This window comes from Eublepharis macularius, chromosome 5, assembly GCF_028583425.1.
Source record: "Eublepharis macularius isolate TG4126 chromosome 5, MPM_Emac_v1.0, whole genome shotgun sequence".
Taxonomy (NCBI): Eukaryota; Metazoa; Chordata; class Lepidosauria; order Squamata; family Eublepharidae; genus Eublepharis; species Eublepharis macularius.
In genome coordinates, this window is record NC_072794.1 from 14,915,579 (window position 1) to 14,976,526 (window position 60,948).

General features: G+C 47.6%; 1 protein-coding gene and 1 non-coding gene across 2 annotated transcripts; both read right to left on the reverse strand.

Moving 5' to 3' along the window:
- Window positions 1–9,474: 9,474 nt before the first annotated feature.
- On the reverse strand, window positions 9,475–60,714 carry ANKRD24 (ankyrin repeat domain 24). Its single transcript, XM_054979709.1, has 19 exons — window positions 60,676–60,714; window positions 52,014–52,144; window positions 49,562–49,650; window positions 47,505–47,569; window positions 45,740–45,797; window positions 44,606–44,676; window positions 43,482–43,588; window positions 42,532–42,719; window positions 39,672–39,697; window positions 39,475–39,567; window positions 30,779–30,886; window positions 25,673–25,717; window positions 25,386–25,484; window positions 24,639–24,711; window positions 23,465–23,586; window positions 21,053–22,588; window positions 18,774–18,947; window positions 16,758–16,823; window positions 9,475–9,560 (listed from the first exon to the last, which is right to left on the reverse strand). The coding sequence occupies exons 1-19, from the start codon at window positions 60,712–60,714 to the stop codon at window positions 9,483–9,485; spliced, it is 3,168 nt and encodes a 1,055-aa protein (XP_054835684.1). The 3' UTR covers window positions 9,475–9,482.
- On the reverse strand, window positions 23,367–23,438 carry TRNAA-UGC (transfer RNA alanine (anticodon UGC)). Its single transcript has one exon. It is a non-coding gene; the product is annotated as a tRNA-Ala (tRNA).
- Window positions 60,715–60,948: the final 234 nt, after the last annotated feature.

Sequence of the window (60,948 nt, forward strand, 5' to 3'; positions counted from 1 at the left end):
TTCTGGGTACCACATTCCCCCACAGCACTGCTGGTATCTGATAAGGACCCAGGGTGGACGTAACAGAGCTCCTGCCATCAGCTGGACCATCCCCCCTCTTTTTTGGTTTATGGGGGTGAACCATCAGCTCTGAGGCTTTTGTCTACTTCTCACCTCTCTCCATGTGGGGATCAAACCAGGTCCGGCTATCCCAGTGCCTTCCCACTGAGTCAGGCCTGTCTGTGCAACTGTCTCTGCCTGGCGCTATGTGGCTAGAGGTGATGTCAGGGCTGCAGAGGAATATCTGCTGCCCGGCCCAATGGAATGTCTCCTTTGGACCTACCCTCTTGGCCCAATGGTTAGGATGCCAGTCATGGGTGTGGGGGCTGTGGGTTCAGGCCCAGCCTATGTTTGGGGGTGCGTGTGTCTTCCTTTTTTTCAGGGGAAGGGGGTGTGGCTCACAGCAGGCATGGTTACATGTGGGCAGCACTTTTGGTGCCAGTCAGGCCCTTGCCGGGCAGGGATGGGCATCTTGTTTACTGGCAAAGGCTGCTTGGGCTGTGTGCCTTGGTTGGAGTTGCACTGTTGCTGGGTCTAGTTACTAGCTCTCTGTGGGGGAAGGAGGGTGTAAAGGGGCAGTGGCCAAATCAGTGGGCAGTGATTGGGTGCAACTGTACGTGCCACTCACATGAGTGTCATCAGCTGACCTCTGACTGGTGGGTGTTGCTAGAGTTGCAATGGACTCCGGTGTGGTTGCTATGCCATCTGCGGCTTGTGGAGGGGTGCGGGTCATTCTTTCCCCTTGCAGAACATCTATAGGGAACGGAACCAGCGGTGCCACTTTTGCCTCAGAGGCTGGCTGCCAATGCCATGGTGGCCCACGGGATTGCACTGATGATCTTGCTAGAAACTAGCAAGAGAGAGTCAGTGTGGTGGAGTGGCTAGGATCTTGTAGACCAAGGTTCAAATCCCTGCCCCGCCATGGAAGCTCACCATGGGTCAGTCACACTCTCTCAGTCACACCCTAATCTACCTCGCAGGGTTGTTGAGGATAAAATGGAACAGAGGTCTCAAAGAGATGCTTCCCTAACGAGTTAGGGACCATAGACTTCACCACTATGTTGCTTTACATACTATCTTTTGCTTTAAGTATGTGCTCCTATGTGCTACCTGTGCTTCATGTTGTCTAATGTCAGTCCGAGAATTGCTTATTCTGTTTCAGCATTGCTTCAACTCTGTATCGCATTTTTGCTAATGTTACGTCTTTGTAAGCTTGCATTGTTTATTGAAATGTCCTTGATATTAACTGTGCTAATCTCACTCTGTGTAATCCGCCTTGAGTCTCAGAAAGAAAGGCGGTCTTTAAATAAATAAATAAAGCCATTTTGGTTCCTCTTTGGGCTGAAAGGCAGGGCATACATTAAGAAAAATAAATGAGAACTAAAACATTGTATGAGCAGATGCAAGCAAGGAATAAATGTCCTACTTAGAGTCCGATCTTTGGCCCAACTATTCCAGTAGAGTCTATTCTGAGAGCTGGCAGCAGCTCTCAGGGGTCTCAGGAGAGAAAGGCCTTCCCAACATCTGAGGTCCTTGACCTGGAGATGCCAACAACTTAATCTAGGACTTATTCACGCAACCAGTGTGCTCTACCGCTGAGGCACAATCCCTCCCTAAAGATGTTCTTGAGAAGTTATATGGGGGATGTAGGCTATTGGGTTTTAGTTAAGGCACGTTAACTAAACAAACAGCACACAGAAAGCTCTCATCCAAATCAGAGAACCAATAACTGTTTATCTAAAGAAATATATTTACATAAGTTTAGTGGAGAGAAAGAACTAGTAACCGATCTAACTAGCTAGGATGGCTTTAGATAGAAAGTCGGCCATGTCTCTCAGGAGGAGACACCATGCTGCCTCTCCTGGTGCATGCAGGGAAGAAGAGAGAGAAGAGGAGGAGAGAAGGGAAAGAAGGAAGTTCCCCCTGGCAGGAAGGAGACTGATAGCAGCCTATCTATCTAACTGACTCTATGGTTGTTGCCGTCCTTCTTCTCTGCTGGCGGTCTGAAAGGCCTGAGCAAGAGACATCGCCAGTCCCTTCTTCTAACAGTAGGCACCAGAAAAGAACTGTAACATATGGCAGCACCCATGTTGAGATCAGTTCCACTAAGTTTCAAAATGTTAAGGAAACTTTTGTTTCACATGTTGGTCTCCTGGGCATCATTTTGCAAAGTTCACTGCCGTGGAAATTACACCTTCAGCAAGAAGGTACTTTTAGTTTAATAATTACAGGGGAGGTGAATAAATAGAGAACTCTCTGTGTGCCTAAGCAGCAGAAAAACATGTTTGTGAGATTACGCCCCCATCACCATCTGTTTGTGCCAACTGGAGTATGGTCTATTTTCAAACGTACACCCTACAATTCTGCTCAAGGGAATTCAGAGCAGCTTTTGCTCCCTGCAGTTGACAAATTCTTGCCTTGGGATGACATGGAGCTGATGGCATTACATTCAAAATGGAAACCAGGCCAGCCTGAAAGTGACTGAATCAAAGGTTAAGCATGCTAACCTCCAGGCAGGGCCTGGAGTTCTCCTGGAATTACAACTCCTCTCCAGACTACAAAAATCTGTTCCCCTGGAGCAAATGGCAGCTTCAGAGATCAGACTCTATAGTATAGCACACCAATTGTAGGTGAAATTCTTTGCCAAACTCCTCCCCAGGCACCACCTTCAAGTCTCCAGGAATTCCCCCAGGCCAGAATTGGCTGCTGTCACCTTTAGAGTTAGGAATGCTGCTAGCTACCCACTTTCTAGTACCCCAATCCCCTTTCTCTCCAAACACCAACGCTTTCCTTCAGTTGTTAACTGAATCTGAAAATCTCCACAGACAGTTTCCAACCACACCCGACCAGGGATCTCTCCACTTTCCATAGTTATTCCCCTGTTTGACTGGGTAGGGAAAGTCTCCTCTCCTTAGAAGATCTATCCCCTTTCCTTTGGCCCGTTTGGGAGTCTGCATCTATTTCCCAAATCTCCTTGCCAACTTTCCTTAGCTCTCCTGCTGGTGTTAAAACTGCTCTCCCTTAGGACTCCCTCTCCCAACACTTCACACTGGATCTCTCTCTCTGCTAGGACTGAAAAAAGGCCCTCCTCTTTCCAGCTCATGCCACCCAATCAGATTCCTTGGAGTAGCCTGTCAATCAAAGCCTTCTCATTCTGTGAAACAGTAGAGTCCAGTAGCACCTTTAAGACTAAACAGCTTTATTGAATCATAAGCTTTCGAGAACCGCAGCTCTCTTAGTCAGATGAATTCTGTGAGAAGTTAACCCTTAATAGTCCTGCAGCTGTGTGTACAGCCCTTCCAGAGTTTTTTAAAACATACAGCATCATGGCTGCCTTAGGTCAGACAGACATTATTAGAATGGGAGCCTAGTGTCATGGAGTATAAAGATAGGCCTCCAGCCGTGGGTTGGAAAATCCCTGAAGATTTGGACACAGAGTTCGAAAAGAGTGGAGGGAAGGAAGTTCAGTGGGGACTCAATAAAAAGTTTGGATAAATGCTTCCTGACCAATTAAGCTATTGATTTGATATTTATAACAATATAATGACCGAGAGTTATCCACTAGGTGGGGCCTGGAGTTCTCCCAGAGTTGCAGCTGAGCTCCATGCTACAGAGGTCTGTTCCCCTGGAGGAAATGGCAGTTTCAGAACGCAGACTCCATGGAGTCGCATCCCTGCCGAGCACCCTCCCTGCCCCAAATTCTGCTCTCTCCGGGATCTGCCCTTAAATCTCCAGGAACCTCCCAAGCTGAATCTGGCAAGTTTATAATGACCTGTTGGAATATATTCAATCTGTCTGCTAAAATACGAAGCCTCCACTCACTCTCACATGTAAGACTCATCAGTCACAGTGTGCCTTCGTTCCTCTGATGCATTTCAGTTCTCAAACACACATACCTGGTCAGGCTTTAATAAACGGCTTCTTTCTTCTGATTCGGCTTTCCCATCATTTGGCACTCCCTGCTGGTAGGCTTGCCAATGTTCAGGAGGGCCCTGGAGGCCTCCCAGAATTACAACTGATGTCCAGGTGACAGAGATCAGTTCCCCCAGAGAAAATGGCTGCTCTGTAGGGCAGACTCTACGGCATTATGCCCTGCTAAGATCCCTTCCCTCCCCAAACTCAACCCTCCAAGAGATTCATTCCAAAATCTCCAGGAAATCCCCAAACTGGAGCTGGCAAGCAACAGTACCAGCTGGTGACTCAGCTCGCAAGGTTGCAGTTCTGGGTTGTGAAGTCTAGTTTGGTCTGCTCTATAAGGAAGCAAGTTGGGGCAGTGTGACTTCAGGTGGTGGATTGTGGATCGGCGGTTCACCTCCAGCCCTGTTGCCACCCATGACCTGGAGCAGAGCATCACCAGAGTGTGAGGATCCTCACTGGCCCTGCGTGCCTTGACTCTGGGCCAAACTACAAGTGATGAATGACACAGGTTGGACACTTGTCAACTTCCGTCAAGTTTTGATGGGAAATGTAGGCAGCTTGGCAGAATGTTGGGCAAGTGAGAGTTGAAAAGTCCATTGGACAGCAGTCAGAGAGCCAAGCTGCAAGACCAGGATGCCTACATTTCCCATCAAAACTTGAGGGAAGCTGACAAGTGTCCAACCTGTGCCATTCGTCACTTGTAGCTTGGCCCTTTGAGTCTCTCTACACAAGACATCTTACACAGGGACGCTCAAGTGACTTACTTTCTGTGTGGTCTTATATTCAAGTGTATTCTGTCTCCCTAGCAGTGCACATGTATGGAGAACAAGTGTAAGATCTTTCACTTGATCCTACTTGAGTAAGATTTCTTGTGTAGAGAGACTCTCTGTATTTAAGAAATCATTGGGAACCAGGAGGGACGGAGCATGAGCCGTTCTGAGAGGCAGCGGCAGTGAGATGGGATCATGAAGGGACAGCAGGGCTGGGGCAATCAGATGTGATGGAGGCAAAGGGAGATGACAGCTTCAGGGGGTGTCACTTGTTTGCCGCTGTTGCTGTCTGCGGCATGATGATGTGCCCAACTACTACAGTTGACCTGAGGACAGGATCCTACACAAAGATGTGGCACAGCTTCAATATCTGCTCATCTGGCAGAAATTCCATATATTGGCAGGGCCGTATTATTCATAAGGCTGACTAGGCCGAAGCCTAGGGGCCCCACAGGGACTAGGGGCCCGTCAATTAATTGATTCTGTTATATAACCTCTGTTAATAAGATAATTAACTGCTTCCTTATTGAAATGAAACAAATTGTCTCTTATATTAAAACAATTATCCATAAATTATATATTTTTGATAAATAATAATAAAAAATTATTCACTTCAAAATATTACAATATTGAACAATTATACTCCCAAAATGTGCTTTCCTGAAGAGTTCTACTCACGCAATAAAAATATTTTTTAAATTGTGAATAGAATTTTTCAGGAGACCCTCAAAATGGATACAGGGCTATGTACTGCTGTCTAGTACCTACCGTATTAGGGTCAGTCTGTCAGTTGTAATGGGGTGAAAGATTGAAGTGCCGGAGGGGGCCCGAAATACCTGAAAGCCTAGGGGCCCGGCCATGGGTTAATACGGCCCTGTATATTGTTTTTTCTCTAGCTGGAGAGGAACTGGAGCTGCTGAATTTTGGACCTGCTGAATTTTCTATGTTGAATCTTCTGATGCCAGAAAAATAGCTAGGAATTCTGCCATTTTCAGATCTGTTCATAGGATTGCCAAACACCTGGTCAGGGCTGGAGTTCTCCCAGAATTGTACCTGATCTCCAGGCTACAGAGATATTCACTTCCCATGAAGGAAATGGCTGCTTTGGAAGGTGGACTCTGTGGCATTATACCGGGCAGAAATCTCTACCATTCCCAATCCCCACTCTCCAAAAGCCACCCCCAAATCTCCAGGAATCCCTCAAGTCAAAGTTGGCAACTCTAGTACTTTAAAAGAAAGCAAATGAATAACCAAGAATGGGTGAGAATTATGATTTATTGCTGTGGATGAGAAGAACCGCTGAAAAGCTACAAGGTTGTTTTTCTTACAGCTCCTCCAGTCCCACCTCTGCCTCCCTGCCCCCCAAAAAACAGGAAAAAGGACTCTTGTATTCCTTAGGATATGGTGTCACCACATAGAAGGCCCTGTGCCAGACATGAGGTTGATCCACCTCCCAACTCTCAATGGTTTATGCTTGAACTATTAGCAAAGAGTTTCTCTTGTAAATTTTTGCATGAACCACCGCCAGTTTTCCCCTCTGGTCCTGCTTTGGTGCCTTTAACAGCAGCCTGACATGCTGGATATTCAACAGGGAATGCTTTTTCCAGTGTGGTTTTACTATTGGACAGGACAAGACTGTGACCTAAAAGCACAGGAGTGGAGTCAGGAGAATAAGGTTTAAAATAGCAAGGGCCTGCATCTAATGGATATTTTACTGGGCTGGACAATCATTCAGCCATTGTATATATAACTCTTGGAGACTCCGAGGTGAACGCCCACCTCTTCTGCACAGGCTGTAGTCTAGTCCCTTGGAGCAGAATGGCTAACTTCAGTAACTCGTACGGTCGCTGAAACCCTCATGGTCTATGAAGGTGCACTGAAATATGCAAAGCAGGAGCACAGAATAAGACTTAATTATAGTGCTTATGGAGGCCCAGCTACAAAAGACTTTTAATGACTTGGGTCCTGGGCTGAACTTCCTTTTTCTTGCAGCCACGCAGTAGCAGTGGGGAACATTATTTTTAAAGCCTGCAGGGCCCTGATTCAGCTCGGGACCAGAGCATGGTCACAAGTAAAAATAGCCCCAGTGCAGGATTGCCGGGGAGACATCCTGCCAACAACGCCCCGGCCCTCGCTCAGTAGGCCAGCAGAGGGGGAAATGAAGGAAAAAATCACCATCGTGTTAACAGCATGATAATGACATGAATAATAACATTCGGTTTATATACTGCCCCTCAGGACAACTTAGCGCCCACTCAGAGCGGTTTACAAAGTATGTTATTATTATCCTCAGAACAATCACCCTGTGAGGTGGGTGGGGCTGAGAGAGCTCTGAGAGAGCTGTGACTGACCCAAGGTCACCCAGCTGGCTTCAAGCAGAGGAGTGGGGAATCAAACCTGGCTCTCCAGATTAGAGTCCTGCCGCTCTTAACCACTACACCAAACTGGTTCTGGGTTGAATCCAATAGTGATGTCACACCACTCTAGGATTCAGCAGAAACTCTATGGTAAAAACATATGACACCACTTCTGAGTTTGGCCAGAAATTATGTCATGCCATCTTGTCAACAGTGCCCCCCATGTCTTGTCTCCCACAGGATGTAATCTACCGGCTGGCCATCCTACCCCAGTTGTGAGTTATTTGTATAACTATGAAGCTGTATGTGATCCAAATTGGGCCTCCTCTGGCTTTAAAAATGACATTCCTTACAGCTGCTGTGTGGCTGTGGCGGAAATGAGCCCTGGCCTGCACTCATTAAAAAATGCTCATGTGCTTTGCCCCTGAATCTCTATTCTTGCCTAGGAACATAAGGAGGAGGTCTAGAAGAGGTGATAAGAGATTCCCCTATTTTTAAATCTATAAATCACAGCCAAGGTGGGCCCTGATTCAGAATGGCATTAGAGGCACAGAAGAGATAACTCTTTTCTCCACACTGTTTCACAACTTGACCCCGCCATCCCTTTCAGGTTATTTTCCCTCCGAAGGCAAAGCAGTTGTATACACCCACAATACCTGCACATCTTCTTTCGTGGGACAATAAGAGCATTTAGAGTACAAAAATGTTACCAGGAGACATGGTTGCTATCCTCTAGGTTAGGCAGAGGCGGCGGGGGTCTGGAGATTTCCCGGGATCACGACTGATCTCCAGATGACATTTTCCTTGGAGAAAATGGCTAAATTGGAGTAAGCTCTATGGCATTATACCATGCTGAGGTCACTCTCCTCTTCGAACTCCACCTTCCACAGGCTCCGTTCTCCAAATCCCCAGGCATTTCCCAACCTGGAGTCGGCAACCCTATCAAGGGAGTTAATCTCTTTTCAGCACGGTTCTCGTCTGAATTTAGACCCCACGCAGCTGCGATTTACACCAAAAACCAATTGCAGGGGATTCATTGCTGCTGTCGGGAAATCCAATTTGGCTCTCGGATGTCCTTTGATGGATCAGATCAAGGGCCACTTGTATGATGCAAGAATCTGAGCGACCAGGTGACGCTAGGCGAAGCCCTGGGCCGACCATCAACAAATGTATCGTCGATGTATTGTTGAAGGCTTTCACGGCCGGAGAACGATGGTTGTTGTGGATCAACAAATGGCTTCATCCCTGGCTCAGTCCACCACTACCCCCAACCATAAAAAAACACAAACTCACCGCCTTTGCTTGTCTTTCCTCCCACATGCATAACCCCAAAATATATGAAAATATTGCACTCAGAAAAAAAATCTGTCATAAATTATGCAAAGTAAGCATAGATTGCATATTTTTGCATAATTTTTGTTTTGCTCATCACAGGGATAGGGAAACAGGACACAAATGCACCCCACACCACCCCATGCCTCTAGGCCAGCCAACCCTCCCACAAGCACAGGGAACTATTCACATTTTTTCGGGACAGCAGGTCTTGTGCAAAACACTTTTTGAGCTTCAAGTGCCCTCTAGTGACCAGAATGGGCAACTGCTGGTGTTTTCTGGGATTGGAAAAGTTTAAAGGAGGGGTTCAGAGTGAAGGTAGATGGTACTAAAGGAATATTTTGATGTGTTCATTTAAGCCATACTGCTTCAAAACTTTTCTCTGAGACCCTCTGAACACAACTCATAACCTTACAATGAGAACTAAAAATGTTTCAGGGACATCTTTGCAGCCCAAAGAGCTAGAAACTTGCTCAATGTTATTAAATGATGGTGCAGATTTGGTGCCCAATGGCCTCTTCTGCCGGTTTGCTGTGCTCTTGTGGAACCCCGGTTGTCTGTATAGCCCCGCCATAGGCCAACAGGTGGCTAGGCTCCAATCAATTGCCCCGCCCCTTCTGTGTCAGAATTAGCAAGTCCCCTGGGGCAGGGGCTACCAACCCACACAAGTCCACCCTGGTTTGTCACCTCCCCACACTTTCCCACCAATGCCTTTAAGATGGTGATGGGCAGAAATCCAACAGGAACAGTGGGAATGATGCTGTGGCCATGAAAACAAGTGGCAGATTTCTTTCTACCAGGCAGTTTTAAAGGTGGAAGTTCCCCCCCACCCTTTCTAGTTCGTGTTGCTCGAGGACAGAGACTGTATGACGGGAGGCTCCATCCAGAACAGGAAATAAAGGAGGGCACGGCATGGAGAACGACAAACTGGGAGAGGCCATGTCTTCCTCGGGGCCAGCAGTTTTGAATGCAGAGGGAGGGAGATTCTCTAGAATTCCCCTGTAAGGAACAGCTCAGCCTTCCTCCCCCCACATGGTCAGAACTTGGTTCCTTCCTCCCTTTCGCTTCATCTTCCCTGCTCTTGGAGCCTCTGCATCTTCAGGATTTGGAAGAGAATCCTCTGGATGTCCTCATCCATATGGCCCTGGGAAGGAAATAGCGGAGGCAAGTCAGCCAGAGAGCACTGGAATTTCCCCAGTTTTGTCCTAGCCTTGCTCTCTTTGTTAGGACTGCAGCCAGATTTCCTGAGCTGGTGACTTGAAAAGTTGCCTGACAGACAGCCATAGGACCAAGGCGGGGCATATAAGCTTTGCCTGTGGAATGTCTGCAGCTGTTAAAAGTGAAATCGGGAAATGGGACGATGCGAGGGTTCACCTGCTGAATTTCTGCTCATCGGGCTGCTGTTAAAGGCCCAGATGGCCCCTGTTGAATTTCTGCCTGCCATGCCACTGTTATAACCACAGGGCCTGGTTCAGGACACTGCTTGGCAAACTTTACCGTAAACCATGTGCACATTCCAAATTAATAAATATTAGTTCAATGCTGGGTTGGCACCTCTGTTTTTGTTGTTTTTTTAAACCTTTAACAGCTCAGAAATCTTAGGATGGAGATGAGGTCGTGGGAGATGCTCACGCGCTTAATGTCTGCCATTCAGGCTGCCGTCAGAGGCACAGGAGCAGGGCCAGTGAAAGAAGTTGGCCACCCAGCCGTGACTCGCATTGCCTGAACTGCGTTCTTACTTGCGTTTGCTTAGCAATGCGGCTGGAGACGGATGATAATTTGTGGGCGTGGAGTTGAAGGCAGTTTGAAAAAAGAAAAGATGATCATGGTGGTGACCATTTAATTTTTGCATCAGGTCAACAGGTTTTTGTATTGCTTCAGGAACCTCCAAACCCTTTTTGACCTGAGGTTATGGGAAGCGATGCCTCTTTAGAACTACATTCAACTCTCAAAAAATTGTCTACCTTCATCTTGTCTTTCAAGAGTAACTTCAACCTACCCTGCAGGGATAATATAAGGATTCTTAAAATAACGCAAGTGATCCTGCAAAAATGAATTCGAAATGATTTCCAATGTAACACACACGATTCCCAAAATGTTGTATGTGAAATGATTCCTAAACTGATGTTTGTTAATACTGAGCTCTTAACAGCTGTCTAAACAAAGGGATAAGCCGGTGCTCGGCTCTTGTGGCCCTTTCTTACATGCCCAGGGATAATACTGATCGCAGCTTTGGGGTCAGGAAGGAATTTTCCTCCAGGCCAGATTGGTCAGGGATCCTGGAGGTTTTTTGCTTTCCTTGGGGCACAGAGCAAGGTTCATTGGGGGAGGTGATGGGTGGGGGAAGATAGCTGTGAATTCCCTGCATTGTGCAGGGGGTGGACTAGATTACCCTCGGTATCCCTGTTTCTATGGCTGATTCTGCACACGTTGGATAATGCACTTTCAACGCACTTTATCAATAGTTTGAGCTGGATTTTTTGTTCCGCACTCGAAAATATCCGTTCCAAATGATCTATAAAGAGGATTGGAAGTGCATTATCCAACGTGTGCGGAATCACTCTGTGTTTAAAGAAATTTGGTATTATTCCACAGGCTTTTATATTTTGTGAGATCTAACATTATCCCCCCCCCCAACACCTTACTCCAATGGGAAAAACCTATTTCATCGACCGCCTCAACCTTCTATCACCTGGCCTGTGAGAAAGTTGCCAACTTTTTAACCCCTTTGTTGCTGCACCTTTGACAGTAGTTTGATCTGCAGCTCTTAGCAGGTGATAACATTGCTGCGCTGCAGAAAGCTTCAGTTGTTAGTGCCTGCTGTGCAGATGGTAGCGGCCAAGCTCGCTAAGATTTTATTCCTGGTCAGCCGGCAACTCTGCTCATGACCCAGTGAAATCTCAGGTTTCCTTTCCTCCTTCTGCCTTGGGAGGACTGAACAGTTGACAGGGGATTTCTTGGTCAAACAGATCTTTCAGTCTTGTCCTTCCTCCACCATAGGTTACTAGTCCTCATTTTATCCTCACAACAGCCATGAAAGGTAGGGTAGGCTGCAAAAGCCCTTCTGTCTCTAAGTTGACCAATGATCTCCATTGTCGGGATTAGAATCCAGGTCTTCCCAGTCTCTGACTGGCACTCAATCCACCAATTCATACTGGGTGTCAGTGACTTGGTACACAAGAATTCCGTGTGATCCTAAAGGTTGCATCTTTGTCTTTTAAGCAGGAATGCTTCTCAAATTCTCCTCATCCAAATTTCTGCCTGGATTTTCAGGTTACACATTCTGATTTGATTCCTCACTCCTCTGCCTCAAGCCAGCTGGGTGACCTTGGGTCAGTCGCAGCTCTCTCGGAGCTCTCTCAGCCCAACCTACCTCACACGGGGATTGTTGTGGGGATAATAATGACATTGACTTTGTAAACCTTTCTGAGAGTCTCTCTACACAAGACATATTACATGGGGATGTGCAAGTGATCTACTTTCTGTGTGGTCTTATATTCAAGTGTACTCTGTCTCCTTAGTAGGGTACGTGTATCCACAACAGGAGAACAAGTGTAAGTTCTTTCACTTGAGCGTCCCCTCCATGGATATAGATCAAGACAGGTAGCTGAGTTAGTCTCTCTGTAGCTGTAGAAAAGAGCGAGAGTCCAGTAGCACCTATACCGCCAACAAAATTTGTGGTAGGGTATGGCTTTTGTGAGTCACATCTTGAGATATCTGAAGAAGTATAACACAGGGACATAACTGTATGTTAGCAAAACACAATTAAATGAATGAGGAAAGAAAAAAAAGTACTAGAATTAAATAAAGTAAACAGTGGCTGAATCCACATTCACCTCTCACCCGCATTTTTCCCGGTATTTTTACGTTTGTCTTCAATCCGCAAATTTCTCCCCTCCGTTCACATTCCATCCTCAAATGTGTTGTTCTCACGCACTGAGAACTGGAATATCCGCTTTTGTGGATATTTGTTCCTGCCCATTTTTTTATTTTTTTGAACTGACTTTTCCATTATTTCAATCTCTCCTAATGATGTCTTGTCTTTCTGATGCATTGATGGGGACCCGACAGTGTGCCCGCACGTCTTGCGCCCCATTTTCCTGCTGTGAGGTTATAGAACATCATCCATAACAGTTTTCAAGGAAATGTAAAATGTCATTGGGGACCGATTATAACTTGGGGGAAACATGGGGGTGTGATGGAGGTCCTGCTCTGTGTTTTCTTAAATTCGAATGATTGATTCACTGTAATTTCGATATCACAGTAATCCAGAGAAAAATAAAAAACAGTTAAAAAGGATATTTTGCGAGTCCGTTCTGAGGAGGGATTCACCCCAAAATGATTTTTCAAACAACCAGATTTGATTTAGAAACAACATGATCAATAAATCCAATGCTATGAAGCCAAAAACAGTCTTTTGCAGACTTCGGAGCACTTGAAAGTTGAATCAGCCAATAGGAACTCTCGGAACGGCCGGAGAGACAGGAAGGGGGGGGGTCGTTTTTAAAAAAAATGCGTAAATTGCGCATTTGCCCGTTCACGTCCACCGAGAAACTCCCGATGAAAACCTGTTACCACATATTCGGGAGAAATGCGAATGAAATGCATCTGTTTAATGAGGTAATGTGACCGGCACTCGGGATTGCGTGGAGAATGCGGGGAACATGCGACTTAGATTGAGTAATGTGGATTCCACCTTAGTGAAAAATAATATCACTATGATGGAATTTGTAGAGACGAAATTAAATGCACGGTATATATCATGTAACCAACAAATGTAAGCTTTTTGATTAACTCTGCTATCAGAATAAGCTGGAACTAAAAACTAATTTTAAAAAGTGAGCTGTGACTCACGAAAACTCATGCCCTACCACGAATCTTGTTTGTCTTATAGGTGCTACTGGACTCTTGCTGTTTTCTACTTGAGAGTCCCCATGTAAGATGTCTTGTGTAGAGAGACCCTGAGTGAACCGTTAAGTTGTCCTGCGGAGTGGTACATAAGCACAAGGTTACTATTATTTCTGGAGGGTCTAATACATGCACTGTCCCCTCTTCTATTTCTGGACTTTGAGTAGAGTGATGAGAACACACAGTTTGCCACAAGCTCCTTCGGTTAATTCATTCATCCACCCCTCATTACCAATGTGTACGTGTGTGTGTACATCAAATGTTGCCCAAAAATAATATTAATATGATTTTACATTCAGTTGCATCAACATTGTTTTTATGTGGCATTTTACCAGGGCTCATTTTGAGGGGGGATGCACAGGAACGCAGTTCCAGCGGTTCCCCAAAGAGGTCACATGTCAGGTGGCCCCGCCCATTGGGCCATTGGGGCCCATTTCGGCCTGGATTGGGGCCAAAACGGCCTGGATGGGCCTCTGACGGGTGGTGGATCACTCTCCCGCTTAGCAGCAACCTGATCTTGACCATTTTGGGCCCCTTTTCAGCCATTTTCAGCTCCTTTTTGCCATTTTGGGCCCAGTTTCGGCCCTAAATGGCCAGGATTGGGCCCAAAACAGCCAGGATAGGTGATGTCAGGGGGTGTAGCATATGCAAATCAGTTATGCTAATGACACGCTTCTGGTGGTCAAGGGGCGTGGCATATGCTAATGAGATGCTAACGAGTTCCTCCAGCTCTTTTTCTACAAAATGACCCCTGCATTTTACCAACGTGCAAGAGTGTGTGGGGACATCAGCACATACTTTTAGCATGACGGTTTTCATGATGCAAGGCTGTGCATTTACTTTGGAAAAATGCCACACACAAACCATCTTGATGCAATCAGATATATACTTGTACCAAGAATGCTTTTCAGCAGTTCTTCCTTAATGCGCATGGGCGCATTGGTAACATGGAATGGAGGAAATACCAACGAACAGAACTGGAAGCTGGGGCACCCTGTGCATGCATACTTCTGTCTCAAAATTAGTTGGGGGGGGGGGAGGTTCCTAGTGAAACCAAGATTCAGGAAGGGTGAAATGCAGGACAAAATGAAATTCTGGGGAAAGAAAGGAAAAACTGGGGAAATATGTTCATCCTACATTGAAGCGCCAGTTAACATTTCATGTGGTCTGGGTTTCTAGTGTGGTGTTACACAGGGCTCATTTTGAGGGGGAACACACAGGAACGCAGTTCCAGCAGTTCCCCAAAGAGGTCACATGTCAGGTGGCCCCACCCACCTGACTCTCGGCCATTTTGGGCCTGTTTCAGCCTGGATTGGGGCAAAAATGGCCTGGATCGGGCCTCTGACAGATGGTGGATCACTCTCCCACTCAGCAGCGGCCCGATCCTGACCATTTTGGGTCCCTTTTCAGCCATTTTCAGCCCCTTTTTGCCATTTTGGGCCCAATTTCAGCCCTGAATGGCCAGGATTGGGTCCAAAACAGCCAGAATAGGTGATGTCAGGGGGTGTGGCATATGCAAATCAGTTATACTAATGACACATTTCTGGTGATGGCAAGAGGCGTGGCATATGCTAATGAGTTATGCTAATGAGTTCCTCCAGCTCTTTTTCTACGAAATGACCCCTGGTGTTACATGTGTTGGCTGCTTCTGACGAAAAGGTCTAAAGAAAACAAAAATTCTCCTCTGGTCTCTCCTAAGAGGAACCAGGAAGAAAATCAAAGTCCCATCCAACAGGATCCAAAAGGAGGGTATTTCCCATCATGTCCCACTCCACCACAGCAAACACAGGTGGAGGAAAAGCCCTAGTGCTGGGTCCTACCAGGACTGGAACTCAGTGTGTCGCGCGCATTTGTCCCCCTTCACCGTTGCCATTATACCCTTTTAGAGGGGGGAAAAAGAGGGACAGAGGCGGACCTATATGATGTTAATTCAAATCTTGCATTCTGAATTATCATCATTAACACCGCACACCCCTATAGAGCTGGGGTTTGGAGAATTACAGACAGCAGCCCAAAAGTTGTACATAGGACTTACAAAGAGTTCAGATATCTTGGGTTTAACCAGGTCTGAATTAAGACTAAGCTATATCAAGTTTACGAGGCCGCATAGCATTGTCAAACAACGAAGGTCATTAAGTCATTGCAGGGCTTTTTTCTGGGAAAAGAGGTGGTGGAACTCAGTGGGTTGCCCTCGGAGAAAATGGTCACATGGCTGGTGGCCCCGCCCCCTGATCTCTAGACAGAGGGGAGTTTAGATTGCCCTTCGCGCCGCTCCAGTGGCACCGAAGGCAATCTAAACTCCCCTCTGTCTGGAGATCAGGGGGCGGGGCCACCAGCCATGTGACCATTTTCAAGAGGTTCCAGAAAGCCGTCCCACCGCGTTCCTGCTGAAAAAAAGCCCTGAGTCATTGTAATCTAACGCCCTCAATAGTAGCTAGCTTAGTTTGTGCATGAATCCAGCTGTGGGTTTAGCTTTAGAAACCATTGGAGCAACGTAGTTTGGAGCTCAAATATTTGTGTAATCCTTTGCAAAAATATTTACTAAAGAACTAGGAAAAATTCCTGGAAATGAACTTCTAACACTTATAAGTTCTATACATAGAATCCTGACTTTAACCAAGTTCTGCATTCCCCAAGACAAACCAAGCAGCATTTGAACACAGGATAACCCGAATCTCTTAAGCCCTCCCCAGATCACAGCTGCACCCACCCTTGCCATGCAACAAGAACTGGCACAAGAGATGGACACAATTTGACGTGGGCCAATGTGCCCTGGTGCAACATGCAGCACACAGACATGCGTTCACTGGCTCCAAGCACTGATTGACACATGAATGACCTTCCAGCCTCCCGGAAATCTCGCGCCGGGTCTGCTTCCTTGGGCTGTCCCGCCCCTTCTTTCCTTCCTTCCTTCCTTCCAAACCGCTGCTTTTAAGAACCCGGGTAAGAAGATTGATTTTCCCCCCACCATAAGCCGCATCCGGAGAGGTACTGAGGAGTTTGGGGGAAAGCAGTGAAGGGAAAACAGGAGGGGAAGAGAAGGTGAAGGGTTGGAAAGAGGTGTGTGATTTTGGTCGGTCTCCGGTGCTGTAAGTGGCCAACATATGAAAACACTCAAAAATCCAAACAAAGGTGCAATCAACACAAGGACACTCGCGTGTGCACGCGGAGAGCATTCTTCTCGTGTCCTGTGCACTCATTAGCAGCCATCCCACACTCAGAACTCACCAAGGATCTTTCTTGTATGCATGCACCCAATGAGTGGCAAGTGCATTTATGCATCCATGCACACCTTTGGCCCATTCCAAGAAGAATTTGTACAGGACAAATTTCTGTTGGAATGCACTCCAGACATCATCTTCCTTCATCCGTCTCCCCCTCCCGCCCCCTCCATCCATCTCCCTCTCCAAAACTAGGACAACTGCTGACCCACCTGGATAGCATAGAGAAGGTGTCCCCTGTACAGAGAAACAACATTGGTGTGTCGCCTCTCAGCCTCCTGTAACCAAAGACAGATGGGCAATTGAGGTCATTAAACTCTGTTTGTGTTGCCAGCCCCCAAGAATACGGAAGCCAGGTCTCCCCCTATTGTGTGAACCTCCTGACAACAGCCCCTGTTCCCCATCAGCACTTCAAAGACCAGCAGGGGAACAGTGGGGGATTGCACCAGCAAACAAAACTGAAAAATGAAATCATTACGTTAGTGACACTCTAGGATTTGCCCCAAACTCTATGGTTTAACCTGTCCCATCCACCCCCATTCCTTCTTATGAGTTCTGGGCAACCCAACCCAAGGACTCAACATAATATCCATCAACCCACTAGAACACCTTGGGCGTCAACAATCAAATACTGATAGCAGTTCCTTCAAACAATTCTGTGTACAGAATTTCAGAATGAGTTAGAAACCTTTCTCACTTGCTCCAACTATTCCGAAGTGCTGCAGCAAAAACAGGAAGGGGGGAAAAGCCTGAGCTCAAATTGGAGAGGAAGACTGATCTGTAATTAATCCAGGAAATCTGGATTAATTTCCAGATGTCTAGTGAACATTTGGGGTAATAAATTTGGTTTCTCTGGATTACTGGCAGCAAGAACTAGGGGAAATTAAAGATTAAGATCAGCCAAAAGAGAGGGGTTTTTTTTCCAAAAAGCTTCCCTTTAAGTAATTTTCTTTTGGGGAGCAACAGGATAAAAACATTTTCAGAAGGTTCGGAAGCATTGTTCTCTCACTCTGAATTGCCATCATTACGTCCATCAACTAGGAAACCCTCCTGGCCTCCAGCTTCTCTGCCCGCTATTACTTGGAAAGGTGAAGGGGTAGGGGTGGCTGGGAAATCAGTATCATACTGACAGCGTGATGTCACTTCCGCCGAATATTTGGAAGTGACATCACTGCACAGGTACAACACACTAGGGCCATTTCCACACGTCTTACCTTCTGCCGGAACATTGCGGAAGACAGCGTCTTCTCACACGAAATCGTGCCAGGAAGACGCTGTCATCCGGGATTTTTGCACAAAATCATGTCTTCCTGGCACAATTTTGTGCGAGAAGACGCTGTCTTCTGCGATGACAGCGACTTCTTGGCGCGATTTTGCATGCAAAGACGCTGTCTTCCTCAATGTTCCAGCAGAAGGTAAGATGTGTGGAAACGGTCTAGGGATTCAGCCAAAATTCTATGGTTTTACTATAATCTTTTGAGCGAATCCGAGAGCATCCTGTCAGGTAGTTGGTAGACATGATGATAACAACATTGTCACAACATTATTTCCCCTGTCCCCTTCCTCTTCCTCTCATCTCCTCTCTAAGGCTGAAGGAGGCAGGAGAGGAGCTCTATGGGGCTGGAGGGTTCCTAGGAAAGATTCCCTGTCCACAACAAAACACCACATTTGGGCTGTGATGGTAGTCATGGGCTGTTTCCACATGGCCAAAGCATCCGGAAGATCGCGCGGAACTCACAGAAAGAAGCATCTTCCTAGCGTGATTTCCCAGCACGATCCCGTTTAATGGTGTGATTTCTGACGTCATTGCGCCATTAAAGGGGATCGTATCGGGAAATCGTGCTAGGAAGACGCTTCTTTCCATGAGTTTTGCACCATCTTACGGGTGCGTGTGAAAACGGCCATGAAGTCAACGCACCAGCACCGTGATTACTGATTGGTTGGGATAATGTTGACAAAGGAACAGGAAAAAAAGGCATGGAAAGGTATAACTAAACAATCTTTTGGGGCTTTGGAGGAATTTTTGGATTTCCCAAAAGGCCTCTGTCTCCCTGAACTCTCAGAGACTCTCTATACAAGACATCTTGAAATCTGAAGATCAGTTGTAATTCTGAGAGATTTCCATGTCCCACCTGGAGCTGGGCAGCCCTAGATACTGGTGACAACCACAGCATAGACGTGGATGGGAGCATCTCATCTCCCCAGTCCTCTTCCCAGAAGATACTCACAGCCAACTGCTGCTCCAGATCTTTAATTCTGCCCTGCAGCGAGGTCACCTCCAGACGGTTCTCTGTCTTCTGGGGGGATGTTGCCTTGGACGAGGCCGCTGCCTGGCCAGAAAGCTCTGACAATTCATTCAAAGCCTCTTTCAACTTGAAGACCTCCTTCGAAAGTTCTGTGATCTTCAGAACAGGAGGAAGAATTGTGTGGACAGTCATTTCCTCATCAGAAGCGCCCTTTCGTCAAAGTGCTCTTCAGTTATCCGAGCACCTCATTTTGAGCCTTTTAAAAAATTTACTTCATTTATATCCCATCGTTCTCCTCAATGAAGACCCAAAGCAGCTTATATCATATGCCGCTCTTCCATTTATCCTCACACCAACCCTGTAAGGTAGGTTTAGGTTACGAATATGTAACTAGCCTAAGGTCACCCAGCAAGTTTCCATGGCAGAGCGAGGATTTGAACCCGGGACTTCCAAATAACACTCTAACCACTACACCACACTAAGCCTCCACTTCAGAAGTTATCAGCTTGTTAGTCCATGAGCCAAAATCATCCTGTGCAGCAGATTTTTTCCTGCCTCCCCTCTTGCTGCCTCAGAAGCCTCTGGGCATGTGACACAGGTTGGGTGCCTGCTGAGGTGGAATTTGGAAGCATCTCTATTGCGTATTGAGAAGGTTCCCCACAATGCAATGCAAAGGATTCTGGGATATAGTTTCATACCGTATTCCATCTGAGAAGATGTTGACCCTTGAAGATTGGTGGCAGGTCCTCCACAGACTTTGAACCCTCTTATACCTGAGCCTACCCACTGGAGGCACTAGGCGTAATAATAATAACAACATTTGATTTATATACTGCCCTTCAAGATAACTTAATACCCACTCAGAGCAGTTTACAAACCGTGTTATTATTATCCTCATGACAAGTTAGGGTTCCCAGGTGCCCACAAGTGGCAGGTAAACTCCCAGAGATTTATTGTTGAAGGCTTTCATGGCCGGAGAATGATGGTTGTTGTGGATTTTCCGGGCTGTATAGCCATGGTCTTGGCATTGTAGTTCCTGACGTTTTGCCAGCAGCTGTGGCTGGCATTTTCAGAGGTGTAGCACCAAAAGACAGAAGTCTCTCAGAGCCAAGCTACAAGTGATGAATGACACTTGCCTGGCAAGTGAACAGACTCACGTGTATTCCTTCCTGTTCACTTGCCGTTCACTTGCTCTCCACTTGATCAAGTGGAGCGCAAGTGAACGGCAAGTGAACAGGGAGGAATACACGTGAGTCTGTTCACTTGCCAGGCAAGTGTCATTCGTCACTTGTAGCTTGGCTCTTAGTGTCTCTCAGTGACACTGAGAGACCTCTGTCTTTTGGTGCTACACCTCTGAAGATGCCAGTCACAGCTGCTGGCGAAACCTCAGTAACTACAATGCCAAGACCACAGCTATACAGCCCGGAAAATCCACAACAACCATCCCAGAGATTTGCTCCCCTTGTCCACTGATCGCCCAGAGATCGGTGGGAGGGAGCACACTCCCAGAGGTTGCCCGTCATGACAGGCACCTCAGGAGTGCGCGCCATGCACGCGCTCCCCACCAGTGCAGCAACATCAGTTCTGTAAGTGACGTCGTTGTGCCACCAGCGGGAGCGTTTCCACACTTCGTTTGGGGCCGATTTGCAGCCGGTGTGGTGCAGCCAGTGCAGCCGGTGTGGTGACATCACTTCCGGAAGTGATGTCATCATGCAGGCTTCAGGGAAAGAAGACCTCATACTCTGCACAAGGTAAGTGCCAGGTACTCCACCCAGGTACCCCTCACCAGGTAAGTGCCAGGTACTCCACCCAGGTACCCTTCACGAGGTAAGTGCCAGGTACTCCACCCAGGTACCCCTCACCAAGTGCCAGGTACTCCACCCAGGTACCCCTCACCAGGTAAGTGCCAGGTACTCCACCCAGGTACCCCTCACCAAGTGCCAGGTACTCCACCCAGGTACCCCTCACCAGGTACTCCACCCAGGTACCCTTCACCAGGTAAGTGCCAGGTACTCCACCCAGGTACCCCTCATGAGGGGTACCTGGCAACCCTAATGACAATCCCCCTGTGAGGTGGGTGAGGCTGAGAGAGCTCTAAGAGAACTGTGACTGACCCAAGGTCACCCAGCTGGCTTCAAGTGGAGGAGTGGGGAATCAAACCTGGCTCTCTAGATTAGAGTCCTGCCAGTCTTAACCACTACACCAAACTGGCTCTCCAGCCTTCATACTTCTGTCTCTCCCCGCAAGTGCTCCCTCCTCACCTTCTTGTCCTTCTCCTTAACCAGCTTGGCTGAGTCCTCAATGTGGCTGTGCAGCTCCTGGATCCGGTCCGACTCAGCCCGCAAGCTCTTCAGCTGCTTCTCAGCCGCTGCTAGCTGAGCCTCTGCCGCGTGCTTCTCACTCTTCATGAAGAGGGCTTCACGCTGCACCTGGAAGACCTCAGTGCAGGTGCGTTCGTGTTTCTTCCCCAAGTCGGCCAGCTTTGCATTGAGTGCTTCCACTTCGCCCTGCAGGCTGGCCCGCATCTGCTCATGGGTCTCCTTGGAGACCGCGTCCTTCCGGACACTGTCCAGCTCCGTCTGCAGCCTTGCAAACTCCTTGTTCTTGGCGTTCAGCTCTTGCTCCAGCAGTTTAGACTTAGCCTTCAGCTCCCACAAGGTGCCCTCCAGAGCCTCCTTGGCACGGGCATGCTCCGTCAGGGACACCGATTCTCGCCTGTAGCTCTCTGACTTCTTCTGCAGGTCTGCCAGCTCCCTCTGGGTGGCGGTATGCTTCTCCTTCAGCTCCACCAGCTGTCTTTCTGCATCTGCAACCGATGTCCTCACTTTCGCCAAGGCGTCCTCGTGCTCCTGCTTGGGGATGCACTGGGAGGCCATCCTGTCCTTGGAGGCCTGAAGTTCCTTCTCCAGCTTCTTGTGTCCCTCTTTGAGCTTCTCCACCTGAGCCCGCGCTTCCTCGTTCTGCTTTGTCACAGCCTCGAGCTGCTTCCTCAACTTGCCGGCCTCTTCCCGGAGGCTCTCGCTTTCTGAGAGGCCTCCTTTGGCCTTCTCCATCTCGCGAGTTCTTTCCTTCAAGGTTTCTCTCAGTTCCTTCACCTCCGCCTCAGCGGAGCTGCACCTCATCAGCAAGGCCTCTTTCTCTCTGGAGGCCTCGTCCAGGGAGATGCCAAGAGAGGCCTTCATCTCCTCATGCTCCTTTGAGGAGTGGTCCCTCAGCCGTCCCTCCAAATCTTTCACCTTCTGGTCTCGCTTCTTGAGGTCCTCTTGAGCCTGGTGCAGAGCGGCCCTCACTGTCTCTAGTTCCGCTCTGGAGCTCTCCACAGCATCCTTCTCCTCCACTGACAGGATCCCCAACTCGATTTGTTCCTGAAGGAGCGTTGCTTCCTTGAGGGCAGCCTGGTATTTCTCTTGCGTCTTGTTTAGTTCTTTGGCCATTTCTTCCAACTTGTTTCCCATCGCCTCCTTCTCCTCGTCCCTTCCCAAGCTAGAGGTCCCCTTCTCTTCGTCCCTGCTATTCTGATCGGCCGCAGAACTGCTCTTCTCCAGAGCCTCTTTTAGGGCTCGGATTTGCTGCTCGTAATCAGACTTCAGATGCTCGTACGCCTCTGCCGGGATGAGTTTGCAGGAGGCTTCGTTGGTGGTGGTACAACCGTCAAGGGCCTCCAAGACTGCTTGGGCCTCGGTGTGCTGCGCCTTTAGCCTCTCAAATTCTGACCTCAGTGAGTCATAAAGGATGATAGGGATGAAGTCCCCAGAGGCGTCCGCATCACTCTCGTCCCTCTCATAATTCTCTAAGATCTGCGCAAAATGGAAGATCATTTGGTAGAGAGAGGACCATGGAACACTGAAAGACATTCCCTAAGTTAGTCTTGATTCGGCAGGATTGCAGCGCAAATCCAACTCTACGGGCAGAACTGCTTCTGATGGCAAAAGTGGAGATGGATGGAGAGGTATGTTTGGTGGTGGAAAATGCCGTCCTGTTTGTATTATTTATTCATTGGCTGTTTTCACACTGCTTACCGACCACAGAACATCACGCCAAGCTCCCGGAACGACAGAGTCTTCCTGGTGCGATTTCGCAAAATCTCACCAGGAAGACTCTGTTGTTCCGGGAGCTTGGCATAATGTTCTGTGGCCAGTAAGTAGTGTGAAAACGGCCTTTGTTTAAGACGACTTAGCAGTCCCAGATCGGGAAGCATCAGCAAATAAAGTCCTCTGAAAAATGCCTGGGGGAACATTTTTTTCTGCTTCCAAAAAGAGGCCCGGGATGTCAATTTCCTAAGAGGCAAGTGATGTCTGTTTCCAAAAGAAGCCAGCATCTCAGCAAGGGCATTCCACATCACTGAGCCACCCTGGAAAAGGCCCTGCTCCTAGCAGATACCACCCTTGCATCCAAAAAGTATAGTATCTCAAGCAGGGCCTTATTGGTAGTGTTTACGATGCAGGGGCCATACAAGAGAACACACGTGAAGCTGCCTTCTCCTGAATTGGACCATCAATCTACTAACATCAGTATTGTCTACTCAGACTCCATGGTTTTAGGTAAAGTTCTTTCACATCACCTGGTCCTTTTAACTGGAAATGCCAGGGTTTGAACCAGGGACCTTCTGCATGCAAAGCAGACGCTCTTCCACTGAGCCACAGCCCCTCCCCAAGAAGACCATCTGAATTTACCTGTATTTTCTCTATCAACTCTTTGTTCTTTTGGGTCAAAGACTGTACTTGGCCCTGCAGGCTGGCCAAGAGTTCCTCTGTAGAGATGCTCAAGCTTTTTTTGGATAGCAGCAGCTCAGCCCCTGTTGAAAAGAAGCAGAGGAAGATCTCCAGGTCTGGTCCAAAGGAACATGATGCAGACACTTTGCTGGAGTTAAACAGGTCTGGACAGGAGACCAGACCACCCATGAATCTTTGAGATATTTTGTTACATTATCTTCTTTCCTAACTCCTTAGCATAGATTTGTTATTGCATTCTTCAATACTCCTGTTTATACAACAGCCTGTGTTGCAAGGCTATTGTAAATTATTTTCCTGTGCCCAGCTACATGATGTGCTTCTTGAATATGGGCCCCAGAGGCTTGTGCATTTGTGGGTCTTTGCAGTGTAAAGCAGACTACAAAACTCATGTCTCAGTGCAACTGTGATTATAGTATGCTTGCCGAAGGTACTATACTAACATAGATTGTGAAGTAATGCCCCTGAAGCAGCCTTCTAGAGACTTGCTGTGGAAATCTGTTGACCAGGTTAATAGAATCCCTGTGCATGGAAAGACAGCCGCTAAAATATTCCCTCTGGAAGGCTTGCAAGAAATTTTTAAACATAGGGAAGTAATATGATTTCCCTCTCCCTCTTCCAGCATGAAGCAGTTCAGTCCAGGAAGGACTCAACCATGGCTTTTTATGATTAATGCAATCTCTTCATTGCCTAGAGAGAGAAAAAATCAGTAGGCACTTAAGAAACAGACAGACCCTAATAATTAGTTTACCGGAGAGACTATTTAGCATGATGATTTATCCAGCAAATATACCTTGGAGGACTATCTAGTTGGGGAACAAAATGCTGGCCAGATGGACTTTGGATCTGATCCAGCAAGTCTGTTCTGGTGTAGCAGAAACTTTCAGCTAAGAGGGGTACTGATACTCCATGTGCACAGGCAGTCTACCTAGTTGCTGCAGAGTGAGCAGTTGAGGAAGGACTCTTGCTTTTGTGCCTCGCTTGGGGGCATCCCAGAGGCCTATGGTTGGCCATTGTGGGCTGCAGGATGCTGGACTAGAAGCACAGCTAGAGTGAACCGGCAGAGCTGGAGGTTCACTCGTGTTAACAGGGAGGGTGATGGAACAGATGCCCCTACCTGGGAACTCCAGCAGCTCCCCTTCTTCGTCCTGCAGCGTTTCGATGTCGTAGCTGGTATTCTCCTTCTCATTCTGAAGGCGAGAAGAATAGAGACAGGGAGGGCCTAGATTTTCAGAGCTGAACCGTGTTGACAGCCTAAAAAAGAGGTGGGGGAGGGGGGTCCCTGAAACTACCGCAACCTACAACCTTGGGGATCTAAGGAAAGTTGGTGCATGCCTGGGGGGGGGGGGATTCCATTGTTGGAGTTGACTAGAGAAGCAGGCTGGGGCAGGGGGAGGTGCTTCAGGGGTGGACTGATGAGGCTTAGAAGAATCTGCCTGCTTCCCACCTGTTCAACCTGTATATTTACAAATAAAAACAAGCTGAAACACCAGTACACTCTCTTCACAAGGGAGCTGGAGCCATAAAGAGCACCCGAATTTCCTATCGCTCAAGGAAATGTGGGACATGAAACTCTGTAATTATGAGTTCAGTGGCCATACGAGGAAGCAGAGGTCTCCAATTAAGGACGGTGGCTGGGATGGGTTAGCTGCCTTCACCTCTGTGCCACTGCGGAGGCATTCCAGCCTGCAGCGCCACCTGTGCTGATGGCCATAAGATGGTATTGCAGCTACCAAAACTGCTTAACCCAAAAGGTCAACAGGATTTCACCTGCACTGGTGATTCTGCCTCAGCTCTTTAGACTAAACAACATTACAAGTTCAACCTCGTGGGACCCTTCCCCCCTTCCCCTTTGCTCCTGTACCTCCAGGGATGACAGGCGGCTCCGCAGCACCTCCAGTTCCTTTCCCAAATTCTCCTTCTCGCCCGTTTTCTCTGCCAGTTGCTTCTGAAGATCTTGTATCTAGCAGTTCCAAGAAAATATTATTCCAAGCATTCCTATCACCCAGTCAAGTTCCTTGTGATTTAATGCTTTTAAAAGGAGAGGGGCTTAATTCTGGCATGACCCTCAACTTTGATTTTGGAAGTAAAAGATCATGCTTCTTGTTGCTAGACAGGCAAACAGGCCTTTAGTTCCATGATACGATTTACCTGCTTCTCCATTGTATGTAAAGAAGTGTCCTCCAGCCCTGGTCGCTAGCAGAAAGGGGGAAAGGGACAGACATGGTTAAAACTGACTGAAAATCTTCACACTTTAGAGAAAACTAATAAACTTTGTAGTTATTTCTTAAATTTATTTTGTATTTATGTTACTTCAATTATATCCCACCTTTCTCCCAAAACAGCTTACATAGTTTTCCTCGCCTCCGATTATTCCTCACAACAATCCTGCAAGGTAGGTTAGGCTAAGAGTATGTGACTGGCCTAAGATCACCTAGCAAGTTTCCATGGCAGACTGAGGAATCGAACCTGGGGCTTCTAGGTCCTAGCCCAATGCTCTAACCGCTACACCATGCTGGCTGTCATTACTATATTGAAAGGTTTGGAGCTAAGCACTTCCTATGAGCAGCAGCTTCTTAGCTGGAAGCCATTTCCTCATCCCAAATGTTGTGGGTGTAGAATGCATAACAATATGGGGAAGCCAGTCTGCATACAATCTGAGATTCTTTCTAATGGTAATTCACATGGTCCACAGCTGAGTCTTGGTATCAGACACAGATTCTGGGACAATAAAGAGTCCAGTAGCACCTTTAAGACTAACCAACTTTATTGTAGCATAAGCTTTCAAGAACCACAGTTCTCGTCGTCAGATGCAATCTCGAAAGCTTATGCTACAATAAAGTTGGTTAGTTATAAGAACATAAGAGAAGCCATGTTGGATCAGGCCAATGGCCCATCCAGTCCAACACTGTGTCACACAGTGGCCAAAAAACCAGGTGTCCTCAGGAGGTCTGCCAGTGGGGAAGGGACACTAGAAGCCCTCCCACTGATTGCCCCCCCAAACACTAGAGCATCACTGCCCTAGACAGAGAATTCCATCTATACCTTGCAGCTAATAGCCACTGATGGACCTCTGCTCCATATGTTTATCCAATCCCCTCTTGAAGCTGTATATGCTTGAAGCTGCCACCACCTCCTGAGGCAGTGAATTCCATGTGTTAATCACCTTTTGGGTGAAGAAGTACTTCCTTTTATCCGTTTTAACCCAACTGTTCAGCAATTTCATTGGGTGCCCACGAGTTCTTGTATTGTGAGAAAGGGAGAAAAACACTTCTTTCTCTACCTTCTCTATCCCATGAATAATCTTGTAAACCTCTATCATGTCACCCCTCAGTCATCGTTTCTCCAAGCTAAAGAGCCTCAAGCGCTTTAACCTTTCTTCATAGGAGAAGTGTTCCATCCCTTTAATCATTCTAGTTGCCCTTTTTCTGCACTTTTTCCAGGGCTATAATATCTTTTTTGAGGTGTGGTGACCAGAATTGTACACAGTATTCCAAAAGAGGCCATACCATTGATTCATACAGGGGCATTATGATACTAGCTGATTTGTTTTCAATTCCCTTCCTAATAATCCCCGGCATAGCGTTGGCTTTTTTTATTGCTGTCACAAACTGTATCGACATTTTCAGTGAGTTCTCTACCACGGCTCCAAGATCTCTCTCTTGGTCAGTCTCCACTAGTTTGGGCCCCATCATTGTGTATTTATATTGGGGATTTTTGGCCCCAATGTGTTTTAAAGGTGCAACTGGACAGTTTACTGTTTTGCAGCTATAGACTAACATAACTAACTTCTCCAGATTCCGGGATGCAACTTGAGTGAATCTGGTACATATTTGTCTGAAAATAGAGCCCCAAAGGAGAAAAATGAGACTTCTTAATGTACAAGTCTATTCTCCAAACATATATTAAAAAAGGAAAAGTTTATGTTAAAGTCTACATTTTGACTAATATAGACGGCATCAAAATCACAAAACAAAATGAGAACTAAAATTGTTGCTGGTTGCCTGATGTGCAAATAGGTCTGATCTTTTGCGCTCTGTAACTTCAAGCTGCCAAAAGGAAGCATTTCACTTGATCACTTCCTATTTTATTAGACTGTGTGTGTGCACATCAGTAGAGGGTAGACTTGTAATGGTTGTCGACCGTTAACGATTACCTATAATGTCTGGAATTCTGTCCTTGGTGATTATTTCCAAATTCAAGGTTTGATCTGGGGAAGAGCGCAGATGTGGATCACATTCTTTGTGTGCAGAAAGTCTCATGTTCGATACCTAATATTTCATGTTAAAGGGCCTCAGGTAGTAACTCCGGGGAAAAACTAAACTCCTAAAGAGACATTGCCTATCACAGGATTCAATAATGGGGTAGATGGATGAATAGTCTAGCTCTGTTCATATATGTGGCTTGCCAAAGCTAACAATACACAAAAGAGAAGGGTGTATTATGGTAACACGTACTACAACAAAAGGACTTGAGTCCACCGTGACTTACTCATAAGCCAACAAGTAAATGCCCAGTCTTAGTACTATAGATACCAAGATCAGTATTATTCAAAATACAGAAGGGTTCTTTATAATAAAGTGACAAAGTGCAATAAATATATACAAATAAATGAATCAGAGTATATATCCAGTTCTTCTCAAATAGTCTCATACACAGATAAATACATGAGTCTGGAAAACAACCAGACAGAAGAAGAATAAATAACCGTGGTCAAATCCACATTCACCCATTACCCGCATGTTTATCGGATATCTTCCGTTTGCCTCCAATCTGCGATTTTTCCCTCTTCGTTCACATTCCTGCTTCCAATCCATCTTTCTCGCGCGTCCCTCCGGTCACACGGCCGCTCAAAAACCGCTTTTTTGGGCGGGACCTTTTTTTCCCACCCATTTTTTTTTATTTTTTTGAGCGCACTTTTCCTTTATTTCGATCTTGCCTTATAAAGAAACATCATTAAAGATAATGATGCCTCTCTTTCCCCCACTGACAGCACTGATGGCTCTCTCCCATTTCTTTTTTGGAAATTTGGAAGCATGTGGGAAGCTTTCGTGGGCATTTCCTATGCAGGACAGTTCAGTGCCTGAATTTTACTGAAGTTTCACTTCCTTGGAGTGTCATTATTTCGATATTTCGTAATTTCGATATTACAGTAATATAAAATAAAAAAATTAAAAAACAGTTAAAAAGGAAATTTCGGGAGTCCGTTCTGAGGATGGATTCACCCCAAAATGATTTTTCAAACTACCAGATTTGATTCAGAAACAGCATAATCAATAAATCCAATGCTATGAAGTCAAAAACAGTCTTTTGCAGACTACGGAGCACTTGCAAGTTGAATCAGCCAATAGGAACTCTTGGAACGGCCGGAGAGACAGGAAGGGGGGTGGTTTTTAAAAAAACCACGTAAATTGCGCATTGGCCCATTCACGGCCACCGTGAATCTCCCGTTGAAAACCTGTGACCGCATATTCGGGAGAAATGCGAATGAAATGCGTCTGTTTAATGAGGGAATGTGACCGGCACTCGGGATTGCGTGGGGAATGCGGGGAACATGCGACTTAGAATGAGTAATGTGGATTTGACCCATATGTCCGCTTTTCCTTTAATAGGATAGAGGGAGAAATTGTCCAAATGGCTCAGCCCTCATCTATCTCTTGACAGAGGTGTTTTTGTAACTAATATTTTGATGGTAAATGTTTCCTTTGATCTTTCCACAGGGTAAGGAGAAACCATCCACCCAGCTCCGCTCTATGACTCGCGTCCTCGTTTTGAGACCACTTTGTCAAGAATGTGCCTGACTAAATATGGTTCTCCAAAGGTGGATTCACTGGTACAGATCATACAAAAAATCCATTCTTTACACGACCCAGGTGATCATGTAAAGAACTGATTTTTTTGTATGACTCAGGTGGGGACGTTGTCCAGAGCCCCCAGACAGGTCCCAAGTTCCTGGCAGCTGAAAAAACTTTTTTGAAAGCCAGTCAGTAAATGCCCATTCTGAAAAGCTTCTAAGGGCCAAACTAGACATGGTGATTTTCCAATGCCATGAGGGCACTGGGCCCACAGCACAGCCGGCTGCAGAGATCTTGTCCACCGCCACCACCCCCAACGTCTTATCAAGTGCCAAAATGGCTGCCCCCTCCCTCAGCTGTTTCAGCATTCAAAAAGCATCGTGCTGTGGGTCTGATTAGGACTGGGCCTTTGCGGCATTTGTGATGGCATCCTCGTGGCAGCCATGAGGAAGCCATCACATTAGCCCTAAGTTTGGCATAGCCAGTTTGGTGTTGTGGGGATAATAATGGTATATAAATCGAATGTTATTATTGTTATTATTAAGTCATGAGCATTTAGATACTGCCATTCCTTTTGAACAACAAAATATGATTTGTATACCACCCTTCAAGACCACTTAATGCCCACTCAGAGTGGTTTGCAAAGTATGTTATTATTATCCTCACAACAAACATCCTGTGAGGTGGATGGGGCTGAGAGAGCTCCTAGAAACTGTGACTGGCCCAAGGTCTCCCAGCTGGCTTCAAGCGGAGGAGTGGGGAATCAAACCCAGTTCTCCAGATTAGTGTCCGGCTGCTCTTAACCACTACACCAAACTGGCTCTCTGATAATAATAATAATAACAACATTCGATTTCTATACCACCCTTTAGGACAACTTAATGCCCACTCAAGAGTAGTTTACAAAGTATGTTATTATTATCCTCACAACAAACACCCTGAGAGGTGGGTTTGGCTGAGAGAGCTCTGAGAGAACTGTGACTAATCCAAGGTCACCCAGCTGGCTTCAAGCAGAGGAGTGGGGAATCAAACCTGGCTCTCCAGATTATGAATGGCCAGGATTGGGCCCAAAACAGCCAGGATAGGTGATGTCAGGGGGTGTGGCATATGCAAATCAGTTATGCTAATGAACCACTTCCTGCGATAGTAAGGGGTGTGGCATATGCTAATGAGTTCCTCCAGCTCTTTTTCTACAAAACGACCCCTGGGTGTGAGTGATTACAGACAGCTGCAGCAAGCCTTGCAGGTGCCATTTGCTCATTGTGGCACTGGAGTTAAGGAGGAACGAAATACGGCACAGAGCGAAATTCCTGAACGCTAAGGAAATGGAGTGGGGGAAATTTGCTTGACCATCATTGACTTCAGTGTAATTTTGCCCTGGTGGTTAGCTGCTGTTTTACAGCAATCTCCATTTTGCATAGATAGGGACTATGGGACACTGGTGGTTGATGCGGCCCCTTACCTCTTGCTTCTGTTTTTCCTGCTGTAGCTCCAGGCTGCGGATCCTCTGCAAAAACTGTGCCCTCTCCTGCCGCAGCCGCACGATTTCCTCGTAAGCCTCGCGCTCCTCCTGAGAACAAGCATCCAGGGTGGCATGATTTAGAGTTTCTTCCCCCCTCTTCCCCACCTTACTTCTGTGGCATCCCTGTCCCAGGATCCTCACCGCATCTGTTGGAATGGGGTGCCCCCTGGTGGGCTTGGCAGTGACTACCCGGCTGCTCCGTTCTGCAGAAGATGAACTGTGGTCCAGCGGGTGAGGGGCATGCTTGAAAATAATGGTGGCCGTCAAATAAATATAGCAGTACAGAATATTAGCAAGATGTTGAGGATGGGGATGAAAAGTGGCCTAGAGATGAGATGAGTCCTTGCGTCACGTGTTTGCTTTTTTAAATGTGTTTGCTCTGTTCTTTAGAGTATGTGCCCTTACTTCCCCTAAGACCTCTGTACCTTCATATTTGTTTGTGACTCTTTGTTTTCTGGACCTGTTAAGTGTGGCAGTCTTTGGTCATTTCCTTAGAGTCTATCTACACGTGATGCCTCGGCAGGTGTTCATCAAGTGTAGGGAGATGCAATGTTAGCTGGGAAGCGTAGTTTAAAAAGATAGAGCCAACAGAGATCACTCCTCAAAGGGTTTGTTAATTTCATCTTCAAGTCCCAGAAGGCTCTGTACATTTCACCTCTCTAGTCTATAACTGTGTGGGATCACCACCAGAGGGCTGTGTGGAAATGGAAATGGGCTGGAGCTGCCTTCCAGAGCCAGGCTTGGACCTGGAGAGGTTATAATGAGCTGAAGTTTCCCTTCTGGCATTTCACAGCCCCTCCACACAGCTCCAGTGTATAGAAAAGCCTTTGCTCTGTTACGTTTGTCTTTTTAAACTACTCTTCCAGGCTAACATTGCATCTCCCGACATGTGATCGTCACATGTCAGATGTCTCTTGTAGACAGACTGTTAGTGAAAGGTGAGGTGTGTTGGTTGCTAGGAATGCAAATAGGTCTAGCATGAAGGCAGAGATTGGTGTAAAAGAAGCTGATGACATAAAGGCATTGATATCTTTCTTTAACAGAGAAATCAATGCTGTTCCCTATAGGGAGTTTCTAGCAGGAATATGTATTTTGAGATATCACTCCAAGCTCACAGGTTCCTCACACTATTTCCTTTCCCTTTCAACTTTCAAACAACAGCTGTTCCACCCAATCCAGTCAAAGTGATTAAGGAGGAAAATACACACAGGCCACAGCATGGGAAATGATCATTGACTAATTAAGAGAAAACAGGGTTAACATACCTGTAACTTATGTTCATCGAGTTCTTCTGTGCTGACACACATGGGACTGCGCAGGCGCAGGCCAGCCGCCGGAGAATTTTCTAGAGCTTCCATGGCTCCGAAGGGGCCGTTTGTCGCGCGCCTCAGCGACCGTTTTCCCGCCCAAACGGTCACGTGATCCTCCAGCGACCAACGGCCCCTTCCCTCAGTTCTCCCTTGCCGCCGCTTGACCAACACACTTCAGCCGTAACACCTTAAAAACACCAATATCCGTTACAGCCATCACAGTATTGTGCATTGGAGTTCACAGCGGGGTAGGAGGGAGGGTTGTGTGTCAGCACAGAAGAACTCGATGAACATAAGTTACAGGTATGTTAACCCTGTTTTCATCTTCGTTCTTCTGTGCCTCCACACATGGGAGTGTACCAAGCTTCACACAATAAGGAAGGCGGGGGTGAAGTCCAACACAATTTTATTAAGCAAACAAGATCAACAATAAATAGATATGCATATATACATCTATGTAAAAATACTGTGTAAGGACACATAAATACTCAATATTTACATATATACACACCCCCAGGTACATATATACACACTTTCACTCAAGGGTACCCAGCAGGTACGTCAAGGAAGTCAAACCAAAACTCCCTCAGGAAAAAAGGGAGCGTAAGACAGCCTTGGCCACAGATACATCCTGCTCCGCATTGACATCAACGGCGTAATGCCTGACAAAGGTGTCTGCAGAGGACCATGTGGCTGCTTTACAAATGTTAACCAGGGGCACCCCCCTGAGGAGTGCCGAAGAGGATGCTTGGGACCGCGTGGAGTGGGCTCTGACATGAAGCGGGCAAGCCACCCCTGCTAGGGAATAGGCCTTGCTAATGGCCGTCACAATCCACCTAGACAGGGTCTGTGAGGAAGCCCTGTTACCCTTGTCCTTGGCCCCAAAACATACAAACAGGTGAGGACTGGAGCGGAATCCCTTCGTCCTATCCAGGTAATAGGCTAGGGCCCTCTTTAAGTCTAGGGTATGGAGGGCCTTTTCCCCCTTAGAGGAGGGTTGAGGAAAGAAAGCAGGCAGTGAGATATCCTGCGAGAGGTGGAAGGCGGACACCACCTTAGGCAGGAACCCAAGGCAGGGACGCAGGACCACCTTGTTGGGGTGAAACACAAGAAAGGGAGGGTCAGACCGCAGTGCAGACAGCTCACTGACCCTTCTGGCCGATGTGACGGCCACCAAGAATGCTACCTTGTAGGATAGCATATCCAAGGGGCATGTAGCCATCGGTTCAAATGGAGGCAACATGAGATGTGAGAGCACCAAGGACAGTGACCACCGAGGCACTGGCGCAGACACAGGTGGGTAAAGATTGTACATGCCCTTAAGGAACTGGCGGGATTGCGAGTGAGAAAACACCGTAGCACCCTCAACTCGGGTGTGAGCAGCTGATATCGCTGCGAGGTGGACCTTGAGGGAGGAAACCTTCAAGCCCAGGCCACGCAAGTGGCACAAATACTCGAACACAACCCCCAAGGGACTGCTCTCGGGCACCACTCCTCTGGCAAGTGCCCAGAGCTCAAACCTGCGCCACTTGGCCGCATAAGCGCGCCTAGTGGATGGCCGACGAGCATTCAGGAGGACCCTCTGTACCTCGTCAGTAAAGCCTACAGGGGAGGAACGATCCGCCAAGCCGTTAGGTGCAGCTTCCTGGGATCGTGGTGGACTAGGCTCCCGTTTAGGAGAAGGTCTTGCCGAGGGGGCAGACTGACATACGTCCGTTGGGACATCCGCAGGAGCTTCGGGAACCAAACCTGCCGTGGCCAGAAGGGGGCCACTAGGATGCAGTCCGTCCCGTCCTCCTCTATCTTGCACAGGACCCTGGGAATCAAGGGGAACGGAGGAAACATGTAGTGCAAGCCCTGCGTCCACGTAAACTGGAAGGCATCCCCAATAGAGAGGGGGTCGCTCCCTGCCCTGGAACAGAACGTGTGGGCCTTGGTGGTCGCCGCAGTGGCGAACACATCTATCACTGGATGACCCCACATCTGGAAGATCGGCCCAACGCACTCTACGTTCAGTTCCCACTCGTGTTCCAGTAAAGGGACCCTGCTGAGGGCATCTGCCCGGGCATTGTCCGACCCAGCCACGTGTATAGCACGGAGCGACACGCCGTTCTTGATAGCCCACTGCCAAGTGAGTGTGGCTTCCCGGCACAGGGCCATGGACACTGTGCCCCCCTGCTGATTCACGTAGTACATGGCAGTCGTGTTGTCCGTCTGCACCAGGACATGACGATTTCTCAGCAGTGCTGTAAGAGACACAAGTGCGAAACGAATGGCCCTTAGTTCAAGCACATTGATATGGAGGGTCTTTTCCCTGTCAGACCAGACATCTTGCACCGACACATCACCACAGTAAGCCCCCCATCCCAACAGAGAGGCATCAGTGGTAACCGTGATGTCATGGTGTTGATACCCGAAAAGGGTCCCTCTAAACAAGTTGTCATCAGACAGCCACCAGTCCAAGGAGGAGAGGATGACCCTCGGGATAGAGAATTTGAGGGACGGAGGGTGCAGTAGAGCATCATACCTCCGCACAAACCAGTTCTGTAGAGGGCGCATACGCAGCCTAGCGAAAGGCACCACAGAGGTGGCCGCTGCCATATGCCCTAGTAAGCACTGGATAGTGCGCACAGACTGGAACCGGTTCCTTTTAAACATGGACACTAGACCCCTTAGGGACCGAGCCCTCTCCAAGGGGAGCAGGGCCTTACCCTCCACAGAGTCTAACAGTGCACCAATGTAGGACACCTTGCAGTTGGGCACCAGTTTGGATTTCTCCAAGTTCACCAGGAGCCCCAGGCGTTGGCAAGTGCTAAGTACCAAGCCAATGTCCTGCACCAGCCTAGACTCTGATTCAGCCACGATGAGCCAGTCATCGAGGTACGGAAAGATGGTACAGCCTTCTTCCCGTAGGAAGGAAACCACAGGGGCCACACATTTAGTGAACACTCGTGGGGCAGTGGACAGGCCAAAGGGGAGCACCTTATACCGGAAAACCCGTTGCCGGTAAACAAAGCTCAGGTACTTCCTGTGCTCCTTCCGTATGCCCACGTGAAAATATGCGTCTTTTAAGTCAAGAACCGCAAACCAATCCCCCTGTTTTAGCAAGGCGATCACAGCCGCCAACGTTACCATTTTGAATTTGGTCACCTTGAGGAAGGCATTAAGGCCCCTCAGATCTAAGATGGGACGTAAGCCCCCATCCTTCTTAGGGACCAGGAAGAACCTAGAGAAGAATCCCTTTACAGAGTCCTCATAGGGCAATTCTTCCACAGCACCTTTGGCCAAGAGCGACACGATCTCCGCATCCAGCTCGGCCATAGTGTTATTGACAGCTGTCAGGGGTGAACTGCATCTAGGCAGCTCAACGAACTCCAGCCCGTATCCCAGTTCAACAATAGTTAAGACCCATGAGTCAGATGTTATTGACTCCCACTCAGAGAGGAGTGGACTAAGTCTGTCCGAAAAGTTCGGGGATACGGCTGGCGTGACCCGTCAGTACTGCCTCCCGGTGCCCTGCTGATCCTTCTGCTGGGCCGGTTGTTGTGCCGGACGAGGCTTGAAGGGCCGACGCCTCCTCTGCTGTTGTGCGGGAGGGTAGGGCCGCTGTTGGTAGGCAGGATACTGCTGGTAGCCCGGCCGCTGTTGATGGTATCTGCCCTGGTAATGGTAAGGGCCAGATCGGGGAGCGTACCGTGACCTGGAGGAGGGCTTGTCCGCTGGAGCCAGACCCAAAGACCGCGCCGTCTGCCGGTCCTCCTTCTTCTTCTTCAGGGTCTCGTCGGTCGCTTTGGAAAAGAGCGAGTCCCCCTCAAATGGCATGCTCTCCACTCTGGAACGCACCTCTTGGGACAGGGCCGTAGACCGCAACCAGGAGTGGCGCCTGAGGACCACCGCCGAAGCCATCCCTCTAGCAGCAGTGTCAGCAGCGTGGCTTCCAGCGTTCATCTGCTGCTTAGACAGCCTCACAGCCTCTGTCTGCAGCAGGGACACCACAGCCTTCTGCTCAGGAGGGAGGTCTCGTGTATAGGATGCCAACTTCTCCCAGAGGTACAGCTGGTACCCTGCCATGATGGTCTGATAGTTGGCAATCCTCAGACCCAGGGAAGAAACAATGTACTGGCGCCTGCCCATGGCATCCAGTTTCTTGCCCTCCTTATCGGCAGGTACCGAGGAGTGACCCGATCGCCTGGGGTTGAACTCCTCTGTGACCAAGGAGGAAGGTGGAGGGTGTTTCACCAGCGCCGGCCAGGTACCCTGCTTGATCTTGTAGAGCTGCTCAATCCTCTTGGATGTTGGAGGTTGATCGCAGGGCACCTGCCATACCTTCTCCACGATTTCCTCAAGACCCTCGAGCATGGGGAAGCCAACGTATGCCGGGTTGTCTCCGTAAATGCGTTTGAGGAGCTTGTCCTTGGTCTGGGGAACTGCCGAGGAGATGTCCATCTCGAGAGCCTTGGCCATCCTTGCCATCTGGTCGGCGTAGATGCGGAGGTCCTCGAATGGCGAGTCCGCAGATGGTACAAGCTCTTCAGCTGGCGATGGTTCGGACCAGGACTCCGACTGGTAGCCGCCAAAGCTCTCCACATCCTCCTCATCGGAACCGAGCTGGGATTCCGGAACCTGGTGCGGAGGGGGAGCCCACGTCGACCTCGACGTCGATGGCCCCGGTTCCGACCTGGAGAAGCCGGCAGGTGCCCCTTCCCACTGGCAATGGTATGGCGAGGGGAGGTAGGAGGCCTGTCGATGTCGGGATGCAGTGGACCGGGCCGATCGGACACTGTCCCCAGACCGACGTCGCTCACGACCGGCAGCTGGTGAAGATGGACGGGCAGGGGAAGGACGGCTCCGACGTGGAGACGGGCTCGGTTCCAGCCTCGGCGACCGAAGAGCAGGCGATGTTCGGATCCGACGGCGCGGGCTCGGCTCCGGTCCCGAAGAGAATTCTGCGGGGACCGTCTCGAAGGCCATCGGATCCGGCACCGGCACGGAGATGTCTTCTGGCTCCGGGGAATCCAGATGAGGGGAAGGCGTGTGAGGAAGCACGATGACCTCTTCCTGGGGAGCGGGATGCGGCGACCGGTGATGTTTGGTCTTCTTCTTCTTCTTCGCCGGTTCCGAAGAAGACCTCGGAACCGACGCGCTCCTCGCCTTCGAAGGGGACCTCGGCCTCGATCTCTTAGGTTTTACCGGAATCGACCCGGTCGTCGGTTCCGATCGGGGACTCGGAAGACGGATCCTCGGTTCCGATGTCGGTCTCGGATCCGACCTGGTGGAAGATGCGCTACGGGGCGGCCGCACCGGTCCCTGCGCTGGAGAGGCCGCTCTCGACGCCGAGGCACTCGGGGGACGCGGTTTCGACCCCGACCTCGCGGAGGCCACTGAGCCAGCTCTGGAATGCCGTTCGGCAGAGGGGCTAGGGCCGGCCTTGGAGGAGGGCAACGGGGCGCCTCCGGACATGACCTTCTGCCACAGGGAGGAGTTAAGACGGGCCTTGCGCTCCTGTCGGGCCTTGCTGGTGAAGCCCTGGCAAATCTTACAGGCCGTTACATTATGGGTCTCCCCCAAACAGAACAGGCACAGTTCATGGCCATCGGTCTTGGCCATTTTAGTGTGGCATTGGAGGCAATGCTTGAAGAGAGCCTTTGAGGCCATCTTCAGGGGCACGCGAAAGGAAGGTCAAAAACAGTCCGAGTCAAATTACCGAGTCCACAACAAAGTCCAAACGAGATCCGAAGAATAATCGAGGTCACGAAGTCCGAAGTCAAAAGCCAAGCAATCAGTCAGATAAAGCACGAAGCACAAAAGCACAGAGCAACGAAGCTCACGTTCTCTCCAAGCGGCGGCAAGAAGAGAACTGAGGGAAGGGGCCGTTGGTCGCTGGAGGATCACGTGACCGTTTGGGCGGGAAAACGGTCGCTGAGGCGCGCGACAAACGGCCCCTTCGGAGCCATGGAAGCTCTAGAAAATTCTCCGGCGGCTGGCCTGCGCCTGCGCAGTCCCATGTGTGGAGGCACAGAAGAACGAAGATGAACCAAATGTTACACAAATTCACAAACGCAGGAACAAATTTTCACATCTCATCTGTGATATATCCAAAGCGTGATTTTCAAATTTTAAAGGTAATTTTAATGTTAATCTTACAATCCTACCATATTTAAAGATAAAGAAGTTTGAGAGGAGTACCTCTTTCCCAAGAGGTACACATGCATATTTCTCTAATCCCAGGCCATTTTCACACTGCTTACCAGCCACGGAACATCGCGCCAAGCTCCCGGAACAACAGCGTCTTCATGCGAAATCACGCCAGGAAGACACTGTCATTCCGGGAGCTTGGGGCAATGTTCCATGGCCGGTAAGCAGTGTGAAAACGGCCCCAGTATCATGTAGTCAAATGGGTTCCCCCAGAATATTGAAATAATACAAGGATCTACAAAATGTATTTGACAAAAACCAGACAGGTTCACACAGCAAAAGCATCTCTCTCTCTCTCTCTCTCTCTCTCTCTCTCTCTCTCTCTCTCTCTCTCTCTCTCTCTCTCTCTCTCTCTCTCTCAAACTGCCTTCAACTCTCCGGGGGGGGGGGGGAGTTGCCTCCAGTCTAAACCTTGGAATTCAACTACTCATAATGCTGCAATTCTAAATGTGTAATCAATTTCTGGAAAGCAGAGACTGCAGAATTGCAACTGATAACAAAGCCCAAGACAATGCATGCATCTGGACTGAATCAAGACAAAGGCTTCCTGTCTCATTACCAATGCTGATTTCTCCACACCCACTGCCCCTCTGCATCCCCCACCCTATTCAATCACGCCTGCCATTGTCATTCACCGGCTATTATCTTTCAACTTCTGTAATCACTCCACTCTCCAAGATATAAGGACAGATCGACTCACACTCTAGCTGTATCTGAAGAATTGAGCTGTGGCTCACGGAAGCTCATACCTTACCACAAATTTTGTTAGTCTTAAAGGTGCTACTGGGCTCTTGCTCTTTTCTCCTGAAGAAGTGATCTGTGACTCACGAAAGCTCAGACCCTACCACAAATTTCGCTACTCTCATAGGTGCTACTGGACTCTTGCTCTTTTCTACTGCTACAGACAGACGAACATGGCTACCCATCTTGATCTATCTCCATGGAAAGCAATTGCTCATCTCAGGATTGTAGTGCCTGGAAAAACTCTTCTCTTACACACCTACACAGGGGAAAGTAGCACAGGGGGGCCCAGCCTTCCAGGACTCCAGCAACTCTAGCAACTCCAGTCCCTGCTAAAAGGAGAGAGTGTTTTCTATCTTGTTACCTCAGTATCTTTTCCACGCTCCTTACCTGGTTGGGGGCACACAAAGGTGGCGGTGGGGCCTTCCTCTTCCTTGGGCTGCTGTTCTTCCCCTTCACCAGTGACTGCCGGGGAGAGGAAGCCTGTACAAACAGACATGCATGGGGGAGGCCAACGTAAGGGACACCTGCCCAGGCGCTTGCACCAAACACAGACATACCCCATGCCTTGTGTCGAAAAACGTTACCTGCGAGGACATTTCAGCTGATTCCTCTTCTCAGAGGGGTGGGGAGAGAGACGGAGAGAGGGATGAAGAAACAGGCAACAAGATTAGGGTCGAATGAATATCATCAGAAGAAAAAATATTAAGGATTTTTAATATCTTACAAATTATGTTCATGCTCCTCTTTCCTAGGCTAAATGTAGATTTAGGTGGGTGACCAGCCAAACCCAACTCAAAAACAAAAAATCTCAGAAACTATATGATGATGATGATGATGATTGATTGATTGATTGATTGATTGATTGATTGATTGATTGACTGCATTTCTAACTCGCCCTTCCCACAAGCGGGCTCAGGGCGAGGTACAGCAGTTATAAAAATATAATACAAATATTAAAACAACAGTTCATCATAAAATCAACAAACAGATAATAACTGTCCCAAGATGGGGTCAGTTCCAGATTCCTGCCCATCAACATACAAGGGGAGGGAAGCGGACAGATCATGTACTGCGGGTGATAGAGAGGTTCCACCACTCAGCAATCGGGCTTCTGCTTTGCATGCAGAAAGAAAAACAATAACGGACAACGCTGTGTAAAGAACCAATAAAATCAAAAACACCATGTATGAGCTAATGTGCAGCTGACCAGAATCCTACACGCTTTTTCATACAAGTATTTATTGGCATTCCTTGACCTGGATAGCCCAGGTGAGCCTGATCTGGTCAGATCTCAGAAGCTAAGCAGGGTCGGCCTTGGTTAGTAAATGGATGGGAGACCTTCAATGAAGACCAAGCTTGCAGAGGTAGGCAATGGCAACCCACCTCTGTTGGTCTCTTGCCGTGAAAACCCCACCAGGGGTCACCATAATCAGCTATGACTTGAGGGCATACAATTTTGCTACAGCTTTACACAGCAGCACACATTACATAAGGGAGACTCAGTATTGTTATCTAAAATTCTTATGTAATATTCTGGTGGGCTGCGCATTAGCTCATACAAAGCGTTTTTCATTTTATTGCATGCAGGGAGACCTGGGTTCAATCCCAGTTAAAGGACCTCAAACAACAGGCGTCGGGCGAGCACATTCTCTGCCTGGGATCCCTGGAGATCCCCTGCCAGACAGAAGCGAGATGGATCAGCATGAAGCTGGGTCAGATAACTTCTCCTGAGTTCCTCTTGCATTGAGAAAAGTCTGAATATCTCCTGAGATCCTTAATTAAGCACTGATCCCAGGACATTTTGCATATACAGCAGTTGATATCGAAAGTAGAGTGTAGGACTAGAAGCCGATCAGGTTCAAATCTCCCCTGAGCCATGAAGCTCACTGAATGCCCAAGGGCTAGTCACTTGCTCTCAGTCTAACCTACCAGGGTTGAAGTAAAGATAAAATGGAGAAGGGAGAACCTTGTACGCGGCCCTGAGCTCTTTGGAGGGTGGCTCAGATAAAAATGTACTCAGCAGAAATCACATATTCATTTCTACTCTTCCTCCAAGGCACTCAGGGTGAAATACAGGATTCCCAATGCTTCCTCGGCAAACTCTAGGAGATTTGAGGGCAGTTCTTGTGGAGGGCGGAGTTTGGGGAGGATGTGATGTCACTTCTGAGGCCGTTTTTTTCCCCTCCCACTCGTCAATTCCTCAGGAGCAGGGAATTGGGGCTGGGCCCATTGATGTACACAGTTCCCCCTCCGTCCTTTAATCTTCACAACTACTCCATGAGATAGATTAAGCTGAGATGCAGCAATTGGCTTATGGTCACCCAATGAGCTTCGTAGAATCATAGGGTAGGAAGGTACCTCCAGGGTCATCTAGTCCAACCCACTGCACAGTTCAGGAAATTCACAACTACCTCCTCCTGCACCCCAAGTGACCCCTGCTCCATGCCCAGAAGATGGCAAAACACCATCAGGATCCCTAGCCAAACTGGCCTGGGGAAAATTGCTTCCTGACTCCCAGGTGGTGATTGGCATTTCCCTGGGCATGTGAGAAGGGGCCATGAGAAGTAAGCACTGATGTAACCCTTCCTGCCCTCCCTCTCATGATCTGCCCAGGTTCACAGAATCAGCATTGCTGTCAGATGGCCATCTGGCCTCTGCTTAAAAACCTCCAAAGAAGGAGAGCCCACCACCTCCCGAGGAAGCCTGTTCCACTGAGGGACCGCTCTGTCAGGAAGTTCTTCCTAATTGCTGAGTGGATTCATTCTCTCCAATGCGGTCCCAAAGCAGCTTAAGTTATTCTCCTCTCCTCCATCTTAGGGCCAAGCTACAAGTGATGAATGACACAGGTCGGACACTTGTCAGCTTCCCTCCAGTTTTGATGGGAAATGTAGGCGTCCTGGTCTTGCAGCTTGGCTCTCCGACTGCTGTCCAATGGATTTTTTAACTGTCACTTGCCAAGCTGCCTACATTTCCCATCAAAACTTGAGGGAAGAGGCTGAGACTTAGGCTGTATGACTGGCCCAAGGTCACCCAGGGAGCTTCCATGCCAAAGTGGGGGTTCTAAGTCTTCCCATTTTAAATCCAGAACTGCAACCACTACACCCCACTGGCTTCCTAGCTCTGGTGCGGCCTTGTAAAACTCTGATCCAGCCGTGTAAGTAGCCTTGCCAGATGCCTGCTAGTGGTGGGCAATCCCGCACTGATTCTTGCCTTTCCCTATCAATTTCCAGCTGATAGGCAGGAGGAGTCAAGGCTGGGAAACAGGCCCATGTAGGAGGAAGCATGCTGGGGAAACAGGTGTGCACGCGCCTGCGTCCCTGGCTGACAATGTCACTTCTGGTGCAACCCAGAACAACAGCCTCTCGCCAGGATCAATACTTCGGCCCAAAACAATTTTCTGGGGTCCTGTAGGGCCAGCGAAAGTGACGGAGGTGGATATCTTACCACTAGCCCAAGAGTGGCGCTGGGCAGCCTCCTGCAGGTAGTGTTGGATGAGGGCATTGCCCGTGGCTGCTCCATAGTGTGCTGCGTCATGCCCCGTGGCATCGACGAGTCCGACCCGAGCCCCGCCGTGGATGAGCACCTCGACAGTCTCCACGCTGCCGTTCTCGCAAGCCACCATCAGGGCTGTTCTGAAGCCAAGACAAGCCCAGTTAAGTTCAGAGGGACAGGTTTGGACAGACGGGTGCGAGTGCCAGGACTAAGCAGGGGTTTTCCGGCAAGGGAAATGAACAAAGACTCCCCAAAGACGACATGGTAGAAGTTTATGAATGAGGGGACTGAGAACTATCCAATCACCTTCCTTGCATCAGCAGGGCTGGTCAGAGGACAGAACTGCATATAGCTCCACTAGGAAGACCCGGGTGGATCCAAAATCCTCCCTGATCCTGAGAGATCAGGTGATATGAGTGCCAAGGATCCTGTAGATCTCTTCTGCTAGCAGAGTATTTTCCTCCGACAGAAGTAGCCTGTTAATTCAGTCCCCTTGAGCAGGAGGTCTCTGTCCCTAGGGGCTCTTATTACCATAATGGGACAGTAGGAAGACACAGGCTGTCAGTGGGAAGTAGGAAGACGCAGACTCCAAAGTGTTACTGATACAAATTAAGTGGTTTTATTGGAAGGCATCTTCCAAGGAACCACTTAATTCATATCAGCAATAATTGGGAGTCTATACCTTCCATCCGATAGTCCCGTATCCACTGGTGTGGTAAGAACCCATAGCCCCCCCTGCTCAAGGGGACCAAATTAACCAATTCTTTCCCAGACACAAGCATCTTGCATTGGGGAAGACTTCTTCCGCCAAAGGAGAACACTTCTACTAGTGGAACAGATCTCTGGGACCCACCCCACCGACTGCACACACACACACACCACCTTATGGAAAAACCCCTCACCGGCCCCGTTGATCTCTCATGTTCACAGCCGCTCCGCGGTGCAGCAAGTAATGGCAAAGCTCCGAATGGCTCATCTTGGCTGCCAACATCAGTGGGGTGGCCCCATCCTGCCAAGGGAGAGGAGATGCTGAAAGGACAGCAGCACAAACCAACCGACCTACAGAGCAGGGGTACAGAACCATAGACGAGAGGAGACATATGTGGAGACAAACTCTGGAGAAGAATTCTAGAGAGCCAGCCGTGTTGGTCTATTGTTGCAAAATAAAACAGAAGATGAAACCGTATTTATTCCAGCACAAGGTTTTGTGAGTCAGAGCTCCCTTCTAGAGGAGAAGACAGTCTCGATACTCCTTCTGCCAATGTCAGTATCGGCTTGACTGCAGAACTGGGTGGACTCAACTTTTACAAAGGAATAATGAAAACTCTGCATTAGAAATGCTACCAAATTTTGTGGCCAAGTCGTTTCATTGTGAAAATCCCAACTCCTGGCATGAGTTTTCCTGACTTAGGACAAAATTGCTGTTGTCTCTGCCTCTGACACTAATAATGACATTTCCATAGAAATTTTTCTTTTAAAACTGGCATCTGTTTTTGCTTCGATGGCAGATGCTAAAAAAAAAAAATCACCTAAATGAAAGAAATGAATTTGGAACACTGGTGACAAAAAATTAGCAAAACCCCTCACAATAACAAAAAAAAACCCAAAAAGGGAATATTTTCAATCTCTCCATTACATCAAGGTTACAGAAATGCCATATCAAGAAAAGTGCATAATTGGGCCTATATATATATATTATGAAAATTACAGACATTTGCCTAATTGATTCTTTTCCCTGGAGTGATGGGGGAAGGCACTACATATTTTCCCACTGCGAGATATGTGAAAGAGTATCAGTGGCGCTGAAGCCTTGCCCTTAGAAACATTATTCAACAAGGCTTCTGAGAAAAGCTGAAAGAGAACGTTCACATTCATGAGGGCTAGAAACTTCAGTTGTTTTTTTAAAAAGCACCAAGATTCAGAAGTTGAAATTTGCGGATAATATCTCATGATCTGGCAGAGACAGAATACAACCAAGAGGAAATGGGGGGGTTTGCCTTAAACTGAGGGATGGGGGAGGCCCTACCTGGTCCTTGCTGTTCAAAGCAGCCTTGAAATCGCAGAGAATCTCCAAGCAAGAGATACATCCACTGAGTGCTGAAAAAAAGAACAAGGGGTCAAATCCAGCATCGCGACAGAGTGTTTTGATTCACAACAGGATTCTACAAAGGAACATTGACCTTATAATGCAGAATGAGATTTGGCTTGCTGGACAAACTCAAGGGCTGTCTAGAAAGGCACTTACACAGGTGACAAATCTGTTTCTGAGTGATATCAGTTGGGGAAATCCACACACAAAAATCCCTGCACATAGAAACCTAGCATGCCAGCACCGCATGTCTTGCCCAACAGAAACTGCAGCCAATAGATCAGCCAGCTTCCCTAGTTCTATTCCTTCATTGTTCCAAAATTCTGTTCTGCTGCATTCCTCTCCTCCTGAATTCTGTTTTAACTAGGAAAAATTCTAAAAGTATCTGGAACTGGTGCATGCACACTTAGCCACAGCTTTCTGTTTTGGTTCCTTTCACACATTTATGCCATTTCTCTTCTCTCATGAGCATGGATGAAACACTGCAAACAAGCAAATATTGCTTTTAAAAGTATGCAGTGTTTGGCCAATGGAGATACTACAATCCACCGGGACTTCCTGGAATATACAATAAGCAGGAATACATGCGCACATCAGGAAAACACACATTTATTAAGGTTCACATGTGCTCTTGCACATGGAGAAAGCACCGTTCAAAAATCGCGTGCGTCAAGATGGATTTTAGGTAGTATTTTATCAACTCACACTGGTAATGTGGAAGAGGGAAGGAAGCACATGAACTGTAAACTGTGACTGCGCTTCATAATATTAATAACGACAACAACATTCGATTTATATACCGCCCTTCAGGATACCTTAACGCCTACTCAGAGTGGTTTACAAAGTGTGTTATTATTATCGCCACAACAATCACCCTGTGAGGTGGGTGAGGCTGAGAGAGCTCCGAAGAGCCGTGACTGACCCAAGGTCATCCAGCTGGCTTCAAGTTGGCAAGTAAACATTTTAAAATAGCAGGTGCTGAACAGTCTTGGTAATTTGCAACTCCCGAATTTGGGACAAACGAGGCATAGAAGAATTTCGGAAGCGTTCTGTGCTGCTGTCAGAGCTCACCTGCATGATGAAGAGCCGTCCGGCCGTTGCTGTCCGCCACATCAACAGGGCAGGAGGCCTGAGGGAAGGAACAAGAAAGTAAGTGCAATCCTTTTGCACACTGACTTGGGAAGAAGACTAAGAGCCAAGCTACAAGTGACGCCTGACACAGGTTGGACACTTGTCAGCTTACCTCAAGTTTTGGCGGGAAATGTAGGCGTCCTGGTTTTTTCAGCTTGGCTCTCCATTACAGCTGCAAGACCAGGATGCCTACATTTCCTATCAAAACTTGAGGGAAGCTGACAAGTGTCCAACCTGTGTCAGGCATCACTTGTAGCTTGGCTCTAACTTCTCAGTCAACCACCAGAGGCTCAGACTGCATTTCCTAATGCCAAAATGCAATGGTGGGGGGCATGTCAGATAGTTCTAATTTGAATATGAGGCTTGTGATCTCAACAGGCAGCACACCTGTGACCAAAAGCAAAACTCTCATGTTCACACATGTGACGGAGTTTTTAAAATTCACTTTCTAGAATATTGGGGGGAAATCTCATTTGGGCAAAAGAATAGTTTCAACTCTGGATTTTAAGTTTTGGAAATAGTAGTAGCAGCAGCAGGAAGGGTTGCCAACCTTCAGGTGGGTCTGGAAATGTCCCGGAATTACAACTGATCTCCAAACTAGAGAGACAAGTTTCCTTGGCAAAAATAGTTGCTTTGGAGGGTGAACTCGATTGTGTTGCATCTCTGCTGAACTCTCTCCCCTCTCCCAAACTCAACCCTCCCTAGGCTCTGCTCCCAAATCTCCAGGAATGTCCAAAGCAGGAGCTGGGAACCCTAGTGTAGCAGTCATAGTCATAGTCGTCATCATATTCATCATAGCAGTGATCGGTCACAACAATAGCTTTTAAATGTACAAATCACTTGGCATGTATTATCTCAGGAATCCTTACAATAAGCTGCAAGGTAAGCCAGTAATATTATTCCCATATCACAGATGGGAGATTCAAGACTGAGAACAGCTTGTCTAAGCTACATTTAAGCTGGGGGTTCCCACCTAATGCTCTGTCTCACTGTGGTATGCCAGGTCATTCTAAACGATGCCCGTTCAGTGCCACAAATGTATAAGGTACTGCACAGAAAGCATATATCTCATTCATACAATACTTTTGGGCAGGGCTTTTTTTCAGTGGGAACGCAGTGGAACGGAGTTCTGGCACCCCTTGAAAATGGTCACATGGCCGGTGGCCCTGCCCCCTGATCTCCAGACAGAGGGGAATTTAGATTGCCCTCCACGCCGCTCCAGTGGCACGGAGGGCAATCTAAACTCCCCTCTGTCTGGAGATGAGGGGGCGGGGCCACCGGCCATGTGACCATTTTCACCAAGGGCGATTTAAACTTTTAAAAACTCCCCCCTTGTTCCAGCTGACCCAAAGTGATGCCATTTTGTGGTCTTGAGTTCCACCACTGAGTTCCACCACCTCTTTTCCCAGAAAAAAAGCCCTGCTTTTGGGTGGTCAAACTGCTTCGCATACAGCCCTGTGAGGTGGGACAGCACTATCCATATGAGGGAAGGGCTGAGAGATCACAGCTTGCTCTTCCTACTAAAATTCATTGCTACATGGATCCCACCCCCTTCTCACCGCCCACCCACCCATTCTTTCTCAGCATGCCCTCTGCTATGCTACCAAGTTCTGAATGCTGTTATACTGTCTGTCATTATGCACATCTTTCGAGCCCTGTGTTTCTGAGCCCGTCTTGATTCTTGCATACCCAAGAGAAGACTTACCTGCAGTAGTTTGCTCAAGCACTGTGGATGGCCATGTTTTGCCGATAGATGCAAAGCCGTGTAACCTGTGGACAGGGAAGAAGGAGAAGACCCAATATTATTGTGTTTCATACTAAATAAGAGCTGGCATTGCATAGTGGTTAGAGTGCTGGACTAAGAACTGGGACAGCTGGTTTTGGAATCCCCCTTCTGCCATGGAAGCTTTCCAGGAGACCTTTGGCACATCACAGTCTCTCAGCTTAACCTACCTCACAAGGTTGTTGTTCTGATGATAAACAGGAGGAAGAGTTAATGATATGACAGGCCACTTTGGGTCCTGATTGAGGCAGCTTTGCTCATCTGCACAGGGCCTTCAGCAGGTACCACCTTGCAAACGGGCAAAAACCACTGCCCGTACAGGCGCATTCTCTGTGGTGGCCCCCGCTTTATGGAACAGCCTGCCAGAAGAGGCTCCCACTCTCTGGAATTTCCACCGACTATGCCAAACTGAATTATTCAGAAGGGTTTTTTTTTTACACAGGTTGGAGTAGGGTTGTTAATCTCCAAGTGGGGGCTGGAGATCTCCTGGAATTACAACTGATTTCCAGACTACAGAGATCAGTTCTCCTGGAGAAAATGGCTGTTTTAGAGATTGGATTCAAACGGCATTGTATCCTGTTGAGGATACAACAGGATACTCCCCTCCCTAGATCCAGCCCTTTCCAGACTCTGTCCCCAAATCCCCATGAATTCCTCAATCCAGAGTTGGTAACCCTAAGCAGGAGGGCTGTACTGAAAGGAAATGGCTCAGAGACATGCTTTGGTAAAATGATAAAGACTGTAGACTATACTGCTGTGCACTGTCTGTTGCTGTAAATATGCTCTTACTTACAGTAGTGTGTGGAACAAGCACCAAATAGGGGGGGGGGGAGTTTCACTTGCGGACACCAGCATGAAATTTTGGGACATAGCCGGCTACCACTTTTGCTTTTAAAATCAGCCAGAACTCACTCTCAGAAACGATGAGGTCATCTGTGATGATGTTATCAAATGGCCACCATGCTACATTCTTTACCTGTCACAAGATAACCCATATCTCATGGGTTCATGAGATTTTTAAAACTAAAGAATGACCTCTTGTGGTGGTGGCAAATTTGATGATGTCATCACAGATGACCTCATCATTTCTGAGAGTGTCTCCCGGCTGATTTTCAAAGCAAAAGTGGTATTCAACTATGCCATAAAATTTCATGCTGGAATCTGGAAAGGAAATATGTTTAGGCTTGTTCCATGCATTATAGGTAACTTCTGCATTGTTTGTGTCATGTAGGGTTGCCAGGCCCCCTCAACCTCCAGGCAAGGGATAGGGGCCTGGCACTTAACTTGGGGGAGAGGGGTGTGTGCACGAGCAAAGCATGCGCAAGCGCCCCCACTTTGGGAAGGGCTCAAAACAGGCCCGATCTGCACCAAAACGGGCCCGTTTTGAGGTGCTCTGGAGTGCTGGAACTCTCCTGCGCCCCAAAATGGGCCCATTTTGCCGCAGATCAGGCCCGTTTTGAGGTGCTGCAGAGTGCAGGAGCACTCTCGCGCTCTGCAGTGGCCCTGATCCGGGCCCAAACGGGCCCAAACCTGGTGGCTGCTGTGCACAGGAGCGTGCAGTGCCACGAGGGAGCATGCACGGAAGGTGCGCAACCCCCCCCCGCTGGTTAGGTAAGTGGGGGCGGGTTATGGGGAGCGGGGTGGGGGATCCCCCACCCCCACCGGGGTGTCATGCATCCCTAGTGTCCTGTTTTAATTGTTTGTGCATTGTTTGAGCTCTGGATCACGTTGCTGCTTGTTTTCAGATGTCCGCAATCCAATCTCTATCGTATTACTTAATGGATGTCCCAGCCACAGGTCATATTGACTTACGCTATGTAATCCGCCTTGAGCTTCAGTGAGAAAGGCAGACTAAATATAACCATTCTTTTTTTAAAAACCATGAAAATGAAAGATATTCTGGCCCCAGGTTGAATAGGACCTGCTCAGCTCCTCTTTCCCCATGAGAAACGAGGAGAGGAACCTTTGATCAAGCCTACCTGAGCTGTCGGTTGTCATGGTATCTGCTCCGTGGGCCAGCATGACTTCCAGGCAATCCACGTTTCCTTTCATGGAGGCCAGGTGGAACCTGCAGAACAAACCCAAGTTGCCATTAATCTCCAAAGACGGGATCAACACATTTGCAAAGTACTCTCCAGTATAAATTCCCAGCCCAGTGGAAAGTTCCCAGTCTGGCCTTTGCCATATTGGTTTGATGTAGATCCTCTCTACTTTTCCCTGCACCATTCATAATTGTATAAACCTCTCCCATATCCCCTGGTTTGTTATTTTTTTCTAAATTTAGGAACCCCCTTCTTCCAAATTTCTTCATAGGGAAAGTACACCATTACCTTAAGTTTTAAGGCGAGAAATGTTTTTATGTCACTGGTTTACAAACTAGGTTCTGGCTGGGTAGGGTTGCCAGTCCCCTAGTGGGCAACTGACAAAGAAGCTCGCCCGGTTAAGCAAACCAAAAACAAGGTGGAAACCCTTGTTTATTGAGTAATCAATATGTAGAATTGTATGAAGTAAGTGCTAAGTGCTAATATATATAAATCTAATATAAATACAGTTCTACGCAGGGCTTTCTTTCTGGGAAAAGAGGTGGTGGAACTCAGGACCGCACAATGATGTCACTTTGGGTCAGCTGGAACAAGGGGGTAGTTTTAAAAAGTTTAAATCACCCTCGGCGAAAATGGTTACACAGCCGATGGCCCCGCCTCCTGATCTCCAGACAGAGGGGAGTGGAGGGCAATCTAAACCCCCCTCTGTCTGGAGATCAGGGGGTGGGGCCACCAGCCATGTGACCATTTTAAAGAGGTGCCAGAACTCCATTCCACTGTGTTCCTGCTAAAAAAAAGCCCTGGTTCTACGCAATAAGTATCTAAAAATCCACAATACACAATAAATATAATCAAACTGACAGCTAAAATAGTCCGTTCATGGTGGCACAAGAAAATCATTCAATAGAGAGTTTGTTGTACTTTCTTTCTTTTTCTCTGCAGCTACGTGTAGACGTGTCGTTCCCGAGGGAAAGCAGTGCTTCAATGGGTAAGTATCCAACCAGGTTGCATTAACTGTTTTTTTTTCTATTGCAGGTGGAGCGGGAATCAGGGGGAAGAAGACCCCATACACATGATCCCAACAAGAGGCCAGCTATTAAACTTCTTGTTTCATTAGGACAACTTCATCAGGAGTCATTAATCTAATCCACCATGCATCCACCGGCACATGTGAGTTCCCCTGTGTGTTGGTGTTCGGCGCAACCCAAACATATTGATTACTCTTGGTGTGAGTCTCCGCCTTGCTTTTAGTCCCCTAGTGGCGACAGGGGATTCCCCACTCCCAGTCACCACCCCTCACCACCCCTCACCTGGCCAGCAGGGGGGGAGGCATGGGAATGGGCCTCCTGGGGCACGCTCCCCATGAGCGGCGTGGCAACATCACTTGCAGAAGTGACGTCATTGCATAGGCCATGGGAGTGCTCCCGTGTTTCAGGTCGGGGCGATTTGGGTCCAAAACAGGCCGAGTCTTTAAGAATCATCCTGGCGTGAAGCACAGGAGCACTCCTGTGGCCTGCATGATGATGTCATTCCCAGAAGTGACATCATCGCATCGTGCCAGGAGCATGAGCACGTGAAGACTTTGTAAAGGTGAGTTCCCTCCCACACACACTGGGAAGGTAAGGGGACTTAGCAACCCTAGTTCTGGGGCATCCTGCATCCTTCAGAAGTTTATCATGGGATACTTGCTGGGAAAACTGTTACAAGAAGCAAGTGTAAATAAACAAACATACCCAGAAACTGCCTTCTTCTGAGTCGGACCCTTGTTCTATCAAGGGTCCAACTCAGTATCCTTGTTTACTGTTAAAAAATCAGCCCTGGTGCGATACCATTGTTTCCAGGGAGCGTGCAACGCCATGGGGGAGCCCACAGGGAAGGTGCACACCTCCCCCCGGCCAGTTAGGTAAGTGGGGGCGGGGTGGGAGAGTGGAGGCGAGGGATTCCCTACTCCTCCTGCATAAATCCATTTGTTGGGACTGCCTTCTTCCGCCAATCAGCTGGTGATCGGCACCCAAAGGCATGCATTGCCTAGAGACTGCCCACAATCGGCCTGCACCCACCAATGTAGTGATCAGCTAGGAGCCTGCCTTTGCGAAGTCTCTCCTGCAAATTTCTCCCCAGTTAGGATATTGAAAGCTCTGAACAGGCTCCTTTCCCATCCTTCCTGCTTCTCCCTTACCTGACTCTCTCTGCTCTTGAAGCATGCTCAGACCTCAAGAGGTAGGATTTTTTAGTTTTTTTCTACGCAAAGCCAGCAGTGCAAGGTGGAAAATAGAAACATGGATAAGATAGAAAAGGATAGACAAAGGAACTCAGTACAGAAGATTGGTTCATCCCTCCCCAAAAGGTCCCTCGCTGAGAATCTTGCAAATAAGGACAAATGGCTTACGCGGATTTCCCCTCTGAGTCCAATTTGGTAGGCACAAGGCCTTTCCGGACAAGGAGCGAAGCGACTCTTTCTGCATCGTTGTACTCCACAGCCTGCAAGAGTTTCTCGTCGTTCTTGCTCCAGTCCTGACTCTGAAAAACCAGAAGAATAACTTCTTTTAAAGATTTTCCTTTTGTTTCTTTACTATCCTTGCCCTGACTTTGGGCTGCAGTTTGAAGAGCTTCTGCATTTAGAGTAACACAATGGTGGGAGGAATGCTGAGCTTCGCAGCAACTTCCTTTTGAGCAGTTTGTTCAAAATAGCAAACTGGTACAGCCCCACCTGGACTAGACCATTATGTATATTTGAATGCTCCCCTTTATAAGATGAAACCCCTGTATGTGGAACGTTAGCATGCCAAGGAGAAGGCTAAACTGGAATCTTTCGGGGGGAGGGATTATCTTTCCCCAACAAATTGCTTCCTAGAGATTCTTAGCTAAACTAAAATCCATTCCTCCCTTCAGGCTTTCTCGTGTTAATGCTCCACATGTGCAAAGATTCGTAAACAGAGGATGTTCAAATGTGCATTTCATCCCAACTGCCGCTGTACAACCCAACATGTTTGGGTACTTCTTGGAGTTGCCAGGTCCAGGTTGGGAAATTCCTGGAGATTTGAGGATGGCGCCTGGGGAGGGCAGGGTTTGGAGAGGAGAGGAAACTCGGGAGCAGTTAAGGCCATAGAATGCATCCTCCAAAGTAGCCATTTGCTTCAGGAGAACTTTACTTGGTAGACTAGAGATCTTTTTGTAGACTGGAGGCTGGAGTGATTCAGTGAGCTCCCCAGGCCCTATCTAAAGGTTGGCAATCCTATTACTTCTGCATGTCTGAATCAGCTGATAGTAAAACAAGAGGAAGATCTGTGCGGGGTCAAGAAATGAACTGCGGGCACAGTGCTCCATGAGGCCTTCTCCACAGACTGTTGATCCCATTCAAGGGATCAGCAGAACGCTGACTTGCTGAATTGCCACGTGTAGCTTCACTTGAGTAGCCACTGACTCTGTCCCAACCACCCACCCAGAAACATGCTGGCAGCCTGGTAGTTCCCTCCTCACAGTTGAATTACAGATAATCTCTTCCTGAGTTCTCATTGATACTTCCTTTGCATCATCTGTTCAACATAGAGGACTCGTTGTGTGCTTGGTTTTTTATGCGAGGCCAAGGACCAAGAGGTTTTAGGGATCAAATGGAGACTGCCCCCCAAAAACCTTTTGAAGGACAAGGGCTGGATCGACACACACACACACATCAAGTGTGTTGCTGGGATCTGCAAGGATTCCCTCTTCAAACATTTTAATGGGGACCTATATCCTTCAGATACATTCTGGGGTAGGGTTACCAGCTCCCCTTAGCCTCCAAAATTGTTGTGCATGCTTCGCAGTGAGCTGATTGTGGCCTCAAATGTGCCAAAGGAGGCCTGTTTGGGGCTAAGATCAGTCCGCTGCAAAGCGCAGGAGTGCTCATGGAGAGGTGTGATGACATCACTCCCAGGAGTGATGTCATCATGCTACCCTGGGAGTGTGCCCGAGAGGCCCGTTCCCGTGCCTTCCTCCCCCGTCAGCCTGGTAAGTGGAGGTAAGGGGATGAAGGGTGAAAGCGAGGGATCCCCCGCCCCCACCGGAGGAGATATTTACGTTGCCTGCTAGTAAGCAGACAAAAATAGCAGACTTTTTTCTTCCTGAAAACTTTTCAATATATAGTGTTCCTGTTTCAAATAAATCCACAATTTTGGATACAAAGGATATTAATGTGGAAGATCTGGGAGAACTGGGAAAACTGGAAGCATGGGATTGTAATGATTTTAAGTGTATGTGTGTCTTTAAATGCTTGGTGTGGTACAGATGAAGAGTGGAGGGGAAGAGAGGGATGAGTGAGTGAGGTAATTGGCTGATAACTGAGAGTGTGAGTGGAGTGAACTGCTGTTTCAGTTACTGAGTGGACAGTAAAGATTCAGTCTGGGCAGAGCAGGCAACCTGTGTGGAAGCCTGAGGAGATTCGCATTCTAGTTCAGTTAGGCAACCTGTGTGGAAGCCTGAGGAGATTCGCATTTTAGTTCAGTTAGGCAACCTGTGTGGAAGCCTGAGGGGATTCGCATTCTAGTTCAGTTAGGCAACCTGCGTGGAAGCCTAAGGGGATTCGCATTCTAGTTCAGTTAGGCAACCTGTGTGGAAGCCTGAGGAGATTCGCATTTTAGTTCAGTTAGGCAACCTGTGTGGAAGCCTGAGGGGATTCGCATTCTAGTTCAGTTAGGCAACCTGTGTGGATGCCTGAGATTTGCATTTTAGTTCAGTTAGGCAACCTGCGTGGAAGCCTGAGGAGATTCGCATTTTAGTTCAGTTAGGCAACCTGTGTGGAAGCCTGAGGGGATTCGCATTCTAGTTCAGTTAGGCAACCTGTGTGGATGCCTGAGATTTGCATTTTAGTTCAGTTAGGCAACCTGTGTGGAAGCCTGAGGGGATTTGCAGTCTAGTTCAGTTAGGCCAGAGTTTTTCAACCACTGTGCCGCGGCACACTAGTGTGCCGTGAGACATTGTCTGGTGTGCCATGGGAAAAATTCCAATTTCATCCATAACATGCGGCTTCGGCTCACAAATAGACCAATCATTAGATTCAAATAGACAGGAGGAGACATCGCAGTAGATCGCCGATGCGCAGAAGAGCGCCGATGGATCTGGACTCTGGAGGATTATCGCGGACGCAGCACAGAAGAGCGCTGAGTGATGGATCTGGAGGAGACATGAGCAGAAGAGCGCTGACTGATGGATCTGGAGGAGACATGAGCAGAAGAGCGCTGAGTGTGACGGACAGCGGCTATCTGGAGGAGACAAGCGCAGTAAGTACTGAGTGACAGTGAGACAGAAGTAGATACTGCAGTGATGGACAAGTTTTTGAAAAGGAAAGAACTGGACTCTGAACAAAATTCGGAGCAAGATGAGAGCCCAAGTATGAGTGGAGATCAAAAGAAAGCAAAGATGGTTAGCTCAAGCAAATTCTCTGGCACAAGGCAATATAGCAAAAGCTATATTTCATTTGGATTTACTTTCACCGGAGATGCAAAGAAACCAACTCCACGGTGCGTGGTGTGTGGTGAAAAGCTATCTAGCAGTGCTATGGTCCCAAGTAAACTTAAACGCCATCTCCAAACGAAACACCCTTCGCTTCAAAACAAGAATGCGGACTTTTTTGTTTGCCTGCGTGAAAACACAGAGAAACAGGCAACTTTCATGAGAAAAACCACAAAGGTAAATGAAAGAGCTCTTAAAGCTAGCTATCAAGTTGCTGAACTTATAGCCAAGTCAAAAAAGTCGCAAAGGAGGACTTAAGTGGGAAAACTGCACAAGTGTCTGCACCGATGGAGCTGCAGCCATGGTCGGGCGCACCAAAGGCTTTGTGAGCAGAGTGAAGGAAAGAAATCCAGATGTGATTGTTACGCATTGTTTTTTACACCGTGAGGTCCTCGTAGCCAAGACTTTACCAGCAGACCTAGTTCCTGTGTTGGATGATGTTGTGCGCATGGTAAACTTTGTAAAGTCACGACCCGTGAAAAGTCGCATGTTTGCAGCTTTGTGTGAGGAGATGGGAGCGAAGCATAAAACCTTGCTGTTTCATACGGAGGTCCGGTGGTTGTCGCGTGGCAAGGTCTTGGTTCGTGTGTATGAGCTGCGGGAGGAAGTTAAAGTGTTTCTGACAAATGAGAGGTCAGATTACGCAAAGCTGCTTGCAAGTGATGAGTGGTGTGCAAGGCTGGCATACCTGGCAGATATTTTTCATCATCTGAATGAACTGAACACACGAATGCAAGGCCGAAATGAAAACCTGCTTACAAGTACAGATAAAATAAATGGATTCCGTTCAAAGGTGCAACTCTGGCATCAACACGTGGAAAGTGGCAATCTTGAAATATTCACACTCACCAAGCAATGGCAAGGTGTTCACACTGCTGCACTGTGTGAGATAATAGTTAAACATTTAAAAACTCTCAAGGAGAAGTTGTCATTTTATTTCTCTTCAGTCTCCACTGAATGCCTTGACTGGGTTAGGGACCCCTATAGCTCAGCATCAGTTGGTGGAAAGGACATGACTTTACAGGAGCAGGAGGAACTAACTGAACTGAGACAAAATCGTGGTTTCAAGCCAAGATTTGCTGATCTACCTTTGGACAGTTTTTGGTTGGATACTGCCAAGGAGTTCCCCGTTCTGGCAAACAAAGCTATTTTGACATTGCTCCCATTTTCCACTACATATCTGTGTGAGATGAGCTTTTCAAGCCTGATTGCTATGAAAACTAAATACAGAGAGAGACTGAGAGCTGTTGACGAAGAGCTACGTGTGTGTCTTTCTTCGATTCCTGCCAGAATATCATCTTTGTGTTCAGCCAAACAGGCCCAGGTTTCGCACTGAATAAGTAATCAGAAAATTTCTTTGTGTTTATTTGATTTCTTTTGTGTTCATTTTGATAATAAGTAAACAGAAATATGAACAATTATAAAATAAAGTATTATTATTTCATAATAAAGTAATTATAAAATAATTTCTTTGTGTTTATTTGATTCCTATTCAAGAGAATGACTTTATATATAGTCAATATAGGCACAGAGTTAAATTTTTTTAACATTTTCTAATGGTGGTGTGCCTCGTGATTTTTTACATGAAAAAAGTGTGCCTTTGCACAAAAAAGGTTGAAAAACACTGAGTTAGGCAACCTGTGTGGAAACCTGAGGGGATTCGCAGTCTAGTTCAGTTAGGCAACCTGTGTGGAAGCCTTAACTGTGTGTGTCTGTGAGAGAGTAATCTATCTGAAGCAGGCATACTATGTGTGCGCCTGAGAGAAAGTCTATGTACATTTGAGTGAGTGAGTGAGTGATCTATCTGAAGCAGGCAAACTGTGCGTGTGCCTGAGAGAAGAAGTTTATGTATATCTGTGTGACTGAGATTATGTAAGGAAACTTTAAGAACTGAGAATTATCTTTGAAACCATCAAGCTTAAGCACTAGTGTGAAAACGATATGTTTCTTGTAAAAATAAAAGTTTATTTTGATTTTTTTGTTCATCTCAGAGTATATATTAGTCCTATATCCCATTCCTATCCTCAGGGCCACGTAGTCCCACAAAGGAGCCTGACGTTCCCTTTATTAAAAGGGAAATTTAAATTAACTAATTTAGAATATAATTCCTGGTGGCAGCAATCTACCAAGAGGGTGTATGAAGACAGTTAAAGGCAAAATCTAACTACACGACAGAAAGGGGGTCGTAACAGGGATGATAAGGACGATAAAGAGGAGACTCATAAAAGAGGAGTTAGGGAAGAAATTAATCAAAATGCACTAGTAAATTACCCTGAACTGACTTCTCAGATGGTACAGCTTATCTTTGATTCATTGGTGGATTTAAAAACTCACCTTGTGGAACTAACCCAGACGGTACAAGGGTTAATCAAGGAGAGAGATAAGAAAATGAGCTGCCCTGGACTTTCCTCCTCGGCTGAGAAGGCTAGATTGGAAAGAGGAATGCACCTACTTGGAAATCAAATAAGCAACAAAGGGCCACCCCAAGAACTGATACAACAATCAAACAAGATTTGCTAGATCATACATCGATATAGAGGTTGTATGCCATCCTGGAAAAGTAAGCCACAGGCTATAGTGCATTTGAGTAATCTCCTGAAAGTAAGTTGTATTAATAGAGACTTGTTAAGGCTGGAAGCTATTAACAGTCCCAAACAAACCGAGAGATTTGTAATTGCCTGTAAGAGCTCAAGAATCCTGTATGAGCTGTTAAAACGACAAGAACGCCTGAGATGGAAAGGAATTTTTCTAGTGTGTGAGTATTTGATAATAGGATCTTTTTACAACAACGTCACTGATAGAATATAAACAATACCAAAAGGATGGGGATGAGGACAAGAGCAAGAGAATTGTGGCAGAGGAGTCACAATAAGATCTGATTATCTGGTCAGAGGATCCACAAATACCCAGAAGCGAAGCTATACATCTTGACAATTCAGTGGAGGAGGATTTAATTAAAAACTTTCCAACCATACCAGCAATGGATCAGTTAGCAATCACTAACAGACCAAAGTATTTAAGAGAGAGGTTACTAAAGATTGGACAGGATTGCTCAATTACAGACCTTATGGCCTTAACGATCCGGACGCCATTGCTGGAACAGGATCCTTACTCTGGGGTGACATTTGCCTCCAGTAGTGCAAAGAGTCTCCCCCTGGCGGAAAAAACTCACAGAGGGGGAGATCCACCAGGACAGATCCACAGGATCTAGCCCCTTATTTCTCTGTGAATGTTATGATATTTGCTCAGAAGGCAACTCTGTTCTTTAATTCTAATTATATGGGCAACGGCTGAAGTTGCAAACACAATCACTCTGTACATGCTCAGAGGCATGTTTCTTCCTTGCAATAATGCCTCTTTTAAAGGAAAAGCACAGCTATAGGCATGAGTTCCTAAAACAGATTTTTTTTTATCTTGATTCGGAAAAGCCTTACACAGCAAGCAAAGCTACTCAAGGCTGGATATTCCAGAGCAATGCTCAGCAGAAGAGCACAAGAATCTCACAAGAGGCTGAGGCAGGTCACCTTCACAAGGTTTTGTAGAGGGAACGATACAAGACTTTCTTATGTGCCGGAGACTGAAACTCCAAATATTACTTCCCTGCCACTATAGAGGTAAAAATCTGATCATATACCAAGTATATATTTTTTTCAATATTATAAGCAGGGCTTTTTTTCAGTGGGAACGCGGTGGAACGGAGTTCTGGAACCTCTTGGAAAAGGTCACATGGCTGGTGGCCCCGCCCCCTGATCTCCAGACAGAGGGGAGTTTAGATTGCCATCTGTGCCACTTGGCCGCTTGGCGGTGCGGAGGGCAATCTAAACTCCCCTCTGCCTGGAGATCAGGGGGCGAGGCCACCAGCCATTTGACCTTTTTCTCCAAGGGCAACCCACTGAGTTCCACCACCTCTTTTCCCAGAAAAAAGCCCTGATTATAAGACTTCTCATTGATTACAACACTTTTCATGAAGCCATTATTTACTATCTCAATGTTTTTAAGAATGCAACTCTAGATAAGATTTTTAAATTGTAAAGATAATGAGAACTTGCACCCTTGAGTGGATGGTAAGGCCAGGCCTAAAGGTTTGTGGAATCCACTCCATGAGGGGTGTTGAGTCTGTTCCTCAGCTTCACAGTTCTGCCACCGAAACAGGCCGTGTCCTTAAATCCCCTTATCTGGGGTTTAAAATCTAGGCCAAAACAAGAGAATCCCACATAGGCAATCTGTCCGGTCACAGTAACTGGGTTCCCCAGGACTCGTTCTCTCCTCCACCTCTACCATCTTCAGTCCCAGGAGATGAAAAGTTTGGGATGGATGGGGTAGGCGCGGTGAGATAACCAGAGGAGAGATTCCAACCCACAATAACAACCATAACAGCACAGGATTATTTAGACATTTTAAAACACTATATTTTTCTATTCTTGTGTTTCAGCAACCCTGGAAGGTAGGTCACAATTATTATTGGAGTGGCGGGTGGGGGGGAGGCTTAAGTCTAACCCAGTAAGTGTTTGTGTGTGGAAGAGGGGGTGATTGTAGAATTATACTCAAAAATATTTCATCTGAAATCACTACCATTATCCCTCACAACTCTTTCCTCTTTCAGTCTGGTCTACCTCTCAGGGCTGTTGTGAGGAAACAGGATTTACTCCTACTCTTCCCCCATCTGCATTCTCCTGAGTCTCCTGAAGGAAGGAAAATGTCTAAGGGATTAATAGATCATCATTGGAGACAAATCCTCCTTCACCTCCTTAGAAGGTATCCTAAGGTTAGGGAGAACTGAACTTTATCACCAAGGAAATGATGCATTCAAGCATTTTGACTGGGCGTTCCAAAAGAAGGGTGCAGGAACTGCTCAAGCGGGTATGGAAGGGGTAGAAGAAGCACAGAATATGGGATGGGAAGGAGATGAGATCTTCTAAGGAGCGTGCTGGACTAGAAATGGGGTCACCTCAGGTTAAATTCCCCTCTGAGCCACGGAGGCTTGCTGGGTGACCTTGCGCCACTCTCTCCTCGACAGGGTTGTTGTGAAAATAAAATGAAGGAAAAGAGAGACTGTATGCCACCCCGACAATCTGGTTGGCCTTTAAAATGCTACGGGACAGGAACTTTGCTATTCTACTGCGGACCAACACAGCTACCCACTGGGCCCTTTGGTGTAACATATAAAATGCCATTTTCCGAAATCAGGGGGTGTCCTTTTCCAAATGCAGGGATTAATTCATCTTCCAGTTCTGCGCCTAGTTTTCCTTTCCTGTCCCGGAGTTTGTAATTCTGCAAGTGTGCCTCTGAGCATAGGCAGAGTGCACCCCAACCTTTCCACTTCCCCACACAGCTGCCAGCCCCCTAACCTCTGAGACTGTAAGGGAAGGAGCTTTCGGATCCAGTAAGTTGAGCCCCTCTGGAATGCTTTGGGGTGGGATGAAAGCAGGAGAAGGTGGGGTGAAGAAGGAGGGCTCAGTGAAATTCTGCAGGGGAGGAGAAGAGGAGGCAGATGGACCGGAGCTTTACTGGAGGGGAGGGTGCCTGTTCTGGAAAGCAGAAGGAGGGGGAAAGAGACTCACTGCGAAGGAGGAAGCAGCGCAGAAGCAGATCTGCTTCATGGTCCCTCCCAGGAGATACCGTGCAGCCATCTATGCGTCTGGCCGGCCCAACAGCTGGCCTGGAAACGCGGGAGAAGGACCAGAGATAAAGGATGGAGCTCGCTGGTGCTGATGCTGAGGATGAAGGCAGCCTGCAGCAAGCGACTGGCTGCCCCACCAAAGAGGGACTGGCTCCCTCTAGTGTCTGGAAGGAGAACTGAGGGATGCTCTCTCTCCCTAGGAGAGAAATGGGGA

Coding starts and splice junctions, on each gene's coding strand:
- ANKRD24 (XM_054979709.1), bottom strand. CDS start 60,714: ATGAAGCAGATCTGCTTCTGCGCTGCTTCCTCCTTCGCA. Junction 39,698..42,531: donor GCGCCACTCTTGGGCTAGTG/GTAAGATATCCA, acceptor CCCTCTGAGAAG/AGGAATCAGCTGAAATGTCC. Junction 25,718..30,778: donor AGGAAAAACAGAAGCAAGAG/GTAAGGGGCCGC, acceptor CCTTTCTGCTAG/CGACCAGGGCTGGAGGACAC.